Genomic DNA, 72,089 nt, shown 5'->3' with positions numbered 1-72,089 from the left:
GAGAGAGAGAGAAAGAAGGGGGAAGCACCATACACTTATCAAACAACAAGAGCTGGTGAGAACTCACTCTCTATCATGAGAACAGCATGGAGGAAACTGTCCCATGATCCAACCACCTCCTACTAGGTCCCACTCTTGACATGTAGGGATTACAATTCAGATTACAATTTGAGGTGAGGTTTGGGTGGGGACACAGCCAAGCCATATCATTTGTGAACACTTAAGACTATAATTCTCTAAGTCCCAATTTAGCTGTGTATCGTAAGTTTTGAGATGTAACATTTTCATTATAATTTGTTCTACTTCTCAGCATAATTTTATCTATAAAGAGATAAAATCTTCCCAAAGGGGAGAGTAGGGCTTAGGATAAGAAAAGAGAGAACCAAAGAGAAAATGTAGTTGTCTATAGTATCTACATTTGGCAGCATAGAAGAAAAAGACCAGGAAAGTTCCTGAAAAGACTGGCTAAAGATTGAGAAAACAACAGCAATAACAACAACAAAAACAAACAATGGAATATTATAGAGGTCCCTGTCCAGGAATTTGCCGTGTGTGGGGGGAGTTTGCTCAATGAGACTTCTGCTACTTATTCCAGGAGCCTCACTGGCTTCCCTCTATTGTTATTTCCATACTCTTTTCATCTCCACTACCATCTTAATGAATATTGCACCTACTTTATGCAAGTACATATTTTCAAGGCCTTCCTATCATTCATAAACATTTTGTAGCTCTAATATCCCTCAAAATACTATTTTCATGAATCTCTCCATTCACTTGGAAGTTGTTCATAAGTGACAACTACACTTTACTCAGGGAACATAGACTCAAATACTTTGGTGGCCAGGTATGTACATTTATATATATATATATACACACACACACACACACACAGAAAATAACTGTGAAATAAGAGAGATATGGTCACATAAACAAGTTACCATATAGAAGCATTTGAATGACATAAAATTACCCAAGCCAAGTACTTTTTTCAAATAAAGTCAGTTGTGTTCCAAACTTGAATTACTGACTGGAGGGGGAGAATAGGAAGAGACATCAGGGATGGGTAGTTAGTAGGGTAATTGGGGATCCTCAAAGGCTAAAGATAAGAAAAATGTTCCTACCTGTCTCTTTCTTTGCTTTCTTTGTAAGAGAAGCCAGTTGATGAAATATAAAGCATAATGAAAAAATAGAAATATCAAATTTTAGCATTATTAATAAACTAGCTATCTCAATGTAATTTAGATGGAGAAAGTGGATTCAAATAAATAAAATTTTGAAAAACAAAGCAAAGTGGTTGATGGATGTCAATACGTAGTCAGATTGCTTGAGTGTATAAGAGCCAGCATCTTCATCTGCATGAGAAAATTACAACCAGATCAGCTTCAGCTAAGGTATTTAAACCCACATTTAAAAATCATTAATGTTTACCAAAGTTAGAAAAATTTTCTCAAACCTCATGAACAGTTTTGTTCCTCAAGTACTAAATAAACACTTTCAGATAATGACATGGGAAAACTGAGAAAAACACAGTAGATACTCAATAGTAGGTACTCATTAAGTTCAGTCGAATGACTAGACTTCCATTTAGACATGGTTCCAAGGCCTGACTATTAGCTCCATAACTGACTATTGGCTCCAAAAGGCCACTGAACTGCCTTTATTCTCAATTTTTCAATCTGAAAATGTATGAGATTTTCAATATTTTCAAGACTAAGGAGACTCATGCAAGTAAAAGTGATTTGAAATCTATCTATTGCTACATATAGTAAAATATTAACGGTATGTCGAAAATGTCTTATAGCCAGCTGTGTTTTGCAATTCAAATACTTTTGAATTTTGCATAATATATTAATTTTTATTTAGTACCAACAACAAGGACTGATGGCATTGGAAAATAAACACATTAATAAAGTATTTTTGCAGATTTTGGTATCAGAATTATAAATGAGCTAGGCAACCTCAATTAATGTTAAAGAGGTGGACTCCAGTAGAGTTCCAATTAACCACTGGATCGCTCATAACATATTATCACTAAACTTTGTATAAAGATGGATTTGAACATTTTTAAGTCTCTTAAGTGTCAGTGTGTGCCTGGCTCTCTTGGTTATATCAGAGAATCATGTATGTGCCCTTTTTCCTTCTTTTGTAAAAGTCTATTTTCCTTTCTTAAGGCCTTTTAAAAATATGATACTGATAGTGAAACTATCAGATAATTGCCTCAAATATTTTTTAATAAGTGGAAAATGAAGGATGATTTTAGTTAGCTTGAGACTAAAATCTGGTTTGTATGATCATTTACCAGAATATAGTAATGTCTCCCCTTGAGTTCCTTGGAATGGGGTTGTTGAACAAGGGTTGTAGTTTATTATTGAACAAGGTATTGCCTTGCTGGAGTTATGCAGCTATAGCATAGAAACATAATCTCCAATTGCTTTCATAATTAATTTTGCATGCTTTTGTAAATATGAGTAGCAATGAAATCTTTTTGATAGATGTACCATACACAAATATTTCGTTTTCTGCGTAAATCCACATCCACATCTAATTCAGGTGCAGAGAAGAAATAAAAATATTGAAGAACTAAGTGAAGAGAATGCAAATTAATAATAAGCAAAGGTAAGGAATAGAATGAAAGTCACATCAAATTTAAGTCAGTAAATAATATATTTTGTAAGGAATTGCAGTATAAGACACAGAGAAAAAGCAAAATTCTTTAGGTAATGACATGGGAACATTATGGGCAGATGCAGCGAATTAAATGATGTAATTATTTCCCCTCAGAGTTAACAGATTAGGAGATAAAAGAACAAATCTAAAATATCAGTCTCCAAGGTTGATACAGAGAAAATATGGAAGAAATGAAATCATACACAGCTGAAAAACACAAAACCTCTGGGCATTTATAAATTTGGTTCTTGAATGCTGACAAAAGAATACCCTGAGAAAAGGGTCAATTACAAGGAATTTGTATGCACCATACAATCACAACAGTTCCTTGGTTAAGGCTTTTAAGATCTTGTATTACCTCTCTTCATCTGATGGATATAATAAAATACTATATTTAGTATTCCATGACTGTTTGTATATCTTCTCTCCAGTTAGATTTGATTTTTTTTTAACATAGCACTATTGATGACAGAATGATTTTGTAAGAAAATTGTGAATATTGTGGACTATTCACTCTGGCATAATAATTCTGAAAACATAAATGCATCTCCTCAGTCTGAATTTTCTTATTTGTTTAGTATAGAGCCGTCCGTTTGAAACCATCACTTTGTGTTACAATATCTTTTTGTCTTGTGCATCATTCTTAGTCAGGATGTGGACCTGCATAATTCTTGAGTGTTTGAAAAGCTTGAAACTGAGACATGTGGTCTGACAGGTAGTTAGTCTAAAGGTTATTTTGGGGAAACTGGTCTGGGTTGCCTTTTATTGCTATTAGAGCAGAAGAAAAGGAAAAGTATTACTTTTACTGATTGATACAATCCTTTCTCGTCACTATGATTTAAGTCACATAAAACATAATTTAGGCTAGAAAATTCATTTGCTCATTCATCCATCCAGCAAAACCTTTGTGTGTGTGTGTGTGTGTGTGTGTGTGTGTGTGTGTGTGTGTGAGAGGTATTCTATTAGGCAGACACTTAGGGAATTCTAAGTTGCACTTACTATGATCCTGATTTCAAATAGCTTAAGGAGCTTTGGTGTAGAAGAGAGACTTGTAGTTTTCTATACAAGTTGCCAGAAGAAAGGTTTCTGATGAACAGACATCATGTGTATGTGGCATTCCAGGTGGGTTTACAAAATGCTTCTGGCTTATTGGCTGACATGCAGAGAGAACAAAGTATACGGGTATGCTTAGCAGTTTTCCCATCTCCTGTTGCAGATTTAATTTGAGTGGTAAGGAGAGAAACTCTCAGCAGTTAATTTGGTCTCTAGTTGCAGCGATCACTTACATAGCATAATAAAATGAACAGGACTTTTCAAATTCAAAGCATTTCACCAACGAAATCTAATTACCACATGTATATGATATGGCTCTTTTCCCTCTGGACTAGTTTGCACCCTCCCATTAGGTTTATTCTTATTTTTTGTGCATTAAAACTTTGGCCTTGTAAAGTAACTATAGATTCTTTCCATTTCAAGTCTGTTACACTAAGATTTTCTACAGGTTGGAAATGCTTTTAAAATTGTTTTGATTTAGTGGGAATGGCAATGTATCTTGTGTTCTGTGGCCTTCAATACACAGAATAATAGGAAAGCTTTTTTTCTGAGAGCGTCTTCTTCACTGAAAGTGAATAAAATTTTCAAGGTTATGAGACTACTTTGTAAAGGTGTTACTTAGTAACACCAGTAGGGCATAGACATTCAACAACTGATAAAGCATACTCTCCGCTTATGAGAAACACACCACTAAAATGGCAGAGTGCAGGATGAGCAATCTGTAAGTCAAAATAATATACATCAACAGATAAGTCAGCCTCAGCATTTGGCCCATTATTTCCTGCTAAATGGGTGGTCCTCTTATGCTCAATGTCCTACCTTTCTTCACCTTTCTTCTTTAGAATTCCACTTTTTCCTTGAAACTTTCCTCAATCCTGTGGCAAGTAGGTAATGCCTCCACCCAATATATAGCATTATAGCTCTTAGCTTACCAAGCAGCATAACAACACCCAAAGAAAAGAAATGTTATCTTTCATATTTAACTTTGAATATTTCCATCTATCTGTCCTTTCTCACAATGTCTGGATATTTGGTTGTTCTCACTTGTGGATGAGATCCATCGGAGGACACCCAGGGTATTGTGGATGCAGAGCATAGGTCTTACTGAATAGTCTTCTGTGATTATTTCAAGCAGATGTGTTCACGTTTACAGTTTTTTTAAACAAGTGTTACTTCTTATAGGAATGTGAACTTTTGATTTATAACTAAAAAGAATGGTAGAAAATTATTTATCAGGTTTTAAAATTAATATTGCCTATTATGAAAGAAGAGAACAAATATTTGAATGCTTTATTTCATTAAATTTTAATGGTAAGGAGAGAAACTTTCAGCAAAGTTAATTTGTATTGTATTATAAACTATTTTGTTTGTTGATTTTAAGAATACATTAAGTCAATCCTTTCATTTTTGAAATCCATTCAAGGTGTCTAATGTACTAAGAAAAAAAGGCAGCTTTTAGTTAATTACTATTTTTCATCTATTACTGGATTTCAATTGGCTGATAGCCCTTTAATGAACTTAGTTACTTTTTGACATTTTTCATAGGTGGAGGTAAAATTAACAATTACAAACAGTGCCAAGTCCCAAGAATTCACTAAAGACTCATATATTTAAAGAATGTTACCTGAATCTTCTCTATCTGGGGACATCACTAAATATTGCCTAGTTGAGTAGCTTGTCAAGTATAATAAATAATACCGATTTATTTTTTTATTAAAAAAATCACAGCCCATTTTTCAAAGATGAAGACCAATCTTGATATTAATTCATTGCTAAGTAAATGACAGACTGATTCCAAAGTGGCATAAAAGCACGTTGCTGAATATGTAGTCAGTCCCACAAAAACTAGGAAAATCCACATGTGATGGGAGAACAGGCATAGTTGAAAGAGCAAGTTCCTTTTGTATAAACATTTAATATGTAATATTTGAAATCAACTTATCTTTTAATACATTGAAAAACTTCAGAAATACAAGTCAGAAAATATAACAAATTTTTTTTTCCAGCAAATCTAACACTGACATATTTCAAATTTAATGCTTTATACAATCCCCTGGCCCAGACTTTACATCTCTGAACCTAACAACTCATTTTACTTATAAAAATTAAGTTCAACAAAGTGAGGAATCTTCTGTAGGGAGAAAAATAATGTGCGTTGAGAACAGCTCTGCAAATATAATTTTAATGTGGGAAGTATGATTTTTGTCTTCCTACATTTTTTTTCTTTCATTAAAAGTATTTTCTCTACAGGTGTCAAAAAGTTAATGGAGGCCATATACTCTGACAAAGAGGACTCATTAACTTTGCTTGGTGGCTATCTTGACATGTTTGTTTATACTTTATAGTTTCATGAAACAATAAAGAAGGGAATTTATATGAAAGTAAAAACACCTCATTGCACCCAATGCTTATTTATTTGGTAGAGATGTGTAGAGGAAGAAGAAAATCTAATGTGTATCAAACATCCAAAGGCCTTCAGGCTAGGTTGAGATTCACAAATAACCCACCATATTGGTTTCCATTTTTCTCTTTCTTCACGGAAGTTACCAGTTGGAAAGGAAAACATCTATGCACATATAAACCTCAAAATAGCTAATTTTTTAAAATTGTGAAAACAAATTTTAATAAAATTAGTTCCATAAATTACAGAACTGTTCAAAGTGGGAAAAGGTGGAGAAAATATTTAATTTTTAATAATATTTAAATATTTACCTTTGCAATAAAAAACTGTGTCTACTCATTTCCAAACTCAAAAGTTTTATTTTTCTATTTTGTGGGGCAAATATTAGGTACAATGAGAAAAAAGCCACAAACTGTTGTATGCCTGAAGAACAAAGAGGAATGCTATAGAATTACTTTTTAGTAATTTACCTTTAAAGGATATATTTATAATAAATATTCATTGCTTTTTACTCCAAGTGAATCCATTCAGACATTTTTTTCTGTTAAAATAGTTACAATGGATTTAAACCAATAGGGAAATGGGAAAAAAGAGACAATACTTACATACAACAATAGGAACTCTATACAATTTGAATGTATAAAACTTATAGTGTTATTAATTGATTAATTAGCCATCAGTGTGGGTGACTGAGGACTGCATTTGCCATATTTGTCCTTCTCCATTTGGCTCAAGGTATTTGAAATGCCAGCTAAAAATGGCCATGACATCCAGAAAAAATGAGGAATCCATAAATTTTTAGCATTTACTGTTTAAAGATAGTAGGGAATATCTATCTGGAATTATCTTTGTATCTCAAAAACATTTATCATATTATGGGGTGTAACAATGGTGAAAAGTTGGCCAGGAAAATCATAGTGAAAATTTTGTTTTCCAAAATCTCCTTAGCAGCCCCTCAGCCAACATATATAGGAACATTTCCCTCTACTGGATCCCATCTTACCTATGCTCTATCATATGCCTTATGGTAAGAAGACGAACTCCTCACCTTGTACTGAAAAATGTTTAGGAATTCTTTCTATGAAGCTTTTAATAGTCCATTACACCAAACCAAAGTAATCATTATCCTAACCCATTCATTTTAGTCATCCCACTTATTATGTAATTGTAATTTACCTGTGTGTCACTTAGGCTGATCCTATCATGAAGAGAGTCTTTTGTAAGCCAACTCAACTCTTTCTTTTCCTCTGTGTCTTTCATATACAGCTCACCACCCTTTCTCTCATAGACTGCTCCTTCAGGATGGCAGCAGTGTCTCATGCCTTTGACCCAATTGCTCTTTGCATGTACATATTTTTATGGATTAACTTGGCTTTCTTCCCTCATTCATCTTTATCTTGTCTGCAGAAAATTTACTAATCAATTTGTTCTTGGGTCAATTATTAATCAAGAGACAGTGTCTTAGTTGAAATTTTAAAAATGACTTTCAGACAATGTATACTTTCATTTTTTCCCCATAACATTATTAGGAGGCTTTTATATAATATCATAATTAATTCTATGTTGTACTCAACATACTGATATTATTTTTTCCAATTAAATACTCACTTTTCTCTACAAATGTGGGAAGCCTTCTATGTTGCTTTTAAAAAATTAATACAATACATTCTCCAAGTGATTTCTTTCTGATGTAATCACATCTTTTTATTTTTACCTTATAAAGACCTTTACTTTCATTAGTTTATCCCAAGTACGTTTTGTATCCCTGTGTTTATAACCCTGTGTTCACAATCATTTATGTGTATGGGTTTTTAAAACAATTCCTTCTTATAAATGATTGTTTTTCTACTCTTAATGAGACAGGAATGTAATAATTCAACTGTCATTCATTTATTTAGCATACATATATTCAGCACCTATTTGGTGCTAGCAGACTTTATGTTTTCATGGATGTTGTGTATTTGTATTACAGAGGCAGATAGCCAGACTGTGAGCTAAATATTAGGTAAGTTGAAGCAGATCATGTTTTGAGACCATGTCTGTGGATCATTAATTCTAGTCTTGGGAGAAAATTCTAGTCAAGGAAGAATATCTTGAAGAAGTATGTTTTTAAAATGAGTCCCAAATAACACATATAGACTTATATTGTGTTAACTTAGCTGAACCTTAACTATCTTTTGAAGATCCCTTTCCCCAGCATTGTTCTGGATTATGGATGACTGCAAGATACATACGCATGTGATTTGGCAGGAAGAAGTGAAAGAGCATTGATAGCATTTTATTTTTTGAAGGTTATTGAAGGGTGTCCAGTACTGTGGCAGTGTTGGCTTATCTTGTTGGCATGGGTAAATCTGCAGCCTGCAGCTCCTTTCTCTCCTGCTGGGTTTTCTCCCAAAGGTTCTCAAAATTCTAGCCTGGCATATGAGCAGATCTATAGTCAAGGGAGACAGCTTCTACTGTGGGTCAGTCCTGGCATTAAAGCTGATAGTAGAACCTAGAGATTGATGAAGGTTCCAGCTCTTCCTCGTGGTTCTAGTTTCTTATTTCTCTCCTTTATATTCAGCTTTCCTTTCTGTCTCATGGCCAAGATCATCCATACCTCTTCAGGCTCAACCTCAACTCAGACAATAGCCTGTGTAGACTTCTTGACCACCTCCTATACTTACTAAGAGCTGAATTCCCTGTAGTAAGTACCTTATTCCATATTATTTGTAGTAGTTTTGCTGATCTCATTGAACCCTTAGTGATGCAGAGAGGGTTTTTTTTTTTTTTTTTTTTTTTTTTTTTTTTTAATTGGGTATCTTGAGATTAGAAATAGTTTGGAATGAGGATGACAGAAGTTCAGACTGAAGAGGTAGATATGATACAAGTCATCAAACACCTCATATTTTATGATAAATTTGTATAAATTTTATACAAGAATAAAGTGATCATTTTCATTATAACCCTCAGAAGAAGAAAGGAATTTGGAAGTGGGTAAATTTGCAGGTGAGGGTCAAGCATTTGGGAGAGTGCCTATCTATTTTTCCAATGAGGTAGAAGGTGATAATTAGCAGCACATTTTTTCAGAGAAGCCACATAGAAGTGGAACTGTATAATTTTGTTTTAGATAGAACTATGTTTAAATTCTTTTTAGTATAAAGTAGGAAATGATTAAATTAGATTTAAGGTAACATAATAAGGACTGTGCTGTGATTGACTTAGGTTTATAATAAGCATCAAATTAATTATCACAGTGCCTGGTACATAGTAAGTTCTCAAAAAATGTTAATAATATTAATATATTGCCAACTGATCTTTGTTAACACATTGTTACAGTGATAAAATAATAATCATATGTAGCAGTTTCCACTGAGAAGTAGAGAAATTCTAAATACTAGGCCAATCCACGTTTACAACTCCTGTCTATATTTTTTACATTCTTTAATTTTCTTTTTTCCTTAATGTCTACTGGACCAATCAAGATTCAGGTAATAGAAAGTACTTTAGGAATGTTAAGCAGAAAAGCATTTTAAAGGGGGCTTAATTGATTTCAAAATCATCAGAATTATTGACGTAAAAGTCAAGTGGTCACTGCTTTGCTTCTGATTTCAATTTTAGTATATGTGCTGCTGAAGCAAGCACTCTGTTTCTGATTTAAAGGGCAAATGCTACTGTAGCTGTAACTCAGAGATCAGGAACTGGTTGTTGTCTTGACCATCACCCCTATTGATGTTACAACTTCCGCATACCCATGAGTCTGGTAAGATGGAGAAGAATATGGAATCCAGCTGCTGCCTAAGCCCATTTGACCAACTGCACCATCTCAGAAAAGAATAGTCTCCACTTCCTTGACACTTTCCAAATTTTATGGGCATTTGTCTCATTGAAATAATCTAAACTGCATTGAGAAGTCTAGGTATAAGGAAGTTTGGCAAAAGCAGCTTTAGATTTTCAATTTTTATCACATTCAAGGGTTGGGGGAACAGAAGAATATAGAAGTGGATGCCAAGTGCAGGCTGACAATAACTAGCATTCCTATTGCACCTCTTAGGATGCCATCATTAAAAAGCTGACAATTCAGACTTTAGAGAGGACATCAAATAAGTGGAACTCACATACATGTTATCAAATGTTAAATGATACAATCAGTTTGGAAAATGGTTTCATATACTGTATAAAGTTAATAATACACTTACTATGCAACCTAGTCACTCTACTTTTGTGTATTTACCCAAGAGAAATAAAATTTGTTTATATATGAAGACTTGCAAATTAATGACCTTAGTAGCTTTATTATAGTGGCTCCAAACTGTAAAACCTCCTAGGTGCCTTTCAATAGCAGAATGCATGAACACATTGTAAAATATTAATATACTGGAATACTAAACAGCAATTAAGAAGAATGTATTAGTGTAACAAGAAATGGCATGGTTGAATCTCAGAAATATTATGATGAGTGAATTGCATGATTCCGTTTATATGAAACTTGAGAAAAGATAAATGTAATGCATAATTATAGATAATATATCAGCGGTTGCTTCTACCTGAGGGTCTAGAGGAGATTGATTGGGAATAAGCAAAGAGAGCTTTTTTTTGGTGATTGAAATATTCTATATCATAATTGCGGTGTTGGTTACACATGTATCAATGTTCATAGACACTACATTTAAAAGAATTTTATTCGATGTAATTTATATCTCAGTAAAGTTGTCAGAAACTGTGAATGGACTGAGATTTTATCTTGCTTGCAAGGTAAAACTTTTTACTTTAAGTAAAGTAAAAAATAACTACACACACACACACACACAGGCACACACACATACTTACTACCGTTCCATCCACCCCTGAGTATTATAGAAATTGTAAATCTAAAGCTGCTTTTCCCAAACTTCCCTCCCCTCCTCTCCCCTTTTCTTTCCCTTCCCTTCCCTCCCATTTTCTTTCCCTTCCCTTCCCTTCCCTTCCCTTCCCTTCCCTTCCCTTCCCTTCCCCCCCCCCCCCCCCCCCCCCTCCCCTCTCCTCCTCTGCCCTCCCTTCCCTTCCCTCACTCTGTTGCCCACACTGGAATGCAGTGGCACGATGATCTCGGCTCACCGCAACCTCCACCCCCAGGCTCTATTGACTCTCTTGCCTCAGCCTCCCGAATGGCTGGGATTACAGGCATGTGCCATTACCACTCAGCTAATTTTTGTACTTTTAGTAGAGACTGGGTTTCACAATGTTGCCCAGGCTGCTCTCGAACTCTTGACCTCAAATGATCCACCCGCCTCGGCCTCCCAAAGTGCTGGAATTACAGGCGTGAGTCACCGCGCCCAGCCTCCTAAACTTTCTTCTAGCTAGTGTACTTATAGTTACTTAGTTATATATGTAGCTGCTGAGTTACACACACACATTTATATATATATGTATATGTGTGTGTGTATGTGTGTGTGTATATATATGTATATGTATATATATATAATCAAAAGACATCTGGGTCAGAGACAAAGGCTGTTTATTACTCACAGTAAAAGCATCATTGGGAGTAATGTTATTGTACCATTTCCAGGTCCTTGAGTCCCAGTCTCCACAGGGTGGTGTGTGGAAGTTCAAATCATATCTGCACATATAGTAGGGTAAATGAAAGGAGAGAAGGCCCAGAATTAGGAACCTCCAATCATATATACAACTGTTGGGTAACTGAGCACCCACTCCAGAAAGAGAGACACCTTATCTTTACTCTGGAGTGTAAACAAATCTCCTCTGGAACATCTCAAGGGCGGGAGACAGCTCTAAACTTTACTATCTTGCAGTATTCCCTTATATTAAAAACATTCTTAAGTTGACTGTAAATATCTTCTCAGAATATCCAGATCATGCAAAAATGTGAGATATTCATGGATAATTATTTCTCAACATAATGTTTATAGAAAGGCTTGCTATAATAATTGACCTGAAACATCATGTTCTCTTAGTTTAATAAAAAAATTTTAAATAATATCTACACTTTAAATATATCAAGTTGATTTTGTGCCAATTGTTTGTGCTTTATATTCAGGAAGTTCACATTACCTAATTGCATTTCCAAATGTTACAAAATGAAGTCTAGATTATTAGAACTTTGGCAATTCCTTGGATCAGTCACTAATTTCCCAAGAAATCCTCTATTCAATTTACTGTATAATTGTTTTCAGAATTAAAAAACAAAACTCATCATGCATTTAAAATGAGAGAATTTCTCCTTCCTTTGTGCTTGTTCCTTTTTGTGGATAAAGGTTATGATTTGTAAAGCAACATCATTAAACACCTGAAAATATTGCAATATTGTTTCTCATATGAACATATTTGAATAGCTGATCTTGTGTGTTTTGTAGTCATTCAACACTGTTTATTTAACTGAATATATAGTATGCATCTGGGCTAAAGCTTGCTTCTAAGGGCATTTCCCCTTAGAGGAGTGTTGGGTGGTCAGGTCATTGGGGGCTCTTTAATTTGGAGGAGTGATTCCTATGGCAGCCTGAAGTAGTACAGCTTGGATAAAAGAAAATGTGCCTGAGAACTAGAATGTTTTTCAAGTGAACCAAAATTCAGAGCTGAGAAGGAAAATCACAAATGAGTAAAGCAAGGTTGAAAACTTGCAAGTAACTTAACAAGTTAGTGACTGGTACATATGGGAGTTGGAGGAAATAAGTTTTGACAACTGGTTAAGGCAAAATGTGAGTAAGGGATTTGGGATTAAATTGTGTGTCTTGCTAACCCCTAAGAAGGTTGCTATCTCAGGTTTAGGAGTCAGGTAGAACAGCCCTGAGGAGTCTTAAATACTAAACTAGAAACCTCAGGCACAGGGGCAGTGAGGAAAGGGAGGTTAGGGGTTGGGGGGCATGATGTAGCTCTGTCTGTCCTTTGGACTTCTGAGGCTGAACTCATCATGGAGATAATGACTAACATTTAGAATAGGTAGACTAGGGATGTGTAAGAAAGAATAAAGATCCTAAGGGTCGGTGAAATGAAGGGAATGCAATGGAATCATGGATGAAATGTAAATGTGAGCAATAGCATAGCTATTTAAATGGCCTTTTATTGACCAATGATGGCTAGGAGTTCTGGATATTCATAATGATATGAACACAATCATATTTTCCTGGTGTTTACCATATCTCAGGCAAAATTCTATAAATTTTACACATAAACTTATTTATCAGAAACCCCTGTGTGATAAGTACTGTTATTATCCTCATTTTGCAAACGATCAAACTATGACAAAAAAATAAAGTAACATGCTCATAATCACATAGCTAGTAACTGAAAGAATCATAGCATGTTCTGGTTTATAACCCCTTTGAAAGAGCTGCCTCTGCTTATAGAAACATTTAATTGCTAAAAAAAAAAAAAAAAAATCCAGCCCAGTTTATATCTAAGATGTACAAAATATATACCTTAGATGAGATCCTTATCTAGTAAAGTAGAGGACAATTGGTACTCCTCCCTTCCTTGTTCCTGGTAGTTCTAGCTTCCTAAATGGTTCCAAATTAATTTATATCAAGATCTGTCTGTCAAGACATTAAACCCAACCACTAATTGTTTGGCATATACCTTCAAGGCTCAGAAGGAACTAGGGAGCACAGAATCCCTTTCTCAGTTAATATTTACTAAAAATCAAATCCTATTGGATTTTTGTTTTGTTTTTGACATAGTACTGAGCTAGGCCATTAAGAGTATGAGCTCCAGAACAAAATTATTTAGTTCAAATTGTGGCTTTACTACTTACCGATGTTTAGCTTTTGTATGCCATATAGTACCAGTATCTTCTTTAGAAGAGATGTTATAAGAATTGAGTTAATATAAATGTAATACTGCATTTAGAATAGTACTAAGTACCTATTAAGCATGCAGTTCACTATTATTATTATTTTTCTCTCTAGATTATATGAATCGGCTTACTTCTAGTGGCAACAAAAATTATGTTTCAATCCTTTTCTTTGAATATTAAAAATATATTAGGTATCTGAAGAACTTTTGGAAATTGTAGCTACTTATTATTTGTATGGCAGGATTCAAGAAGTTTCCCATTTTGCTGGATATGTTTGATTCTGTGGCTGCCTCAGTCTTGGAATGCATCCAGGAAAACTATATAGTGTCTATTAGTTGGAAGCACACTGGCCAAGTGTGAGCTTAGCAAGTTCTGTTTGGGCCTCTATGTGGCCCAGTTTTATTTTATTTTATATTTATTTTAGTAGTTTTCGAGGTACAAGTGGTTTTTGGTAACATGTATGAATTATGTATTGGTGAAGTCTGAGATTTTAGTGCACACATCACCCTAGTAGTGTTCATTGTGCCTAACATGTAGTTTTGTTTTTATCATTCAGCCCCCTACCACTGTCCCTGCTTCTGAGCCTCCAATGTCCGCTATACCACTCTGTGTGGCTTTTCGTACCTATAGCTTAGCTTCCATGTGTAACTGAGAGCATACAGTATTTGGTTTTCCATTCCTGAAGTTAGTTCATTTAGAATAATGGCCTTCAGCTTCATCCAGGTTGCTGCAAAATACATTATTTCATTATTTTTTATGGTTGAGTAGTATTCTATGGTTTATATACACCACATTATCTTTATTCACTCACAGTTGATGGACACTGACGTTAACCCTGTATCTTTGCAATTGTTAGTTGTGCTACAATTAACATACCTGGGCAGATATCTTTTTTATATAATAATTTCTTTTCCTTTGGGTAGATACCCAGTAATGCAATTGCTGGATCAAGTGGTTGATCTACTTTTAGTTCTTTAAGAAATCTCCAAACTGTTTTCCATAGAAGTTGTACTAATTTACATCCTATCAGCAGCGTATAAGCATTTCCTTTTCCCTATGTCCACGCCAACATCTATTGTTTTTTGACTTTTAAAATAATGGTCATTCTGGGATAATGCGGTATCTTATTGTGGTTTTAATTTGCATTTCTCTGATAATTAGTGATGCTGAGCATTTGTATATCTTCTTGTGAGAATTGTGTATTCATGTCATTTGCCCACTTTTTGATGGAATTATTTGTTTTTATCTTACTGATTTGTTTTAGTTTCTTGTAGATTCTGGATATTTTGGATTCTTTGTTGGATTCATAGTTTTCAAATATTTCCTCCCATTCTATAGGTTGTCTGTTTATTCTGCTAACCATTTTGTTTTGCAGAAGCTTCTTAGTTTAATTAGGTCCAATTTATTTGTTTTTGTTGTGTTTGTTTTTGGGGTCTTAGTCATAAATTCTTTACCTAGGCCGATGTCCAGAAGAGTTTCTCCTAGGTTTTCTTCTAGGATTTTTATGGTTTCAGATTTAAGTCTTTAATCTATCTTGAGTTCATTTTTGCATATGGTGAGAGAGAGGGATCCAGGTTCATTCTTCTACCTGTGGCTATACAGTTTTCTTAGCAACATTTATTGAGTAGAGTGTCCTTTCCCCAATTTGTGTTTTTGTATTTTTTGTCAAGGTCAGTTGGTTGTTAAGTATTTGACTTTATTTCTGTTTTCTCTATTTTATTCTATCTGTGTATGTATCTACATTTATGCCAGTACCATGCTATTTTGGATACTGTAGCCTTGCAGTATAATTTGAATTCAGGTAATGTGATGCCCCCATATTTGTTCTTTTTGCTTAGGATTACTTTGGCTATTCCACCCATTTTGGTTCCATATGAATTTCAAGATTTTTTTTCCCTAATTCTATGAAAAATGGTGTTGGTATTTTGATAGTAATTGGATTGAATCTGTAGACTGCTTTGGGCAGTACAGTCATTTTCATGATACTGATTCTTCCAATTCATGGGCGTGGAATGTATTTGCATTACTGCCAGTTTTATAATTTCTGTAAACTGTGGCTCTTGTACCATTCATTCATTTAAAAGACCATTAGACCTTTGTCAGCATAGGTGTATTATTGATAATCTCTTTATTAGCCAGTGTTTAAGTGGAGACCCTCTTTATTGGATGGGACATCATTGGACAAAGCCATATCCAGGTAAGAGGTAGAGGATAGGCATGTATGTGGGCAACTATCTAGTAAATAGACAAGGGAAATGTTTGCATGACAGACAGCACTTCCTCCTCTGGCCTGAAACCAGGGGAAACATGCATGATCAAATCCAAGTGCAAGAGTACCTGTGCCTTCACAAGTGTTGAACCCCACAGATAAGACACTTCTTTGAATAATTCTATATCCAACTATTGATGGCAGTCCTGAAGAAGAACATTTAGGAGTTGCCTAAATGTTTTGTAGGCATACTAGAATTGTTCTGTAGGTGCTGCTAGGAAAATGAAAGTTAACTCTTAGAAAAGTCTAGTGCTAAAAATGTCAAAGTTAGAAGCACCCATTTTGCAGAAAGTACCTGTTACTCACAGAAGAGAGAGAAGACACCTAAGTGAATGAAATCACCATAATGACAGAAATATTAAACTAATGAGAAAGCCTCTGGCCTAATGCACATAATAAACTAACTTCAGGATTTCCAAATCTGTGCAGATAGGCTCTCTTCTGGGTAGATGGAAATGTTATTTGTTTATTTGGGTTTAATTCTGGGGAAAACAGGCCCTAAAACTGCCCATCTCAAAGAAAAGAAGAGAGCTTCAGCCTTTTGCTTAGCTGAATGAAGATTTTACCAAACACCAAAGAATATGCCACAGAAGAACAATAATATATCAGATATAAGGTGATATAACTGGATTAAAGCATTTATATCAGCATAGAAGACTGAAACAAAGGCAAAGTCAGGGTCAGAGACTCATACAGTAAATTAGCCTCCAAGAGTGAATGTGATGTTAATGAGGGCTATACTAAAATGAAGGATAATGGAGTGAGAAAAAATAAGCTATATTTTTCCAAATGAAACCAAGACTGTGTCCATTTAGGAAATTATCCATTGAATAAACACTGCCAAACTGAGAAATTTACTTTTTAAAAAAGGAATACCAAATATTAGCACCCAAATAAATTGTTTAAGTTCACTTGACTGACACATAAACTGAAAAACTGTTACTATGGCACTTTATTGCATGTTAATTAGACACAGCTAAGTAACAAAGACACAGTCAGTCATGGTATTCAGAATCATCTGGATATCTTTTGCATCCTATCCTGGGCTCTGGAGGGCAGACAGGGTTAAGTTCTGGGAACACTTGCTCTTTCATGCCCCATATAGCAAAATTCTTGGATCACTAATTTATAATGATTTTATAGTATAACTGAGCACAAGCAATTGACTGGAGACAGCATTAGCTAAGGGTTTCTTTACTGCTTCCTTTAAAAATATTTTCTCAACATAGAATTAAATTGCTTCTGCATGGAGAGAATCTTACATACAAAGTGAGCAAATCAGTTGTACAAGTGAAAGAAGATATTTCAGGGTTTCATGATATCCAAGTCCTTGAGTCATAATTAGGAGTGACAGTTAATTATATTTGTTGTAAGAGATGCAGTGCTTTGTGGGTTAGATTTGAGTTAATCTGGCTACTGTGTATGGCTGATTGATTTACCTTTCAAGTTGGTAATTAAATCAATTAATCCCTGAGTCTCAATTACTGAACATTCCATCCACCATAAACATGGATAAAGAATGCCAATGTTCCCAATCAAAGATCTACTTTTGTGCCATCAACCAACTGGCCAGGCTTTCAGGCATTTAAAATATTTAAGCAACTTAGAAGTAAGAAACTCTCAATATATTGTTCAGCCTGGAGACATACTGCCCTCTAGTTAAGTGGGATAGTTCCTGGAAAACATCTTTGTTGGAAGATGTAAATAAATATTCTGTTTCTGTAACAGACCATTACTCTTATACATCATAAATTACAAAATTCTGGCTTACCAGCTTGTCTCTTTCTTTGTCCAGATCTAGCAAAGGTTATGGATATACTCTTTCTTTTCATTTTTTTCTCCTCTACTTTGTTCTCTATTTTCCATTTGTTTCTGGTTCTTTTAGTTTGTCATTTATCTTTAGTATGGGAACTTCAATAAATGAGATGTTTTTTGCTTTTTAAATTTGTTTAAGGCAGTTTATATAGCAGAAGAACTTAATGAAAAAAATGAACCTGTGACATGCTACCATTTTCAGTAAAACTACATCTAATTTCAAGGAAAAGTAATTTTAATAAATGTTACATCTGACACACACAAATACACACATATACACACGCATACACATGATGGTATATATTTACAAAATAAATGCAATGATATTCTTTTGATGCATATTGTATAAATAGAACTAAAATGGAAGAAATAAAATATGTAATATAAGAAGTTGTTTAGTTGTTCAAGTTAGATACAAAGGTAGTATTTAGTTGTGGTGACTATTTTTCAAGGCTTGACTTTGAAATCTGAAAATCCAAAATTTGACTAAATAATATTCCAGGACAACATAATATTTCCGATTAGGAGCAAACTTTTATGCTGACCATAATAATCCTTTATCTTATGAAGACCTCCCTGGACCTAATACTTTAGAACTTAGGAAACTATGCTTGCAACCACATAAAGAACAAGTATGCTGATAATAGAAATAGTCAGGTTATGACAAAGCCTAGTTAAACAATGCTCCCTTCTCAATAGAGAATACCTCTCTGAATACTTGTGTTCCTACATTACAATGTGTCTCACTATTATTCATAGATGGGATCAATGAATGAACAAATGATGACTCTGAAAGAACAAAATAGAAACTCTAAAAGTAAAATTCCTATTATCCAACTTGTGTTCTCCATGAATACTGTAAAATGTTTATCCATTTTTATATTAGATATATTTCTATATAATCGATAAGATTACAGCTTTCTTTGGTTAAATAATTCTGTTCATCTTAATTTTACTGAAGGGATTCAAAAGTTCATACAGATGCTTACACATAAGTCTTCTGTGTGTTTTGAAATTTAGAAGATGACTTTAACTATGATTTCTAAAGTCATGCAATTCCTTTACTAAATACAATGGTTAGAAATTTGTAATTAAGATATCAAAGCATTAGTTTAACTTGGACTGGAATGTAATTATATTAAAGTTATGTAGAATTTGTTTTTTAATTGATAAACATTGTCATTACGAAAAGCTTTTAGAGCTCTTTTACTCAATAAGTCTTCTCAGGTAATGCAAATGTAACATTCAACTGGATACTTAATACAATTCTCACAAATTCTGAACTAATGAAGTGTTCAGAAGTAAGATTTAAATATATCATTTTCATTTTTCTCTAACAAACATAACTATATTTGAATTTTAACCATTTGGCTGTGTTCATCCTGGCTAAACAGCTTGAAAGAGGAATAAAGGCTGAAAAACTATAAGGTAATATATAGGTAAGAGTACAAAATACTAGTTCTTTGCAACAGATCGGTAGAATCTGGTAAAAAAGAAAAGCAGCAATCCATTTTGTATTTGCTGTGCAAGCTAAAATAAGGAAAGATAGGGGCTAAAATACAGGATGGGCTCAGAATCAGCTATAGAAAAGAAATTACATCATGATTTACTAAGCATGAAATGTAAAGAAAGGTGGAAATTTAGTAGGATCACCGCTTATCTATTTTAATTTTTTAATAAAAATTAATTGGCAAATCAAATAATATATCTATAATTTGAGGTTAAAAATGGCAGCATCTTTAAAAAATGGAGAAAATTTGTTAGAACAGTTAAATATGTTCAAGTCCTATTGCATTAAGAATAATTAAACATAACTCCAAAAATAAAATCATTGTTGATTATAGGAAAATATTTGGAGAAGTTGAATGCAAATTAGGTAGCTGCAAATTAAATGGGCCCTATTTGTTTCAACTGCTACTATTTTGGATCTACAACTATGTTCTGGCCAAGGTCAACTTCACTTTGACTGCTCCTTGCCAATGACTGAAAATGGGAAGGTACTAGTGCCTTCTCATTCCAGCATTTCAAAGAATTCCTCAAACAGCATTTTTTTCTTGAGTTTACCCATTCTGCCTGGATGAGAGTTTCTTAAAGCCACTGATTCAGTTTGGATTGCTTCTATTGGCCTACCATTAAACAAACATATCATCTTTTTTCATTAGTGTCCAAGCTGCTATTAACCTTATCCAACAAAGTATTCATATCTGGTACCGAATGTTTTATTTTTATTTCTATTTTTTCTATAGAAATTTTTCATTAAGTATACAAGAAACTTGAAGAATTTAGATAGTATAATTTCTTACTCCATTATTATGATAATAGTGAAACTACTGTGTGTGTGTTTGTGTGTGTGTGTGTGTGTATCAGCAGCTTGTTTCTTTTTATTATTGAGGAGCATTCCATTACATGAATGCTTATACTTTTTTTATAATTTCAACTTTTATTTTAGATTCATGGGACACATGTTCAGATTTGCTGCAAAGATAATAGTGCATGATGCTGAGGTTTGAGGCATGAATGAGGTAGTGAGCATAGTATCCAAAAGGTAGTTTTTCAGCCTTTGCCCTCCTCCCTCTCTCTCACCTCTAGAAGTCCCCAGTGTCTATTGTTTCCATGTCTGTGTCCATGAGTATCCAATGTTTAGCTCTCACTTAAAAATGACAACAGGTAGTAGTTTGTTTTCTGTTCCTGCATTAATTCACTTGGAATGATGGCCTCTGGCTGCATTCATGATGCTCCAAAGGACATTATTGGCTTCTTTTTTATGGCTGTATAGCATTCCATGGTGTATATGTACCACATTTTCTTTATCCAATTCACCATTGATGGGCACCTGGGTTGATTCTGTGACTTTGTTATTGTGAATGGTGCTGTGATGAACATACAACTGCTGTATCTTCTTGGTAGAACAATTGATTTTCCTTTGGGTATATACCTAGTAATTGAATTGCTGGGTTTAGAAATTTCACATTTAGAATTTTCCAATTACTTCTTTTTGGAATTTCCATTTTGTTTTATGAGATTCACTATCTATTCACTCACTGGTTTCATCTATTCCTTTAAGTAATTGAACATATTTATATTAAATTCTTTGTATCTTTATCCGCTAAATTGCAACATTAATGATTTCTGAATCAGTTTTATTGACTTTTTTTAGATCAAGTTTTCCTGTTCTTTTCATGACTGAGTAACTTTCAAATTTTATTCTTAACATTGGAAATGCAGAATTGTTGAAAGTCTCTAATTTGTTGTCCTTCTTATATTGGGGTAGCAAATTTGTTAGTTACTACCTTTTTGTTTTATGCATTCATTGTGTTTCAACTTCACAAAGATAATCTTCATATTTTCTTTAAAAGCTTCTAAAGCTTTCTTCCTCCACATTTCACCTGGATTTGTTAAGTGTATATTGTGAAGCAAGAATCTAAATTTATTTTATAAGTAAAATCATTTGCCATAGCAAAATTTATTCTATTAAAAACAATGTTAAAAATTAAGCAATTAAGCAAAAGTCTGTGAGAAGGTACTTGTAGTATATATAAGCACAAGCTTCACTATATTTAATTTAAAAACCCTCAATAATTGGGGACTTCAGCACCTAACTTTCAGCATTGGACAGATCATCTAGAACAGTGATTCCCAAGCCCCAGGCTGCAGACCCTGACCAGTTATGGTCCATGGCCTGTTTGTAATCCAGCTGCACAGCAGGAGGAGAGTGGCAGGGCAAACAAGCATTATGGCCTGAGTTCCACCTCCTGTCAGATCAGCAGAAGCATTAGATTCTCACAGGAGCATGAACCTTACTGTGAACTGTGCATGCGAGGGATCTAGGTTGTGTTCTCCTTATGAGAATCTAACTGATATGTTTAGGCTTTGTGTCCCCACCCAAATCTCATCTTGAGTTACAATCCCCATAATCACCACATATCAAGGGAGAGACCAGCTGGAGGTGACTGAATCATGGAGGCAGTTTCTGGCATGCTATTCTCATGATAGTGGGTGAGTTCTCATGAGATCTGATGGTTTTGTAAGTGTTCGATAGCTCCTCCTGTGTTCATTCTCCATCCTGCCGGCTTGTAAAGAAGGTGCCTTGCTTCTCCTTTGCCTGCCCCCATGATTGTAAGTTTTCTGAGGTCTCCCCAGCCATATTGAACTGTGAGTCAATTAAACCTCTTTCCTTTACAAATTTTCCAGTCTTGGGTAGCTCTTTGTAGCAGTGTGAAAATGGACTAATATACTAACTAATGCCTGATGATCTGAGATGGAACCGTTTCATCCCAGAACCATCCTTTTCTGACTCCCTGGTCCATGGAAAAATTGTCTTCCATGAAACCAGTCCCTGGCACCAAAAAGGCTGAGTACCACTGATCTGGACAGAAAATCAACCAAGAAACACTGCAGTTAAATTGCACTGTAGATCAAATGAACCTTACAGACATTTACAGAACATTTAATCCAACAGCTACAGAATACACATTCTTCTCTTGATCACATGAATCATTGTTTAGGATAGACCACATGTTAGACCACACAGCAGGTCTCTACAAATATACAAAAATCGTAATCATATCAAGTATGTTATCTGACCACAATTGAATAAAACTAACCATCAACAACAAAAGGAATATTCAAAAATATGCAAGTATATAAACATTAAACAACATGCAACTGAATGATCAGTGGGTAAAGGAAGAAATTAAAACTGAAATTTTAAAAAATCATTGATACAAATGAAAATAGAAACATAACACACAAATGTCTATGGGACACAGCAAAAGCAGTATTAAGAGGTGAGCTTAAAGCAATAAATGCCTATGCCCAAAAAGGAGAAAGATTTCAGTAAGTAACTTAAAGATGAATCTCAAAAAACTAGAGACACAAGAACAAACCACACCTAAAATTAGTTGAGGAAAATAATTAATAAAGATGGCCAACCAGATGCAGCCAGGAAGCACTGCTCCCACCGGAGTCCAAAAATTTGAGTGAACAACATAATTTTAACAGATCTGCAAAGAGAAAATGTTGGGAATGGAGACATGATGCAGACACTGAGGCTAAAGAGGGAGGAAGCTGGCAACCCTTCATGGGGTACCTGAATGCTAAAGCTAGTTCCTGGCTCCAAACAGCTCCTAGGGAAGTGGTGAGTTAAGGGACTGTCCACTCATGACACGGACCTCGGACAGACGGGCTACAGAGGACCTGATTTCCCCCATGTATGTTTGAACTGGCAGGAGGCTCCGCCTGGAGAGTAGACAGAGACATGGTTTCACCCGGCATGAAACTGAGGTACTCTCTGCCAATAGATGCCCATCCCCCAGAGCTCCATATCTCCCTCTGGGAAGCTCTAGCCCCAGCTAAGCACTGGCCAGGAGAAAACAGGGACAGCTTCCCTGTAGGACTGGGGTATCACTGTTCTGCAGGCCCTCCTGTCCGTCACTTCCTTCCAGGGCCCCTGCCTGGCCACTCCACAGGAACATGTGCACAGTGCAGCTTCTGCTGGCCAGTCTGGGTGCTTCTCTCCACCTGGTTACATTCCTCGTGGCCTGGCAGCACATCAGGGCACCTGGAACCTGATCTTGAGGGTCTGGAAGATGGAGCCACAAGCTGGTCCTGGTTCTGTAGGACTGTGACACGTGGCTCAGGAGTGCTGAGCTGAGATCTGTGACTGGTACACAAACTGTAGAGTACACCATGCTCTCAGACACTGACAGAGGTGAGACATGTGGGTCCATGATCTGGCATGGAAGTAGGACATGCCTTTCCCTACAGGGCCAGTCCAGGAAGGGTGTGTCCTATCTGCTTGCCATGGCTGCTGCCCAAGGTCACCCTGTGGCCCAGAACACTTAACAAAAGAAATACCAGCTCAGTGCCAGTTATAGAAGGTGACTCTGCCAAGTCCCAGGAGCAGACTTGGTGAAGGAGTCACCTCTCTTCCTCTTAAACCGAAGAGCATGGCTGAAAATCCAAGGAAATACAAAGGAGCTGCAAGGCTAAGAGCCTATCTACTGCCCATGATTCTTATGTGCCATCTACTGGATAGTAATACAAACTACAACACCAAAATATTTGCTAACCCTCCCCTGTGAAACCAAGGGCATAATTCAGCCACAAATAAAGACCATGGACATACAGAGCCTTGGCCCTCTTAAAACATTTCAGAAATGAAGCCAACTGACTATACTCAACTTATAGCTGAGTTAAAGGAACACAAACCTACTGAGATGAGAATCAACACAAGAACTCTGGCAATTCAGAAACCCATAGTGTCCCCTTACCTCCAAATGAGTCCACTAGCTCCCAGCAATGATTTCTTTACTAGTTTAAAAATCTCAGAAATGACAGACACAGAATTCAGAATCCGGATGGCAAGGAAGCTCATCAGTACTCACTAGAAAGTTGAAACTCAATCAAAGGATATCAAGGAATGTAGTAAAATGATTCAAGAGCTGAAAGACAAAACAGTCATTTCAAGAAAGAACCAAATTGAACTTCTAGAGCTGAAAAATTCGCTACAAGAATTTCATAATACAATCAGCAGTATTAACAGCAGAATAGACCAAGCTGAGAAAAGAATCGCAGTGCTTGAAGGTTACTTATTTGAATCAACTCAGTCAGACAAAAATAAGGTTAAAAAAAGAATTTTAAAAATGAACAAATCCTCTCAAATCTATGGGATTATGTAAAAAGACCAAATAAATAACTCATCGGAATTACTGGGAGAGGGAATAGAATAAACAACTTGGAAAATATATTTGTGGGTATATCCATGAAAATTTCTCTAATATCACTAGAGAGGTTAACATGCAAGTTTAAGAAATACAGAGAACCCCTGCTAGAAACTATAAAATAATGACCACCCCAAGGCACACAGTCATCAGCTTCACCAAGGTCAATGCAAAATAAAAAATCTTAGAGGCAGCTGGAGAGAAAGGTCAGGTCACCTACAGGGAAATCCCATCAGGTTAGCAGTGAACCTCTCGTAGAAACCTTATAAGCCAGAAGAAATTGGGGGCCTACTTTTAGCATCCTTAAGATAAAGAAATTTCAACCCATAATTTCTTTTTTTTTTTATTATTATACTTTAAGTTCTAGGGTACATGTGCATAATGTGCAGGTTTGTTACATATGTATATTTGTGCCATGTTGGTGTGCTGCACCCATCAACTCGTCATTTACATCAGGTATAACTCCCAATGCAATCCCTCCTCCCTCCCCGCTCCCCATGATAGGCCCCGGTGTGTGATGTTCCCCTTCCCGAGTCCAAGTGATCTCATTGTTCAGTTCCCACCTATGAGTGAGAACATGCGGTGTTTGGTTTTCTGTTCTTGCGACAGTTTGCTGAGAATGATGGTTTCCAGCTGCGTCCATGTCCCTACAAAGGACACAAACTTATCTTTTTTTATGGCTGCATAGTATTCCATGGTGTATATGTGCCACATTTTCTTAATCCAGTCTGTCACTGATGGACATTTGTCAACCCATAATTTCATGTGCCATCAAACAAAGCTGTATAAATGAAGGAGAAATAAAATCTTTTTCAGACACTCAAACACTGAAGGAATTTGTTTCAATTAGATCAGCCTTATAAGAGGGCCTTAATAGGATGCTAAATATGGAATTGGAAGAATGACACCTGCTACCATGAAAACATACCTAAGCACATAGCCCACAGGCAGTATAAAACAACTAGACAATCAAGTCTATATAACAACCAGCTAAGAGCACAATGACAGATTCAAAATCTCACATATCAATACTAAGCCTGAATGTAAATGGGCTAAACACCCCAATTAAAATACATAACAATGGCAAGCTAGATAAAGACAATACCCAACTGTTTGCTGTCTTCAAGAGACCCACTTCACATGTAACGACACCCACAGGCTGAAAGAAAGGAAAGGAGAAAGATCTATCATGCAAATGGGAAACAAAAGAGATCATGAGTCACTATTCTATATCATATAAAACCATTTAAAACAATAACAAAAAGGACAAAGAATACCATTTAAACCAATAACAAAGAAGAGCATTGGATAATGAAGAGTAAAATCCAACAAGAAGACTTAAATATCCTAAATATATACAAAGCCAACATTGGAGCACACAGATTCATATAACACATTTTTCTTGACCTACAAAAAAGAATTAAACAGACACATAACAATAGTGGCATAACTATGAAAACTCTCCCCACCCAAATTAGAAAATCTAGAGGAAATGAAAAAATTCCTAGAAATACTAAATCTCCCAAGATTGAACTGGGAAAAAAGTGAAAACCTAAACAGACCAATAATGAGTTCCAAAATTGAATCAATAAAAAAATACCAACCCCAAACAACCTTGGACCAGTGAATTCATCGTCAATTTCTACCAGTTGTACAAAGAAGAACTGGTACGAATCCTACTGAAATCATTCCAAAATATAAAAACAGAAGGGGCTCCTCCCTAATTCATTCTGTAAAGCCAGCATCAGCCTGACACCAAAATCTGCCAAAGATACAATGAAAAAAAAAATTTGGCCACCATACTTAATGAACCATAAACATAGACACAAAAATCCTGAATAAACTACTAACAAACCAAATTCAGCAGCACATCAAAAAGTTAATACACTATGATCAAATAGGCATTATTACTGGGCTGCAAGGCTGGTTCAACATAGGCAAATTAATAAGTTGATTCACCACATAAAGAGAATTAAAAGCAAAAGCCATCCGATTATCTCAATAGACACAAAAAAGAATTTCAACAAAATCCAACAAACGTTCAATAAAAGCTCTCAAAAGACGAGGCATCAAAGAAAAATATCTCAAAATAATGAGACATCCATGACAAACGCACAACCAATATCATATTGAATAGGCAAAAGCTGGAAATATTCCCCTTTGTAAACTGGAATAAGATAAGGATCCCCACTCTCACCACTCTTGTTTAACATCTTACTAGAAGTCCTAGCCAGAGTAATCAGGCAAGACAAAGAAATAAAAGGCAACCAAATAGGAACATAAGAAGTCAAACTATTTATCTTCACTGACAATATGATTAAATATCTAGAAAACCGTAAATACTCTGCCAAAATCCTACAACTGATAAATGATTTTAGTAACGTTTCAGGATATAAAATCAATGTATAATAATTAGTAGCATTTTTATACACCAATGATGTCTAGGGTGAGAGTCAAAATTAAGTACACAATTCCATTTGCAATACCCATAGAGATAATGAAATACTTGGGAATACAGCCACCCCAAAACATGAAAGACATCTGCAAGGAGAACTATAAAACACTGCTGAAAGATCAGAGAAAACACAAAGAAATGAAAAACAAAACAAAACAAAACCATTTCATGCTCCTGCATTGGAAGAATATTGTTAAAATGGCCATATAGCCCAAAACCATTTATACATTCAACATTACTCCTATTGAACTACCAATGTCATTCTTCACATAATTATAATAAACTATTCTAAAATTCTTATGCAAAAAAAGATCCTCAATAACCAAAACAATCTTAAGTGAAAAGAACAAAGCTGGAGGCATCACACAACCCAACTTTGACTATACTATAGGGCTACTGTAACCAAAACAGCATGGTACTGGTACAAAAATAGTCACAGAAACCAATGGAACAGAATAGAAAACTTGGAAATAAAGAACTTAAAACAGTGCTACCATTTGACCTAGCAATCCCATTATTGTATACATACCTAAAGGAAAATATATCATTCTACCAAAAAGACACACGCAGTCATGTGTTCATTGCCACCTCATTCACTATAGCAAAGACATGGAAGCAACTTAGGTGACCATAAATGATGGATTGGATAAAGAAAATATGGCACATATATACCATGAAATACAATGCAGCCATAAGAAAGAAGAAAACCTTGTCCTCTTACAGCAACATGAGTAGAACTGGAGGCCATTATCCTAAGAGAATTAATGCAGAAATGGAAAACCAAATACTGCATGTTCTCACTTATAAGTGAGAGCTAAACACTGAGCACACATGGATGTGAGCATGGGAACAATAGACACTGTGGACTAGTAGATGGGGAGGAAGACAGGGGGACATAGTTTGAAAAACTACCTATTGAGCACTATGCTGACTACCTCGGTGACAGGATCCATACTCCAAACCTCAACATCCTGCAATATACCCATTTAACAAACTTGCATATATACCTTTTGTTTTTAAAATAAAAGCTGAAATTTGAAAGGAAAGAAATAATAAAGATCAAATAACTAAATAAATATAAGTAAAAAAATGGAAAAGATTAACAAAAAGTTGTTTTATTTGAAGACATAAACAAAATTGAAAAACTATGAGCTAGATGAATTAAGAAGACCAAAATAAACAAAATTGGATATGAAGAAGGAGACATTACAACTGATACTACAGAAATACAAAGGATAATTAGAGACTATTATACACCAACAAATTGGAAACCCTGGAGGGAATGGGTAAATTCTTGGGCCCATAAAATATACCAAGATTGAACTAGGAAGAAATAGAAAACTTGAACAAGCAATGACAAGTAATGAGTTTGAATCAGTAACAGAAAGTCACTCAACAAAAGAAAGCCCAGGACTGATGGCTTTACTGCTGAATTTTACCAATCTTTTTAAAAAAGAAGTAACACAAATTATTCTCAAGCAATTTTCAAAAATTGAAGAAGAAGGAATTATTCCTAACTCATTCCATGAGACTAGCATTACCCTGATACCTAAACCAGATAAGAACAGGACAAAAAATAAATAAATAAATAAAAGGAAACTATAAGACAATATCCTTGATGAACATAGATGAAAATATCTATGCTACAAAATACAAACAAAACAACACATCAAAAAGATAATACACCATAATCAAATGGGATTTATCTCAGAGATGCAAGGATGGTTCAACATAAGAAAATCAATAAATGTGATAGATTGCATCAACAGAATGAAAAACAAAAACTATATGATCATCTCAATAGAGACAAAAAGCATTAAATAAAATTCAACATCCCTTCATGATAAAAACTCTCAACAAATTAGTTATTAAAGAAATATACCTCAACACAATAAAGGCCATATGTGAGAAACTGACAGCTAAGTCATATTGAATGGAGAAAAGCGAAAACCTTTCCTCTAGTAACTGAAACAAGAATTCTCACTTTCACCACTGTTATTCAACATCGTATGAGAAATCCTAGCCAGAACAATTAGACCAGAGAAAGAAATAAAGGGCTAAGAATTTGGAAAAGATGTAGTGAAATTGTCCCTCTTCATAAACTACATAATCTTATACATAGAAAAACCTCGAGCCTCAACTAAAATACTCATAGAATGGTAAACAAATTCAGTAAAGATACAGAATGCAAAATCAACATACAAAAATTAGTAGCATTTCTATACATCAATATTAACTAGCTAAAATATCAAGAAAGCAATCTCATTCACAACAGCTGCCAAAAAAAAAAAAAGAACCTAGAAATAGATATAACTAAGGAGATAAAAGATCTCTACAAGGTAAACTACAAAACACTGATAACAGAAGTTGAAGAGGACACAATATGGAAATATATCTCATGCTCATGAATTGGAAGAATTAAGATGGTTAAAGTCACTATATTTCCCAAAGTAATCTATAGATTCAAGGCAATTCCTGTTAAAATAGCATTGATATTCTTCACAGAAATAGGAAAACAAATGCTAAAATTCATATGGAACCATGAAAGATCCCAAATAGCCAAAGCAGTCCTGAGCAAAAGAACAAAACTGGAGGGATCACACTACCAGACTTCAAAATATGCTACAAAGCTCTAGTAATCAAACAGCATGGTGTTTGTATAAAAACAGACACATAGAGAAATGGAATACAATGGATAACCTGGAAATAAATTATTTTATTTACAGCCAACTGACATTTCACAATGGGGCCAAGAACATTAACTGGGAAAATTAACATTATCTCTTCAATAAATCGTTCTTGTAAAACTGGATATCCATATGCAGAAGAATAAAATGATACCCCTACCTCCCACCATATACAAAAATGAACTCAAAATTGGTTAAAGACTTAAATGTAAAATCCCAAAATATAAAACTATTAGAAGAAAGCATAGGAGAAATTCTTTAGGGTGTTGGTCTAGGCAAACGTTTTATAATGAAGACTTCAAAAGCACAGGCAACAAAATTAAATTATACCAATGGGACCATATGAAAGTAAAAAGCTTCCTAACAAGCAAAGGAAACAGTCAATAGAGTGAAGAGACAACCTGTAGAGTGGAAGAAAATACTTATAAACTAATTACCCAACAAGGAACTAACATCTAGAATATTCAAGGACCTAAAAAAAACCCTAACAGCAAGGAAACAAATGGATTTAAAAACAGTCAAACCTTGTAGGGACATGGATGCAGCTGGAAACTATCATTCTCAGCAAACTATCGCAAGAACAGAAAACCAAATACCGCATGTTCTCACTCATAGGTGGGAATTGAACAATGAGATCACTTGGACACAGGAAGAGGAACATCACACACCAGGTCCTATTGTGGGGAGGGGGGAGGGGGGAAGGATAGCATTAGGAGATATACCTTATGTAAATGACGAGTTAATGGATGCAGCACACCAACATGGCACACGTATACATATGTAACAAGCCTGCACGTTGTGCCCATGTACCCAAGAACTTGAAGTATAATAATAAAAAAAATAAACAAAACACAAAAACTGCATACAAACATCCAACAAGTATATACTTTTTAAAAAGCTCAACATCACTAATAATCAGTGAAAGACAAATGAAAAGTACAATGAAATATCATCTCACTTGAGTTATAATAGCTATCATTAAAAAGACAAAAATATTCTTGTCAAAAAGGGCAAAACTAACAAACGCTGGTTAGGATGTGAAGAAAAACGGTATTCTTACAAACTGTTGGTGGAAGCACAAACTAGTATGCCATTATGGGAAACAGTATAAACATTTCTCAAAAAACCAAAAATTGAACTACCACATGAACCAGCAATCCTACTACTGAATATTTATCCAAAGGAAGGGAAATTGGTATATTGGGGAGATAGCTGCATCTCCATGTTTATTGCAACTCTAGTCACAACTGCCAAGACATAGAATGAAACCAAACGTTCATCAACAGATGAATGGATAAAGAAATTGTTGTGTATATACAGAGGGGAATATTATTTAGCCAGAAAAAAATATAAAATACTGTTATTTGCAGCAACATGGTTAAGCCTGGAGGACAATATGTTAAGTGGAATAAGTCAAGTGCAGAAAGAGAAATGTTGCATGTTCTCTCATATATGTGGGAGGAGAGAGAGAGAGAGAAAGAGAGAGAGAGAAGGAAGGAAGGAAAGAGAAAGAGAGAATGAAGAAAGAAAGAAAGAGAAAGAAAGAAAAGAAGGAAAGAAAGAAAGAGAAGGAAAGAGAGAAAGAAAAAGAAAGAAAGAACAAAGGAAAGAAAGAAAGAAAGAGAAGAAAGAAAGAAAGAGTAGAAAGAAAACACGGAAGAAAATGAACGAAAAAAGGTGGTCACAGAAATTGAGAGTAGAATAGTGGTTATTAGAGACTGCAAAGTGTAGGGAAGAGAGGACGATGGAAACAGGTTGGTTAATAAATATAAAATTACAGCTAGACAGGAGAAATAAATTCGAGTGTTTTATAGCACTATAGGGTAATTATGGTTAGCCACAATTTAGCGTATATTTTCACAAAGCTGAACAAATGTTCGTAACAACAAAATGATAAATATTCAAGGTGATGGATATGCTAACTACCGTAATTTTATCATCACACGTTGTATATACAGGTATTAAAATATCAACCCTGGGCTGGTTGCAGTGGCTCACGTCTGTAATCCCAGCACTTTGGTAGGCCAAGGTGGGCAGATCACTTGAAGTTAGGAGTTTGAGACCAACCTGGCCAACATGACAAAACCCAGTCTCTACTAAAAGTACAAAAATTAGCCAGACGTGGTGGTGCATGCCTGTAATCCCAACTTCCAGGAAAGCTGAAGCAGGAGAAACTCTTGAACCCAGGAGGCAGAGGTTGCAGTGAGCCAAGATCGCACCACTGCACTCCAGTCTGGGCGACAGAGTAAGACTCTGTCTCAAAAATGAAATAAATAAAATAAAATATTACTCTGTATCTCATAAATCAGTACAATTATTATGTGTCAATTAAAAATAAAAGGAATAGAAAAGGAAGTCTCAAAACAATAAAAATAATTTGCAATAGAACAATGTACAAAAGTTATAAAAGGCAGGCTATGTAAGAACATAACTCAATGCCAAGTCATAAAAATATGCTCAATCTCACTAGTAATCAGGAAAGTACACATTCCGACAATAATAAGCTATTTTATACATATGGTTGATTGGCATTAATTACAAGTCTGACAATCCTAAATGTTGATGAGAATATAGAGCAATTGCTGCTGATAAGAGGACACATTATATAAACAATTTGAAAATTAATGTTTCACAGTGTAATGAATTTGGAAATGAGAAGCCTCTATAACTGACCAATGTCTTTTCTAGCATCTGCTGTAGAAAAAATTCTCCACATGTGTACAAGGAGGCACAGATAAGAATGTTCTTTGTTTAGAGTAACAAAATATTGGATGCAACCTAAAAACCAGAGAATGGTAAGAAACATAATTTGTATTCTAGTTAGCAATACACAGCAGTTAAATTAACTGGAGCTACATGTATTGTCATAATTTTGAGCAATAAAGGAAGTACTGGATTCTGTGTATTATTTGGTATTCTATATATGCATGTGAGAGTATTTAAATGTGTAGAGCATCTGGTTTTCTAAGTATATATGTAGTAAAATTACAAAAATATACTAAGGAATGATAAAACTCAAAATGAGAATAGTGGTAACTTCTAGAGAGGGGGAAGGAAAGGAAATATGGACCAGTCATGGTACACCTGGAAAAAAAAGACAAAAAATTCCATCATTGCGAGGAAATTATTTTTGGTGATGAGTTTTTACTTATGTCACTGGGGGGTATGGTGTATTATAACTCTGTGCAAAACTAATCTTGATTAAAACAGTTTTAAAATTGTTTTTCAAGTGATATTTGAGTGATACTTGGAAGATGTATGTATTCCAAAACATACCTCCATTGCCACAGTATCTAGGATGCTGTCCACTTTCTTTTTTCCTAAAGGCATCCTGTGGAAAATATGGAGTTTAAACTTGAAATATGAATATTTCAAGAGAAACTTCAGCTTATAGAAGGAAAATCCTATTTCCCAGTTTACCTCAGGTTAGTCTCTGAAATGAAGGTGAACTCATAACAAGCCCAGGCTGTGTTATTTAGCTCCTATCTGAAACACAAGGCAAATGACTTCCCCCATGGCTCATCTGCTCCCATGGGACAAAGAATTGGTTCCTATATGTAGTTAGAGAAAGTTAAGAGTTTTATATGTCACCCCCCACTTCTGTGATTACTCATTCAACCTGTATTTTGAAGACAAAAATGATTCCATGTTTAAAAGCTAAATATTTCTGTTGCCCCATGAATTTGTTCACTTGTCTATGCTGTCTCTGACTAAAATTGAGCTGTAATTTTTGAGTAAGAGAGTCATATAAAAGAAATATGACAACATACCACAACAACAAGGGAGCTCACTCAGTGGATTTGATGTGGTGGATGCTGGCTCAGGAAGTTCTGTGCATGCGTGGCACCATTTCCTGTGAACACTCGTGGGAGGTCATGCCTGATCCCTACTTCTACAGAGATCCTGAAAAAACTTAAAAAGAAGAGCAGGCTCTTGCCAAAAAGGCTGTGACCAAGGAGGACTTTTAGCATGAATGGACTGCTCGAGCTCCTGAGTTCACTGCTACTCAGCCTGAGGTTGCAGACTGGTCTGAAGGCATGCAGGTGCCCTCTGTGCCTATTCAGCAGTTCCCTACTGAAGACTGGAGGGCTCAGCTTGCCATGGAAGACTGGTCTGCAGCTCCCACTGCTCAGGCCACTGAATGGGTAGGAGCAACCACTGAATGGTCTTAAGCTGTTCTTGGATGGGCTCTTAAGCAACATGGAAATAAAGTTGATGGAAAATAAACATCAGTTTCTAAAACAAAAAAGAAAAAGAAATATGACATGGTCACCCACTTTTACTTTTCAGAAAATGGTTTAGATTTCTGGAAGCAACCTTTGTCCCACAAATAGTGGGAACTTTACAGTTAATAATTTATACCTTGGCTGGGCGCGTTGGCTCATGCCTGTAATCCCAGGACTTTGGGAGTTCGAGGCGGGTGCATCGTCTGAGGTCAGGAGTTTGAGACCAGGCTGGCCAACATGGTGAAACCCCGTCTCTACTAAAAGTACAAAAATTAGCTGGATGTGGTGGCCTGCACCTGTAGTCCCAGCTACTCGGGAGGTTGAGGCAGGAGAATCGCTTGAACCCAAGAGACAGAGGTTTCAGTGAGCTGAGACTGTGCCATTGCACTCCAGCCTGGGCAAAAAAGTGAGACTCTGCCTCAAAATAACAACAATAATAATAATTTATATCTCCACTTCGTATTTACATCTCTTCCCTTGAATGATTCAAGGCAAGAAATATTCTTTCTTTTTCCTTTTAGTTCCTGGAAAATCTTCAGATAGATAGACCTTGTGGATTATGCACCAATCAGCTGGTCTATAGATGTTCATCATTTATTTGCTGTCACATAGCAACAATTTGAGCAATTGTTATCTTCAGGGTAGAAGGTGAGCAATTATCTTTCAAGAAAATGGTGCCTTCTACAGTAAAATATTATAAGATATATGATACTTCTATCATGGCTTGGCTTATTAATCGTGTGGATATTCCATAGGTAAAAGCATCTCCCCCAAAGTATAGATATGTTAAAAGCTTCATAGAAAAGGTTTAATCAGTAGTGTGCCTGAGCCATCACATATCATGAGAGCCTATTTTTAGCATCTCTTCCTTATTCCATGGTCAGTGATATCACATTATAGCTTAAAATTAACCAAAACTACATGGAAACCATCAAACACTAAAATTTAAGGCTTCATATCCTCCCTAGGAATGCTGGTTGTTAAATGGGTACTTTATCTTGTAATCAGTAGTACCATGCATATCATATCCACCATTATTTTTCTCATTCACAATATTTTCAGTGATAAATGTGAGTGGTCTCTCATTGCAGCAAATAACTCCTTCAAAAACATAATCATTAATGAAAATTTAAGAAACCATATTACAGAAAGAGAGTGTGTAGTCATATTTTCTAGAGACCCTATTCTTAGCTCAGGGCCACACTCATTTAAGAAAAAAAATGGTATAGGATAATTTTAGTGGTTCCCATATAAAATATGTAGCTTAGTTCTCAAATGTATCCTAAATTTTGTTTGTTTACCTTACTAGTTAGGAATATGTGTAGGCAGGGTAAGAGAAACAACTATGGGTCTTCATACATAAAGAATTAAACTTTGTTCTGGAACAAATCATTCTAGAGAAAAAGAGAGTCACTTTTGTTTTCAAGAACAGTGGCCAAGGATGGAGGGATCAACTGGTTCTTAAGGTGGTATAGCATTCATTGTTATAGTTTGTATTCCCATACAGCTTTCTTAGAATCAATTTTGAGTACTAGGGTGTGCAGTCAAATAGAACTGCTATGCATTAAGAATTAAATGCATTTAAGAGCTTTAAAGAAAAGCATTAGTGATATTGGGACTTGCAGCTTTGGCTATAATTGAAGACAAGTCACATGCTGACTCTGTTCAGAGGAGATGTTATACAAACAGCTTCAGCAACAACAGGCAAGTGTTCTCTATGGGTAAACCTCAATATCCTCAGTAACAGATATCAGAAGCCTCAATGCAGACAACAGCAAGCACCAATATCACTAACATGTTTGTCAGGAAGTGACACCTTAACCATTATAGATCCTGGCATCAGTGGTAGGATATCAGACTCATCACAGAGAGCTGAAATGGGATCATGAGAGGAGGACATCTGAGGGAACTTGTATGTAAAGTAGATGCGAGACATCTGGAGATTCCCAAAACTATTTGGGAGGAATCTGAGTGGAGCTGAGATTCTTCTAGTTCATGAAAGCATGCAACTGGAGAAATATTAGTTTCAGTTTTGACCGTATTTTGACTTTCAGGTTACTGTGATCTTAAAAGTGTAAATTCTATTTATATAATGTAACAAGGCATTGTAGGGCCTTGGAAGTCATTCAATACAGAGGGGAACCTTGTTTATCTTACTCTTAGGCATGTCCTCATGAGGCTAATTGTCCTCTGTAATCCTAGCTATTTATATAAGTCCTTGATAAATATATATTACTCTCAATTTTTGATATAGTTGATTCAAATATCCCATGACAGTTAAGTCTAATATTCAAGAAGGGCACTATATGTGAAATGAAATTATAAGGTAGATGTAGTGCCCAAATTTCATTGGTTTTTGCTCTAAAATAGATCTGTTAGCTATATTCTATTAATGTATTCCTATGTAATGTCTTGATGCCTTTAAGGGGCACCAGGACCTTATAAGAAATATATGTATATATTTATACATAAAATATGTTGAGTGAGAAGCAACTACATCTGCTTAGGACTGCTGACTTAGCTAACAAAGTGAGATAGTGAAAGAGCTACTTCGAATAGCTAGGTGAATTGTACTATCACTTACCAAATCTTCAAACCAAAAACCCAGCAGTTTGTTTTAGCTGTCTTACACTCCCTGCCCCCACACCATCTCATCAAATACAAGCCTTGCCAATTCTAAATTCTTAAAATTTCCAGTTTCTTTGTTCCTTTCCATCAACACTGCCGCCCCTAGTTGAAGTATCCATACCTCTTTTGCCTGAACAGGTGCTTCTTTGCTATTCTTCCTGGCTCCAGGCTTTTCTCTCTAAGCCTGCCCTTCCATGTGCTATCAAACTAAGATGCAAACCTCATTTCCTTGCTCAAATTTCTTTAATGGTTCCTTCTTCATCTGAGTCTTCATCTTCCTTCACTTCCTTCTATAGTCCAGAAATAAACATGTATTTGCAGTGCCCGATTCATATAAAACTTTCTCTTTCTCCTGCTTCCATGTTTTTGATCAGGATCTTCATTAGACTTTGAATTCCTATTCTTTGCCCATTAATTACATATTTATATTTCTCTTAAGACTCTCTGCTGTTTCCAGTATACTATACACACACTCTTTGTTATAATTATATTTATATTTTTTGACATTGTTGGCTTACATATTTTTGTTTTCTATGAATCTATAAGCTCATGGAGAAATAAGATGTAGTCTTCATCTATGTATTGCTCATATATGGATCAAGTCCATATTTTTAACTGTAAAAGGGAAGAAAACAGTATTTGTTTTAAGGTTGTTTAAAGATTAAATGCATTAAAAGAAAGGAAACTTAGAAAAGTGCCTGATACATGTTATATACTCATACATAGGAAGGCTTAATATTGTGAAGATGTAGATTTAAAAGAATTAAAAAAAAAAAACTCAGAGTGATACTAATAAGATGACTAACTAGAGGTTCCCGGTGCTCATCCTTCCCACAAGAAAGGACTAAGACAACAACAGATAAACACCTAAGATTTGACTATCGTGTTGAAGGGAGAAAGCTGGGTTGCATTGAGGGATTGGAGAGGCACCTGTGGTGATTGAAAGCCCAAGAGGGAAGTGTGGAGGCACCTGGACTCTGCAACCTCAACTCCCCTGTCTGGATCAGATTGGATAAGAGATAGGAGGGGCTTCCACTTGTGGAATAAAGAAGGTAAGCAAAAGAATCCCACCAGCCCCCACCGCCACTGCAAATACATACAGTCCTTACTAAAAGAGAATTCTGCAGTCTTTGCAATCCCCAAGCCCAGTTTGGAGAGCTGTCAGGAATTTAAGCAGCTTCATTGCCCTGGATTGGTAGCACAAGGCGTTTGTTCACTCACCAAACCCTAACCAGCCCCTCTGGGCCAAGTCATTGCAGCATAACACCACAGCACTATCCTGAGACTAGATGTACGCACCGTGCTCTGGGGGCCAGTATCCCCTGCACCTCTCTAGCACTAGGGCTCCATCTTTATTTCATCAAGTCCACACAGGTGATTAAACATCACAACCCCGGCAATGTGAAGGCTGGACTCAGGATCAACTGTGATTCTGATCTTGCACAGCAAGAAAACCAAACCTCACTGCCTACACTTCCAGCTAGAGGAACAATCTGGCAGTGCCATCCAGGGCAAACCCACCCTTAAGCCAGACAAACTTCTGTACACTCTCCCCTGAGTGGGAGAGGTTCCTCAGCCACAAAACAGCTGAAACACCCCAAGGCTGGCAGAGCAGCTATGCACCTATGCCCATGGCCTGAGAAACAAGCCCCTCCAGAGGATACCCTCCTGGCCTACCCAATAGCCCTGCACTCATCATCAGAGCCTGATAAAGAGCCCCACAGGCTGCCCTTGGCAGATATGCCCCCAGTCCAGTTGAGCAGTTGGGTGCCTGCATTCTGAACATGAGAAACAGCCCTGCAGGACACACCTTGGCCCGCAAGCCCCCACATTTATGTGCCCATGTTCTGAACTTGAGAAATAACCCTATGGGCCACTAATATTAGACATATCCCCTGGCCAGTCAAGCAGCATGTGCCTGTGTCCCAAGTTGAGAAACAGTTATATGTGTTTCCGCCAGTAGACAGGCTACCAGGCCAACCAAACATCCTTGTACGTGTGTCCTGGTCCTGAGAAACAGCCACTGGCAAACATATCCCAAAGGTGGCAAAGCAGCTGGGTGAGCACATCACAGGCTGGAGAAACAGAACCAATGGCTAGGAGGCATGCCTCGAGGCCGGACAAGTAACCATGGGCTTATGTCCCAAGCCAGACTAATGACCACAAGAAGAATAATGACCACAAGACCCCAACCCCAGTGAATCAGACCCCAAGTTAGGTGATTCATCATGTACATTCATGCACCCCTGACCTGGAAAACAGCCAGATGAGCCCAACACCCATAAAGGTGTACCACCACCACCACCACCACCACAAACTCCCTCAGCGTAGGCCACTGAGACACTCACAGACATCACTAGGATGGATTACAGCTAAATAAACTACAAAGAGACTACACTCTGAGGCCACCAAGAACCAAAGCCAATGCACATTACTAAACTGATACCCTAAGACCCATCTAAATCCATAAGCCTTTAACTGTGAAACCTCCATAAAATCAGAAAAGGTGACTGTCCTACCACATGTGTAGAAATCAACATAGGGCTACCTCAAATATAAAAAAACAAGGAGATCTATCACCTTCAAAGAAACACAATAATTCTCCAGTAGCAGACCCCAATCATAAGGAAATATTCAAAATGCCAGAAAAACACTTAAAGTTTTAATCTTAAGGAAACTCAGTGAGATATATGAGAATGCAGATAGATAATTCAATGAAATCAGAAAAACAGTTCATGATTTGAATGAGAAATTCAACAAAGAGATAACTATTATAATAAAAGCACCAAACAGAAACTTTATAGCTGAATAACTCAATGAATACAATTAAAAAATGCAATCAAGAACTTCAACAATAGACTAGACCAAGCAAAATAAAGAATTGCTGAATTTGAAGACAGGTCTTTAGAAATAGCACAGGCAAACAAACAAGAAAAAAGAAAAAAGCCTATAAGATTATGGTACACCATTAAATGCAGCAAATACATTGTGGGCATTCCAAAAGGATAAGAGAAAGGAAAAGGCATAGAAAACATATTTAATGAGATAATTTTGAATGGAAATGGATTAAATTTGGTATTTAAAATATAAAGACTGGTAGAATGTATTTTTTAAGAAGTTACCAAACTACTTGTTGCCTAAAAGTAATGAGATAAAAAAAAAATTCCACACAAACAGAAACCACAAGCAAGCATGAGTAGCTATACTTATATCAGAAAAAACAGAATAAAGTCATAATCTATAAAAAGAGATAAAGAAAGATATTAAATAATAATAAAGGGATCAATCCAGTGAGAATAATAAAATTATTATATGCACCCAACACTACAATATCTAGATATATGAAGCAAATATTATTAGATTTAGAGGGAGAAATAGACCCCAATACAATAAAATTTGTAGACTTTAAAACCCCACTGTCAGCATTTCACATATTACCTACATAGAAAGTCTACAATGAGGCTGGATTTAAGCTGCACCATAGACCAAATGGGCCTAACAAACACTTACAGAACATTTCACCACACAGATGCAGAATAAACGTTCTTTACATCAGCACATGGAACGTTCTCCAGGATTAAATACGTGTTAGGACACAAAACAAGTCTTGAAAATTTTTAAAAATCAAAATAATATCAAGTGTCTTATCTGACCACTAGGGAATAAAACTAGACATAAATAATGAGAGAAATATTTGAAACTATGACAATAGGTGAAAATTAAACAATATGCTCCTGAATAAGCAATGTATGAAGAAGTAAATTAAGAAGAAAATCTAAGAATTCCTTGAAACAAATGAAAATAAAAACACAATGTACCAAAACCTATGGGAAATAGGAAAATAAGTATTATGAGGCAAGTTTATAGCAACACATATCTACATCAAAGAACTAAAAATATTTCAAACACACAACTTATTAATGCATCTTAGGGAACTAGAAATATAAGAACAAACCAAATGCAAACTTTGTAGAAGGAAAAAATGAAAAAGATAAGAGGAGAACTAAACAAAAAGACTAAAACATTTGAAGAATCAATAAAACAAAAAGTTGCTTTTTTGAAAAAATAAATAAAATTGACAAATCATTAGCTGACTAAGAAAAAAAGAGAAGACAGAAGTTCCAATAAGTAAAATCAGAAACAAAAAAAGGAGACATCAAAACACGGAAACACAAAGGATCATCAAAGACTGCTGTGGACAACTGCACACCAATAAATACAAAAACCTAGAGTCAATGGATAAATTCCTGAATAAATAGAACCTATCAAGAAGGAACCAAGAAAAACAAGTAACATGATTGAATCAGTAAGAAAAAGTCTACCAACAACGAAAAACCCAGGACCAGATGCCTTCACCACTGAATCTTACCATAACCTTTAAAGATAATTAATGCTAATTATTCTCAAACTTAAAAAAAAAAGAAATGAAAAGGCAAAAACTCTTCCTAACTCATTTTATGAGTCCAGCATATCCCTGATGCCAAAAACATACCAGGACATAACAACAGCAAAAAAGGAAATAACAGGCCAATATCCCCAATGAACACAAGCACAAAATCCTCAACAAAATACTAGCCAATTGAATCCAACAATACTTCAAAAGGGTAATGCACAATGATCACGTGGGATTCATCCCAGGAATACAAGAATGGTTCAACATACACAAATAAATAAACGTGACACATCAACAAAATGAAGGAAAAAATGACAAATGATCATCATAATAGATTCAGAAAATGCTCTTGGTAAAATTCTGCATATTTTATGATAAAAATTCTCAAAGAATGAAGTATAGAAGGCAATATCTGAACACAATAAACATCATGTATGACAACCCCACAGCTATCATCATACCACAAAGGGAATACAGAAAGCTTTTTCAGTAGGAACTGGAACAAGGCAAGGATGCCCACTTTCACCACTCTTATTCAACACAGTACAGGAAGTTCTGGCCAGAGCAATCAGCCAATACAAGGAAGGAAAGAGCATCTAAATTGGACAGGAGAAAGTAAAATTGTTCCACTTTGCAGACAACATGATCATATTTTTGTAGTAAAACCTAAAGACTCTACCAATAAACTCTTAGAACAAATAAACCAATTCAGTAAAGTTGCAGGATACCAAATTAACATACAAAAATCAGTAGCATTTATATGCATTAAAAAAAAAAACTATCTGAAGAAGAAATCATGAAGATAATTGCATTTTTAATGGCCAAAAATAAAATAATAGACCTAGGAATAAATTTAACCAAGGAGGCTAAAGACCTCCACAGGAAAATTGTAGAACACTGAAGAAAGGAATTGAAGAAGATACATACAAATAACAAGATATCCCATGTGCATTGAATGGATGATTTAATATTGTTCAAATGACCATCCTATCTAAAGTAATTTACAGATTCAACGCAATTTCTGCCAATCCAGTGACATTCTTCACAGAAATAGAACAAAAAATGCTAAAATCTACATGGACCCATAAAAGATCCCAAATAACCAAAGCAGTCTTGAGCAAAATACACAAAGGTGGAGACATCACACTACAAAAATATACTACATAGCTGTAGTAACCAAACAGCATGGTACTGGCATAAAAACAGACATACAAACCAATGAGACAGAATAGAGATTTCAGAAATTAATCTGTTTATCCATAACCAACTGATTTTTGACAAAGGTGGCAAGAACACTCACTGGGGAAACAATGATCTTTTCGATAAATGATGCTGGGAATACTAGAAGGAGGATATCAAATGTTCCCAACACACGCAAAAAAAGATAAATGTTTGAGATGGATATGCTAATTACTCTCATTTCATCACTATATGTTATATGTGTGGAAATGTCTCAATGTATCCCATAAACATGTATAATTATATGTTAAAAAAGAAAAAAAAAAGCTTCTTTCCCCCCAAAAAGCAACAAATGAAAAGGCAAGCAATCTACAGAATGTGAGAAAATATTTGTAAACACTATTTCTGCTAAGAGATTCATATCCAAAATATATAAGAAACTCATACAACTTAACAGCATAAAAACAAAATGAACTGGTGAAAAAATGGGCAAAAGACCTGAATTGACATTTTTCTAAAAAAGACATACTAATGGCCAACAGGTATATGAAAAAGTACTCAACATAATCAATTATTAGGAAAATGCAAATCATAAGCACAATAAACTATCACCTCATACCTGTTAGCATGGCTTTAATAAAAAAGACAGAAGACTCCATAACGATGTATAATTATTATAAACAAACAAACAAAAGAAGACAAAAAATAACAAACGTTGGTAAAGGTGTGAGAAAACGGAACCCTGGTATACTGTTGGTGGAAATGTAAGGGTGCAGCAATAATGGAAAACAGGATAAACATTCCTCAAAAAATTTAAAAATAGAACTACCACACGATCCAGTAAGTCCCTACTGGGTATGTATCCAAAGGATAGAAAATCTGTATGTCAAAGATGTAGCCACCTGTACCCCCACATTGATTGCAGCACTATTCACCTTAGCCAAAATATAAAAACAACCTTTATATCCTTGGAATAAAGAAGTATTTCTTTAATGGTAATACTATGAATAATACTGCTACTACTAATAACTATAAAAACCACTAATACTCTGAATGTATCTGTCTCAGGCCTTCTTTTAAGCACTTGATTTGTGCTAAGTAATTAAATCCTTACAACAACCTTAGAAGTAAATTATATTTCCACCCCTATTTTCAGATGAGGAAACAACATTTAATTTGCAATACACATACCTCTTGTATATGGTAAGGTGGATTTTTATTTTTGATAGGCTGCTCCTGAGTCTAATTCTTTCTAATCACTATTATATACAAATTATAAGACATAAAAAAAAACAATTTTACTTCATTAAAATTAAATCTTTGAATGACTACGACCATAACAAGCCACAGATTGGAAAAGATAAACAAAATGTCACACATATTAAATAAAAATCTTACTTTAAATAAGAAAAAATGACCAAAAACAAGAATATGAACATGAAAATAACACAAAAGTAACTCAAATATTCAATAAACATATGATGAACTTCCCTAATGTTGGAAATATGTAAATTAAAACTACAATGAGATACCACCCTCATGCTATGTAATACCATGTTTTGGCAAAGACAAGGTGAAGTGGTGAATTAATGTGCCATGCTACTGAGAATGTAAATTGATAGAACCACTTTAAAGAATAATTGTCAGTACATAGTGAAATCAAAGACATGCACAATACACAACCCAGAAATTGTTTTGTAATTTTTATTATAGAGTCAGAGATAAGTGTGCAGATTTGTTACCTGAGCCTATCGTGTGATGCTGAGGTTTGGCGAATGAATGATCCTGTCACCCAGGTACTGAGCATAGTACCTAAAAGTTAATTTTTCAAACCTTGACCCTTTCCCTCCCTCTCTGCTCTAGTAGTGTCCAGTGTCTCTTGTTGCCATCCTTATGTCGATGAGTGCCCAATGTTTAGCTCCCACTTCTAAGTGAGAACATGCAGTATTTGGTTTTCTGATCTTATATTAATTTGCTTAGGTTAATGGCCTCCAGCTCCATCCATGTTGCTGCAAAGGACAAAATTTCATTCTTTTGATGACTGCATAATATTCCACAGTGTATATGTCCCACATTTCTTTATCCAAACCTTCACTACTGGACACCTAGGTTGATTCCATGTCTTTGCTATTGTGAATAGTGATGTGATGAACATACATGTGCTGTGTCTTTTTGGTAGAACAATTTGCTTTCTTTTGGATTTATACCCAGTAATGAGATTGCTGTGTCAAATGGTAGTTCTGTTTTAAGTTCTTTGAGAAATCTCCAAGCTGATTTCTGTAGTGACTGAACTACTTTTACATTTTCACCAACAGTGTATAAGTGTTCCATTTGCTCTGCAGCATCACCAACACCTGTTATTTTTTGAATTTCTAGTAATAGCCATTCAGACTAGTATGAGATGGTACCCCATTGTGATTTTGATTAGCATTTCTCTGATGACTAGTCATGTGGACAATTTTTCATATGTTTGTTGGCTGCTTGTATGTATTTTTTCAAGAAGTGTCTGTTCATATCTTTTGCCCATTTTTTAATGGGGTTGTGTTTTGCTTGTTGAATTAAATTCCTTATAGATTCTGGATTTTAGACCTTTGTTAGATGCATAGTTTGTGAAAATTTTCTCCCTTTCTGTATGTTGTCTGTTTATTCTGTTGAGAGTTTCTTTTGGTGTGCAGAATCTCTTTAGTTTAATTAGTTTCCATTTGTTAATTTTTGTTTTTGTTGCAATTGCTTTTGAACACTTAGTCATAAATTATTTCCCAAGGATAATGTCCAGAATGTCATTTTCTCAATTTTCTTATAGTATTCTTATAGTTTGAGATCTTCCATTTAAATCTTTAATCCATCTTGGGTTAATTTTTGTATATGGTGAAAGGTATGAGTCCAGTTTCATTGTTCTGCATATGGCTAGACAGCTATCCTAGTGCCATTTATTAAAGTCAAATTGTCTCTCTTCATGGATTATATGATTCTATATGTAAAACATTCTAAAAACTCTGCCAAAAGGCTCCTGGAACTGATTTAAAAAAAAAAACTTTATTAAAGTTTCAGGACACAAAATCAATGTATAAAAATCAGTAGCATTTTTATATATCCATAACATTCAAGCTGAGATATAAATTAAGAACACAATCCCATTTACAGTAGTCACACACACAAAAATACCTAGACATATGTCTAACCAAGAAGGTAAAAGCTCTCTATAAGAAGAACTACAAAACGTTGCTGAAAGAAATCATAAATGATACAAACAAATGGAAAAATATTCCATGCTAATGGATTGGAAGAATGAATGTTGTTAAAATAACCACATTGCCCATAGTAATCTAAAGATTCAGTGCTACTTCTATCAATATACCAATGTCATTTTGCATAGAATTGGAAAAGAAATATTCTAAATTTTATATGAAACTGAAAAATAACCCAAATAGCCACATCAATCCTAAGCAAAAAGAACAAAGCTGGAGACATCACGTTACCCAACTTCAATCTATAGTATAAAGTTACATTAATCAAAATAGAATGGTACTGGTACAAAAAGACACATATACAAATGAAATGGAATAGAGAACCCAGAGATAAAACCACAAACTTACAGCCATCTAATCTTTGACAAAGTTGACAAAAAGAAGCAATAGGGAAAAGACTCCCTATTCATTAATTTTATTTATAAGCGTCCTCAATTCTCTCTGCAATGTGTATAAATGTTCCATAAATCAGTATTTGTAAGGACCTTAAAAGTATAAGCAACCCAACGATCCCTTAGTAGAATGAATCAACTAATTTACTCATATTAGGATGAATATGAATTAATAAATATTAGCAGCTGGGTGCGGAGGCTCACTCCTGTAATCCTAGCACTTTGGGAGGCCGAGGCGAGTGGATTGCCTGAGCTCAGGAGTTGGAGATAAGCCTGCAACACGGTAAAACCGCGTCTCTACTAAAATACAAAAAATTAGCTGGGCATGGCGGCATGTGCCTGTAATCCCAGCTAGCTGGGAGGCTGAGGCAAGAGAATTGCTGGAACCCAGGAGGCAGAGGTTGCAGTGAGCCGAGAGTGCGCCATTGCACTCCATCCTGGGTGACAGAGCGGACTCCATCTCTAAAAAAATTTAAAATAAATAAATAAATAAAAATTAACTACATATTCTAAAAATAAATGGCCACATACATGTACATGATAAAAGAGCTAACTGCAAAAAAGATGAATATAGTGTGATATTATACTTGTACATTTAAAAGATACATGTTTTAAAACATAAAACATTCAATGAGCATTACATACACAATTCAAAATACAATAGTCTCCCTTATCCACCATTTCTCTCTTTGTGGTTTCAGTTATACTAGGTCCACCATGGTCTGAAAATATTAAATGGAAAATTACAGAACAAACAATTCATTGGCTTTAAATTGCTTCCCTTTTGGAGTTGTGTGATAAAATCTCACACTTACAGGCTCTGTTTCACTGAGTTGTGAACCACCCCTTTGTCCAGAATAACCCCAACGTACACGCTACCCATCCGTAAGTCATTTAGTAGTGGTCTTGGTTATCAGATATGAAAAAAAACATGGTATTTACAAAGTGGTGTTATTATGCACACTTTCAAACATCCACTGGTGGTTTTGGAGTGTATCCCCTCCAGATAAGGGAGGACTACTGTAATGTTTTCTTTTGCTGAGTGAATGGGTAAAAGAAAGAAAAGAGTGTGGTTTTAGCTATATCTGTTATATTTATTGCTGTAAAAACGTTCTGAAGCAAATATTGCAAACTTCATCTGTTAACTCTGAGTGATAGATACAAGGGAGTTTATTATTTTATGAAGTTTTGTGATATTTACATTATTTAATGAATCTTGGTGTATAATATAATGTGCTTTCAATGTTAATTATTAAATACTTAGAAACAACATCAGCTTAAATGACATTAACAACAAAAGAAACTATTCCAGTTGGCAAAGGCAAATTTCTCCTACTCCTCTAGGACAGAAGTAGTCAGGCTGAGAAAGTGTTGCTTTGCCACTACTAGTTCTTTCTCCTAGCCCCTCTACACTTCATAGGAACCATCATTCATTCATTTTTTAAACAGTACATGTTAACAGTCTGCTATTGTCCAGGAATTAGGGTAGTCTGTGGTGTTTGACTTGCCAGAATTTCAATGTTTTATTCATGTGAATATCCTGCAATCTCAGGGGAAGAATCTGACTAGGTGTAGCTTAAAGGTAAGATATTTTTCTCTAAGTTTTTGCATTGTCTTTGGAGTCTTGAAGACAATCTGTGACTACATTACAAATTCCATAAGCTCCTTCCATAGACTGTCACAAAAACCCAGATTTGTTGTCCCCAAACTCAAGGAGATCTTCTCCTCTTAACACATTTTCCTGTGTCAGATTTTTATGAGTTTGCATTATATATACAATAAGAAATTATTTTTATTGAAATCTGATGCAATATTTGAAATGTTGAACATTTAGCAGTGAGAAAGGACTAAACCATAGCAAAAATAACTTCTTGTCATCCTTCTACCATCTCATCCTTGCCTTCATACAACATATAAGTCAAATAAGATATAAGTAAACTAAAATCAGAATTACTAGATAAATATAAATGAAGATAAAATCTAGTATGCTTTCAAATTAAAAAGAAAAACCTACAATGTACCATTATTACATAGAAAATCAATTTCTTAATGGAATGGTAAAGGAGACGTTAGAGAATTTGAGTTTCAGACCATTCAAAATTCAAGCAATATCTTAGAGCTGATTCCCTGGAAATAGCCTCTGAGATGCATGGTTGCATACAAAAGGGTATTGGGAAGTCATCTCAGGCAGTACATATTTAAGAAATTGAGGAAGATAGGACATGGCAGAGAAAGAAGCTGACCAGTCACTCGTTTGCTCTGAGGCCTCAGCCAATCTTATAAGTTTGCTCTGGGGCTGGTATGGTCTATCAAAGATGTCTCAAATCTATGTATTTCCTCATTATTCAGGAGATAATTGACAATAGCTACCTTCTCTGAGGAATCATAGTCTTGTGAAAGGTGCTTCCCTTTGGCCCATGGCAAATTCAATGAGGCTCTTGAGCCATCAGTAGGAATACTCCCACTAGCTGGTGTTGCGTATATTGGCTCCGAACTGGGGGTCTGAGTGGAGCACAGTTTTTTCTTGTTTTGTTTTGTTTTTAACTGTAATCATATCCATGCCCAAACACACATTCTACGTTTGAGCTCCCTTCAATAAGTAGGAATCCGGTTGAGTGAGAGATTTAGCAATGAAGCAACATAAGAAGAGATAAGGTAAGATGTAGGAGATCGGTTAGGGTGGTGGAAAAAATTATAGGAAAGTTGCAAACCTTCTTGGAAAGCTGGGAGGTTTTGCAAAAACTTCAGAAGAGAATTGTGGCTGAAGAAAGCCAAATTCTTTAATCTGAAGGCTGAGAGCAAAGGGCAGATAACAAGGGAATGTAAAGGAACTTATCTAGAGAAATTTGTTTACTCCTGTCTCCAGAAATCAACCTTTGATCATTTGCAGGTGGGACTGCTTTCTACCTGAGGGGTCGACAGTGTTTATTACCCATAAATTGTGTTTGCTTCAAGCCTTTATCATTAAATCTGTACTCAATAAATGCAAGCAGGGGCAGCTTATGGGGGTGGCACTCTCGCCGGTGGTGCTAAGCTGTATGGTCCAGCAGCCACACTGTCAGGCAAAATACCTGTATCAGCATACTTTTTTTTATCCGTCACTCAGCCAGAGTCTGTGGGACAGACTTGGCGGCAGATGGTGCCTCGTGTGAGGAACACTGCAATGGATCACGATGGAACCCTCAAAAACGAAGGTGAAGAGACTGTGCGATCAGTAAGTCATTGGTGCCCCCTCAGGATTTCCAAGTTTGCAGGTATTGTTCAGGCTAGGGTTTCATCATGGGACAACAGTTATCAGCTCAACAGCAACAGAATATAAAAGTATTGAAACAGCTTCTTAAAGCTAGCCTTGGTTTTGCAGGTCTCAAGTAAGAGACCTGATGCAAACTGTTGTTTCCCATAACCTATGGTTCCCAGAAGAAGGCACACTAGAAGCAGAACTCTGGGAACAAGTGGGGAGAAATCTTAAACAACATCATGCACAAGGGCAACGGGTCCCAGTAACATCTTTAATGTTATGGGCCTTAGTTAGGACTGCTTTGGTCCCGCTCTACACAGAAGAGCCTAAAAAGGGAAGGGAGGAGGAACTGTCACCTACCTTATAGCTTCCTCCTTCTCCTCAGCCCCACCATTATCAGACAAAAATACCTAAGAGGAAATGGAGGCTTTCCCTGAGTCCCTTCCTCCAATAAATTGGAAAAAAGACAAAGGATGTGCTACAGCTGTGGGATCCTGTCTTAGGAAGTGGCATTAGAAGGGGAGCTCTTGGCCTGCCCAGTAATGCAAGTTCGACAAGGCAATCAGGTGTATGAACCCATTTCTTTTGATGCCTATAAAAAGATAAGAAAAAGCATTAAAGAAAATGGAGCTGCTAGTCCATTTACGAAAGGAAGAATTAAAGCCATAGCCGACAACTTCCATATGACTCCATGGGACTGGTCAGTGCTAGCTAAAAGAACTTTAGAGCCTAGTCAATACTTCCTGTGGGAGGCAGAATATGATGAGTTGTGTGAACAACAAGAAAACCAGAATAAATTGGCGGGGCAAGGCATAACAGCTGCTGTGTTCCAGGGGAGGGGTCTCCATTCCAATGTACAACAACAACTACGTTTTGTTCCCCAAGCCTATGCACAAGTGTCTTTGTACACTCTGAGGGCTTGCGACCAAACTCCAGAAAGTGGAGTTCAACAGGGATCTTTTATAAATGTTCAACAAGGGCTTCAGGAGCCATTTGTTGAATTTATCAATCAGTTAACCCAGGCAATTAAGATATGAAGTAGTCATGCCCATACCGCTGATATTTTATTGTTGTAATTGACTTATGAAAATGCTAACATTGACTCCCAGCAAGCAATACAGCAATCAAAGGAAAGGCAGCCACAGTTGGGGAACTTATACGGGCATGTCAACTGGTGGGGAATTAAACACACAAAGCCAAAATATTGCCTATGGCATTAAGGCCTCCTAAAGGGAGAAGTGAGATAAACCCAAACAGTTTTCTATGTGGAGAGCCAGGTCATATGAAGAGGGAATGCCCCAATAGTAGAGACCAAGATAACTCAGGAAAAGAACCCCCTTCTATATGACCCCAATGTAAAAAGGGGAAACATTGGGCAAATCAATACAAGTCCAAATTTGATAAAAATGGCAACCCCCTAAGTAATCAGATGGGAAACTTCATGAGGGGCTGGTCCCAGGCCCGCTCCAAACTGGGGCAATGTCAGTGGCTTTTCTTGGTCAGATGGAAAGCCCACAGTCCTCTCTCTCAGAGTGACCACCTTTGGCAGCACAGGAATGGACTTACTCTGCCCCATCGAATTAGTGCTAAAAGAAGGAGGAGATCCTAAAAGGGTTGCAACAGGGATCTGGGGTCCCCTGCCTCTGGGAACAGTGGGATTAGTCCTAGGGTGATCAAGCCTATCCAGTAAAGGAATCAGTGTGCTCACAAGGGTAATTGATAGTGAATATCAAGGTGCAATATTAGTTATGATGGAATGTAAAGTCTTCCCCCTGGATTAAAGAGAGCTCCATTACTACTCTTACCATACTGGGTCCCCAATGCGCAGGGAAAGGAAAGGTGAAAGGGAACCTTTGGAAGCATGGGAGCCATAGGAGTATATTGGAACCAATTACTCATTGATCAGAGACCCATGATTAACTTCAAAATCGGAAATGAAAATTTTACTGACTTATTGGACACAGGGGCAGACATTTCAATCATTAGTGATCAAAACTGGACAGAAACTTGGCCTTGGGTCACTCAGAAACAAAAATTTGTTAGCATCAGGGAAGCACACACAGCTAAGCAGAGCATGCGTCCCCTAACATGTGATTCAGAGGGAAGAAAGAAGTTACAGAGTCTCTAATCATGCCCATCCCTGTTAATTTTGGCAGATGGGACCTATTAGCCCAATGTGGGGGGATCACTCTGCACACCCCTTTCTAATTTTGGTCACTGTTACTCTCCCTCCCCTACCCCTGACATGGATCTCTCAAGATCCAATTTGGGTGGAACAGTGGCCTTTAAAGGAGAGAAATTGCAAAGCACCCATAAATTAGTTGAGGAGCAGTTAAAAGCCAGCCATATAGAATCATCAAACAGCCCTTGGAATTTGCTCATTTTTGTCATTCCCAAAAAGTCTGGCAAATGGAAACTTTTGCATGACTTACGGGCTATTAATGCTAATCTGCAACCTATGGGGCCCCTTCAGCAGGGGCTGCAATCCCCCGCAGTGATTCCTCAATATTGGCCTATAGTTGTTATTGACTTAAAAGACTGCTTTTATACTATTCCCCTTGCAGAACAGAACAGAGAAAAATTTGTGTTTATGATACCAGCTATCTATAATGAAAGACCAGCTCACCGATTTCATTGGGAAGTACTTCCTCAAGGAATGCTGAACAGTCCTACCACGTGTCAGTATCATGTAAATCAGGCTTTGCTCTCCAGTAGAAAAGAATTTCCTAATTGCAAGATTATTCATTTTATGGATGATATATTACCAGCAGCCCCAATGGAGCCAGTACTTTTAAGTTTATATGCCTCTATCATAAAGAATACACAGTTAAGAGGTTTAATCATAGTGCCTAAAAAAGTGCAATTGTCCTCTCCTTCAAAATATGTTGGATACATACTAACTTCCCAATCAGTAAGACCTCAAAAGTTTAAATTAAATATTGGCAACTTACATGCTTTAAATGATTATCAAAAATTACTAGGTGATATTAATTGGCTTCACCCCACTTTGGGCATAACTACTGATAAGTAAAAAAACCTGTTTTCTATCCTAAAGGACAATGCAGCCCTAGACTCTCCCAGGTATTTAAACCCTGAGGCAAAAAGGAAAATTGAAGAAATAGAGCAAGCTATTTATCAGGGACAACTAGATCGCATAGAGCCACAATATTCAGTTCAAGTATCTGTTTTTCCTACTATACATTCCCTAACAGATTAATAGAAAAGATGGCCCTAGTGCTCTGCTTTCTAGAATGGGTTTTTTGCTCACATACTGGGACTAAAACACTGTCTCCCTATATCCAGCTAGTTAGTGAAGTCTTCTATACAGGCTGCAGACCATGTAGTCAGTTGCTAGGTTATGACTCTGAAGTCATAAGAATTCCTTTGAGTAAAAAGCAATTAGAAGCAGTATTGCCCCTATCTGTAGATCTTCAGATAGCACTCTGATTATGCAGGCCATATACAGAGTGTCATTCCTGATGACAAACTACTTCAGTTCTTATCTAGTACTCCTGTAGTTGTGCCTGCAAAAGTAGTTCACTCCCCAATACATAACACTTTAAGGTTTTTTTTTTTACTGATGGCTCAGGTAAAAATGGAAAAATAGCTATTTAGGGGAGACTGTGTAATTCCCTCATTCATTCTTGATTTACTAGCACTCAGAGAACTGAGGTTGGAACCTTAATATTGGCCCTGGAGGCCTTCTCAGCTCAGCCCATCAATATTGTTAGTGACTCTGCTTGCTCTGTTTATTTGTTGCAGAACCTTGAAACAGCCCTCATTAAGTCTACTCTCGAGCCCACCCTGTGTGCACTGTTTCTTCGACTTCAGCAATTCCTGGATCAATGTACATATCCTATTTTTATCACACATATTTGAGCCCACAGCTCACTGCCTGACCCATTGGCTTATGGCAATGATCAAGCAGACCTGCAAGTTATAATGTCACTGCTTGACCAAGTCACCCAATCACATCGATTTTTCCACCAAAATTGGAGAAACTTAACTGAACAATTTCAACTTACCCAAAAACTAGCTAAACAAGTTATCCTGCAATGCCCAGATTGCCAGCTCACAGGCACGTCCCCTCCTTCAACAGATGTTATGGCAAACAGATGTTACACACATCCCTAAATTTGGAAAACTAAGATATGTACATGGCAAGCACAGAGGTGGGCAGAACAAGGACACATTGTTGAATGTAGAGATTCAATTTAAGTAAGTTGTCTTCCTTGATATAAATGGCTCTATCTTGAACTACCTGAACTTTTTGATAGAATTCTTCCCACCTTAATTATCAGAGGGAAATTTTTAAAACAGGTTTTGGCATTTTTTTTTGTTATTTTGGTTTATTTTTGAAATGAATTAAACATTTATGGAATGGATAAATGAGTCTTTATGTATGACAAGTCCAAGTGTCTAGATTTATTTGAACTTGCAAATTTTCAAATACTAGTCATACACTAATATTTTGACTATGAAAGCTTTACTGGAATCAATATCTACTCAGATGAAATACACATAAGCACTTACATTTGATGAATTGGTATAAATTTCCAGAAAGTAATCTTACTTTAAGTTAGCTTGTTCAAGTTAATGATTCTGTGATTCTAAGGCTAGAATATGATCTAATAGAAAAAGTGTTCATACTTAAGACACACAGGTCTGTGTTAGATTTTGAGTATATTGTTTATTAGCTTTGTGACATTTCACAAGTTATTTGACCTCCTTAAGCCACATTTTCCTCATCTGTAAAATGTGGATATGATAGAGCCTACATTAGAGTTTTTAATTATACATAGTACCCAGTGAAGAAAAATCCTCAATCAATGCCAATTGTTTTCCTTTCTTTAGAAAATATTTGATTAGAAATCAGTTGGGATTTCACCATCAATATCTGATAGTACTAAGTGGCACTTTGCTATTTAATATTTCACATGTTTGTGATCTCTTTAATAATCCTCATGATAGTGTTAGATATGAGTTCTAAATTTCTTTTCAAAGAATCAATACGTCAGTATGTTCAAATCTTTGCCTTCTACTTTTAAACTTAACATCCTCCTAAAGCAACATTTTTCAGTTACCTGCTCCACCCTGACTTATTCCAATGACCTGCTCTGTCATAATCATTTTTCCTGCAAAACCACTCACCTCGTCACTCTCTTTAAATTAGCCAATCGGAATTAGTTTAGCCTGTGCGGTCTAACCCTAGCCAATAGGAGAAGGACACAGCAGCAGGGGCCAAGTGCATCAGGGATAAGAACCCTTTCCCCTCCCTTGTCCAAGTGTGCACTCATCATTGCTCCATCTGTAAGGGCACACCCTTCAATAAAAGTAACTTGCCTTTGCTAAGAATTAAAAAGAAAATTTTATATTCCAGTGCTATTTCTTTGGTGGCACCAAAAATTTATTTATAGCAATTTGAGAGCTTACCTGTGATTACATTCCCCTCCGGGGGCAGTCTCTGGTTCTCTCTCATGGGGAGGCATGCCCTGTCCCCTTGTGGCAGCCTCAGGGGTGAGAAATCAAGACCCACGCAGTACGAGGAATAACCTGAGCTCTGGGCAATGCAGGGGGAAAAAAAAAAAGCTGGCCAGTAAATGGCCAATTTCACATACTGCGGCAAAGACTCTGTGAACAGACAAAGGAAGGAGAAGCTGTGGGAGCCAGTAAAGTACTTCCTTGATGGTCAGATTCTGGAGGTCTAATGTGTGTGTGCATGAACGATCACAAACAACCCTGCTTGCCATGTTGTTCATGTGGATGGTGACAAGTCCTACTGCTGGACAGAGTGAGTGGGTCCTCTCTGCGGTTCCATAGCTACCTCATATGACTTAGGGCAGATGTTGCTGTGGGATTTACAGTGGCACACCAAAACTAAGAGCGGCCTAATTCTCCCTTGAGGGAGCAGCCAGAGAAGACAACACGAGTGGAAAGTGTGCAAGGGACCTTCAGAGGGGGAAAAGGAGGAAACAGTTCAACCTTCCAGAGCAGCAAGGCAAGACACCCCCTGCTGTGAGGATTTGAGCCTTCTGGGATGGACAAGGTGAGACATCCCTGCTGTGAGGGGTTGAGCCTTCCACTTATTTGAAGGGTTGAACCTCACACAAAGGCTCTCTTTCCTTTCTTCTCGGGAAGAAAGGACAGCTCCACTACCACAGGTCCCTTCCCTAGGGGAAGGGGAAAGAAAGGGGAGAACAGCAGCATAAGTGGCTGGCAGAGAGAGATAAGAGAGACAGACAGACAGAGAAAAAGAGACAGAGAGACAAAGAGGGAGTCAGAGAGAGAGAGAGAGAAAGAGAGAGACAGAAAGTCAAAGAGAGAAAGTGAGAGATAGAAGTAATAACGAAAACAAACAGTGTACCCTATTCCTTTAAAAGAGAGGGTAAATTTAAAACCTTTAATTGATAATTGAAGGTCTTCTCCATGACCCTGTAACATCCAATACCACCTTGTTGTCAGTGTGAACAAGGGCATAGCCTGAGAGCACCGAGGCCACTGACAACCCAGAGCCTCCCTAATCAAAAATCCTTAACCCAGTAACCCATGAATGGCCCAAATACATTCAATCTGTAGCAACAACTGCTTTGCTCACAGAAGAAAGTAGAAAAATAATTTTTAGAGGAAACCTCATTGTGAGCACACTGCGCCAGTTCAGAACTATCCTAAGTCAAAAAAAAAAAAAAAAAAAAGAAAGCATAAAGTATGGGGCTATTCTGTTAGAAAAAAGATGATTTAACATTAACCACTGATAATTCCCTTAACCCAGCAGGCTCCTAAAAGGGAATCTAAATCTTAATTAATTACCATACAAAGGTCCAACCAGACCTAGAAAGATCTTTCAGGGTAGGACAATAGATCCTTCCTCCCAGGTGACTGAGGGGAAAAATACACAATGGGTATTTGGTAAGTGATAAGGAAACTCTTGTAGAAACAGAGTCAGGGAGATTGTCTAACAATTGGTCTGCTCAAATTTGCGAACTGTTTGCACTCAGCCAAACTTTAACAGAAGTAAGAAGGAATCTATACCAATTCTAAGTTAATATGGACTGAACGACGTCTTAGTAGCAAAGAATAATTGAAATCCCAAACTCACAAGGTTTTCAACAAAAGTAAAGTTTGCTAAAAGTTAACAGTGTAACATGTATTATCCTAACTTCTTATCTTGTGGCCTTAGACAATCTAGTCTACAGACATGAAGGAAGTTTGCTTTTGAATAGAATGGTTATCATCTTTGGGGAAAAAAAGGGGGAGGGAGGGGAGAATTTATGTAAAAAGAATGTTATATGGTAAATTCTCATCCTAAAATAAATTAACTGGTTGTTTAAAGAAAGGGATGTTTGCAATAAGTCAGAAAGTTGAGGCATGTCAAAGAATTGTCTGTAAAAGTTGTGGGAAAAAAACTTACAGAAGGGAATTTATGCAAGAAATGCTGTGTACTTTAAAAGTAACTAGGCCTCCTGAATGTAAAACTATTAAAGAAACAGTTTATGTGCAAGGTGTGTAAGGAAAGTAAAATATACTTTTGGTAAAAGGATTATAAAGTAACACCAAAGGTTCTTGCCTTAGTCACACCAAAGATTTGGTGTGGCGGCAGCCCACGGTGAGAGAGAGACTGAGAGAAAAAAAGCTGTAGGCTTTATTGAGCAGAGGGACAGTACAAAGCTTCCACAGTGTGGAAGGGGTTCCCGGAGGGTAGCCAGTGTTAGATTTTTTGATCACCTTTAAGCTCTTTGAGGCGGGAAATAGGTGCGGCAGGAAGATGTTACCAGAGCAAGAAACAAAGACAGTTAACATGTCTCAGATCTTGAGGAAAACCGGAATTGTAACTTAAGTTTTATGTACTCTATAACCTTGCAGCAGCATGGCAAAGGAGACAGGATCTCACAGGATTTTACATATTGTGTGGAATTGGGAGCATAGATAAGGTCTGCTGGTCACAGAAAAATGACTTTTAACATTCCTTTTAGTTTCCGGGGAGGGGGAAGGGAGAGAGGGAGAGAGGACACAGAGAAGCTTACAACAAAATTTTTCGTGTTTATAGCTTTCTTGGGGAAGAAAACACATGAACAAATTCTGATGTTAGGAATATTTAAGCATATATCTTCACTATTATTTATCCAGGACCAAAGTAAGTCCTGTTGCAGGAAAGGAGTGAGTTTCACAGCTTTCTGAGCCCCTACCTGACCCAGGAAGCCCAGCTGGCACCTCCTCTCAATAAGAAGGCCTAAGAATGTGGATTTTTACCTACATTAAAAGGTTAAAAAATATTTTGTTTTAAAGGCTTAAGCAAGTTTTAAGGTGTTATTTGTAAAGGAAATTCTGTGTGTAAACATATTGGCTAAAGTTAAAGGGGTATCATTCAGTCTTTCTGTGAACTGGACATTAAAATAAAAGCATAACAGGTTTTTCTTAAAGCACTAACCTGCTTTTTAACAAAAATTATAAAAGGTTAAAAAGAGTCTATAATAATCTTACCTTATGGTCAGATGTCAAAATTGGATGAATATGTCTACAAGATTTTATTGAAATTGAGTTTAACATTAATAACACACTAATATAAAGGTAAAATTTAGCTTGTCTGGTATAAAAATCATACAGGAAGCATTGTCAAATATAAAATGGTGTTTGGCTTTCTTTGGTCTAAAAACTAATAAAAATAGATGCTAAAGGAAATTTCTCAGTGAGAAGGCACCAAGGACTATGAAATCCACTGCTGATGTCCCCACATTTAAAACAAAAGGTCAGTTTCTTAGAAATTACATACTTGGTTTATCTTCCACTTTCCTTTCCCTCAAAACCGGGAGTCTTTTAGCACAGGTACCACCCCTATAATTTCCGGTAAACCAGCACCAGCCTGAGGATCACATTCCCATCAATGGGTGGAAAGAAGGAAAACTCAAGCCAGCCTTGGAAGAACCCTACCTTGTGCTCCTAACCACCAAAACCACTGTTCATATAGCGAAAAGGGGATGGACTCATCACACCTGAATCAAGAAAGCACTGCCTCCTCCAGAGTCTTGGGCCATAGTCCCAGGGAAAACCCTACCAAACTAAAGCTAAGAAAAATTTAACTCTCTTTCTTGCATCTATTCTATTACTCTTTCTTCTTTCCTAGCTTTATTGCTGACCATCTAGTTATTAACATAACCAAGTCAACTTTGCCACAAACTATTGCATTTAATGCCTGCCTTGTTATACCCTGTGGGGACTTGCCAAGTCAAAGACAGCTCTCTACTTCAGAAAAGTACCTCTGTCCCTCCTGACTCTCCCCAGACTGTGCATTAGTGAATTGGGAACATTTAATCTGGGGAGATTTCGATAAACACCCCAGTGTCAACCAGGAGTCTTGCTCCCTCATGTAGAGCTTTTATGCCATAGTTGGTCCAACGTTCTGTGGACCACTAAAGAGGAAGGATGGACTGCCCCAACTGGTTTTTGTAATTTCCTAAAGCCATATATCCATTTTACTAGAGGAACAGCACCCACCCCCCAACAACTGTCAGCTAAACCAGTGCAGTTCTATACAGGTTATTATCTCAAACCGTCAAAGTTCTTCCCCTTTTCTAAGCTGGTTCCCTTCTTTAAGCTGGTTTTATGGTATAGGGGCTGGGGTTTCAGGGGCAGACCCTACTGGATTCTTGGAAATGCATTTATTTGATCGCTTGCCGCCTGCACCTTCCCCTAAGCCTTCTTACAAAACTTCTCACAATGGAACAATTGCTCTTCCTCCATCTAACGACAAGACTAAGATAGCTATCATAGAAGTTAGACTTAAAATAAAACTTTGGCAATTAAGATAGGATATCAAGATGCAAATTACTGGTTGGAATGGATTAAATATTCCATTTGCATGTTAAACAAAAGCAATTGTTATGCTCGTGTGTGCAGCAGGCCAGAGGCCCAGATTGCCCCCTTTCCACTAGGATCGTCCTCCAGTAGACCAGGTGTGGGCTGCATGGTAGCTCTTTTCCAGGCTTCTACAGCCTGGAGTAACAAGTTATGCCACATTCTCTCTCTGCTATATCCCGAAGTCTGGCACCCTGCGGGTCAACCCTTGAGGGCCATCCAGCTTCTGTCTCCCAACACTAATTTCACTTCTTATCTCTCATGACAGGGAAGAGATTTAGCATTCCTTGGAGACCTGAAGGGATGCAGTGAGCTTAAGAATTTTCAAGAGCTTATCAATCAGTCAGCCCTTGTTCATGCCCGAGTGGATGTGTGGTGGTATTGTGGTGGACCTTTACTGGACACTCTGCCAGATAACTGGAGTGGCACTTGTGCTTTAATCCAATTGGCTATCCCTTTCACCCTGGCATTTCATTAACCAGAGGAAGGAAAAATAAGACATAGTAAAGCGAGAGAAGCCCCTTATGGGTCTTTCGACTCTCATGTCTATTTAAACATAACTGGAGTCCCACAGGGACTCCTGTTACCTGTCACCTGACAGGTAACAGGTCCTAAAAGGAAATCAAACAGTTTTACCCTAAAATATATTTCTTTGATGTATTTAGAACTAGCCCTGTAAAGCTGTCTGTTGTGGGGGAAATTTGCATTCTGTAAAGCATCTCCTTCCTTAGGAGAATCTGACAGCTTTGATGAGGCATTCACACCTATTCTCTCTGAAGCCTGCTCTCTAGAGACTTCATCTACATGAGAAGAATCTTGACTTCCATGACCCACCCCTTTATCTTAACTCAAGCTGATTTAGACTATTCAGGAAGAGCTTAACCCTTTCAACCAATTGCCAATAAGGGAATTTTTAAATCCACCTATGACATAGAAGATCTCTCAAGATGTCCTCCCTTTCTGTACTGAACCAAAGTATACCTTACATGTATTGATTTATATCTTTGCTTGTAACTTCTGTCTCCCTAAAATGTGCAAAACCAAACTGTAACTCAACCATCTTGGGCACATGTTTGTAGGAACTCCTGATGCTGTGTCACAAGTCATGATCCTTAACCTTGACAAAATAAGCTTCTAAATTGATTGAAATCTGTCTTGGATACTTCTTTGTTTACAACATCAACAATATGATAAACTATGAATTGTAATAACAACAAATTAGAAAACTTAGAACTTTGAGACTGTTGATGCATCAAAAATAAATGAATTCTGTAGTGCTAAATAGGTTGTTATAAAAAGTTCTTATCCTTTTGCATTCTTAGAAAAGGCAAGAATCACTTCAAAATAGTTTAGTTATTGATTTTAAAATTACAGAACTTACCCTTTTCAGGCTGAAATGATGATGAATTGAAAATTCTTCACAAATAATTTAAGATCAAATAGTGATATAGTTAAGAGTGGAACCTGGGAACTATGGGATTTCAGCAGGCAGAAAGGAATCAGGACCATGAGAGGTACTGCCATAATGTCTGCTCTATACACTGGGTGATAAAATGCAAGCCGAGAACTTACTAGAGGGCCATGGATCCTTCACTATTAACATTTTTCTGAGATCTATTTGCCTTTTCTTTCTTTTGGTCCTGACTCTTCACCTATCTCATTACACCTTTATTGACTGCTTATTAACTTACTCTTCTCCCTAAAGCACATGCTGGATTCTTGCCATCAGTTGACTGCTCTTTTGACAGTCATAGGCATTTCTTTACAAAGAAAATAAATTTGGAGAAGAAAAAGAGATTTAAGTAAATCTGCCATTATAAATTTAGAAAAATACAGATGTATTTATAGAATATCACCAATTAAAGACATTGGAGATACTGACAAATTTATTTATGCTATGAAAAAATTGTATTGAATTATGGTAACATGCATCATTTATTTACAATGTGAACATACCCATATAGACAGTATTCAAATAAAGAAACAAACAAACAAAAAAAAACCCCACTCCCAAGAAACTTCCTATGTGAACCTTTTATTACCTCCTGAATTTCTAATAGAATACATTAGTTTTACTCCTTTTTGTATTTTATATAAATGGAATGCAGTTTATATTTATCAGTGTCTGACTGACTTCACTCAATGTACTACTGTGGAGTTCATCCACACCGTATAATGTAGTTGTGCATCATGTATTCCCTGTTCTGTATACTGTCCAATTGTGTGAATGCCAAAATGTATGTATTTATTTATTTACTGATGTACATTTAGATGTTGCTAGTACAGACCATTACACAAGCATTGCTATGAACATTTTTGTACATGTCTTTTGGTTTATGTATTCCTTTGGTCTGAATGTTCATGTCCCCCCAAATTTATATGTTGAAATCCTAATCCCCAAGGTGGTGATATTGGGAAATGTGCCTTTAGGAGCTGATTGAGTCACGGGAATGGAGCCCTCCTAGGTGAGATTGTTGCCCTTACAAGAGAGGCCCTAGAGAGTTCCCTCCCACCATGTGAGGGCACAGTGAGAAGGTGCGCCATCTGTGAACCAGAAAGCAGGCCCTCACTAGACACCAAAGCTGCTGGTGACTTGATCTTGGACTTTCCAGACCCTAGAACTGTGAGAAATAAATTTCTGTTCTTTATAAGCCAGTTAGTTTATGTTATTTTGTTATAGCAGCCCAAATGACCAAAATACATGTGTACTCATTTCTACTATACACTGCATTGGGTCATAGCATAAGCTTATCTTCAGCAATAGTAGACAAAAGGTTTTCCAAAGCAGTTTTTCTGGTTTATATTTATACGAGAATCCATGAGGATTTCAGTATTCCAAATTTTGTGAGACTTATGTTTTCTTCTTATAAAATTTTAGCCTGTATTGAAATGTGTAGTGATACGTCATTTTGATTTCCCAATTCATTTCCGTGATTACTAACTACCTTTTCCCATGTACACTAGCCATTTGAATATATTCTTTTGTAAAATATCTTTCAGTCTTTTGTCCAATTTTCTACTGGGTCGTTCATCTTATTAATTTATAGATATTTGTTAGGTATTACGGATATGAGTTATCAGTTGAATATACAAATTATAAGTATCTTTTATCTTCTCCTAGTCTTTGGGTTTACTTTTCCTTCTCTTAATGCTGTCATTTATGTAGTTTATCAATATTTTAAATCCCTTTTTAATATTTTTTTGCATCCTCTTGAAGAAATATTCACCTGCTCTGAAGTCACAAAGTAGTCTTCCTCTATTCTTCTCTAGAAGCTTTGCTGTTTAACTTTCACATTTGTACCTACAATCCACCTGGGCCAGATAGTGGTTCAGATGATTTTCCCCAATGTATATTGAAATGGTTTAGGGCCATTTTTAAAAAAGAGTAGAGTTTTCCCTGCACTCTACTCTTAAGTTTACCTTTATCATACAATCAGGTGTTAGGGATGGAATGTTCGCATCCCCCGAAATTTATATGTTAAGTCCAATTACTTTTAACTTAATTACTGTTGTATTTAGGTGTATATCACTATCTTACTAATATTCTGTATTTGGCCCATTTCTTTTATGTTCCTTCCCAATTTCCTCTTTCTTTCTTTTAGGTAACCAGATGTATATTTTTAAATATTCCCTTTTTTATTTAATTAACCTGTTATACATTCTGTCACTGTTCTTTTATGCCAACTCTAGAAATTATAACTTTATCCTTGTCTTATTATAATCTAATACTGAATATGCTTTTATAATTTCCCCAATAGTGCTAGAATTTTAGAACTTTTGAGCTTCATTTATTCCTCTCCAGTTCTTTGTGGCTGCTTAACACAATTTTGGTGTCCCTTTTCCCTATTGAGAACTTTCTGCTTGGGATATCCAGAAGGTTTAGACAAGCACAGTCATCCTACACACAAGATAGCCCAGTTCCCTGCAGAGAAATAAACAGCTGGTAATCATCAGCTTATCTTGAAAACTTATACCTTTCTAGAAGTTTAGTTAATTGAATAATCTTCCTTGCTTTTAGAAATCCCTGAAGTCTTTTAAAATACGAATTTTAATTTCTGCAGTTTTCTTCAGTTGTGGTAGTAAGAGTTGACCTCACTGTGATCTACTGCATCTGATTTGGAGGTGAAGGTCTTTTGTGTGTGTGTGCTGTTTTAACACCATAAAACAAGTAAGTCAACATCTCTTATCAATGTCTCCAATTTTAGTCTCTTATTATTTATATTCTATGCCAATGAGGATTTCTGTAGACATACACAAAGGTTATAAGCTGGGATTTGATTAATATCTTTAGGATGTATACAGTAAAGAGCAATAGTTGCCTTAAAATCGCCCCACTATCTCTATAACTGTTTTTAAAGCAAACTGCTTTTGCTGTTAGTTAACAAATCTTCAGTGTGTATAAGTGTGTAAAATGCATTTAATTTTGCACATTAGAAAATTGTATATGAGAAATCAATTCAAAATGGCTAAAACATAGCAGTGCTATTTGACCTCAAAATTGTTAAACGACCGGGTTTGGTGGCTCACGCTTGTAATCCCAGCATTTTGGGAGGCTGAGGGGGGGTGGATCACGAGGTCAGGAGATCAAGACCATCCTGGCTAACATGGTGAAACCCCGTCTCTACTAAAAATACAAAAAATTAGCCAGGCATGATGGCCTGTGCCTGTGGTCCCCGCTGCTCAGGAGCCTGAGGCAGGAGAATGGCGGGAACCCGGGAGGCGGAGCTTGCAATGAGCTGAGATTGTGCCACTGCACTCCAGCCTGGGCGACAGAGAGAGACTCTGTCTCAAAACAACAACAACAACAAAAATTGTGAAACGGACTCCAGTAATCAGTAATGCAAACCGTAGGCTTTCAAACAAAGTGAACAGGTAAACTAGTTTATTTTCTTGGTCATTCTACTTCAGAGTTTAAAACAAGGATTAATCATAATCAAATTTCCTCTTTAGAGACATTATTTTAGATTACTTTGGGTGCTTGTGTTCCAGACAGGTCGAGCATCCCTGCATATGGCTATATTGGGGGAAACTTGGAATTAGCAGAAAATGAAGTTTTGAGCAGTATAAACAATGTGATGTGTGTAGTATGTAGGGATGTGACATTCTTTCTTTTCTTGCCATAACAGGGACTGTAGTATTCCAGCGTGTTAGGAAAAGATTTATATTGCTTTTTTCCCTGTTGCAAAAGTAAAAGTTAATTTAAAAGTAATAACAGAAAATAATGGTGCTACAGGAACTAAATAACAGGAAGCAAGGAATTATTATTGCTCAATATGACTCCTTCTTCAGTTTCCAGAGTGTGCTGGAAAGATATATTGTGGTATAAAATTAAATTTGAGGTCCCAAGCTTTTCTCAAATATGTATGTATTTAAAAAATTTTAAGATATTAAGATACTAGGATTAAATGAGAAAATCTGTATGTGTCTGCATGAGGGTGTGACTGTGCGTTGAGGAGATTTTGCCAAGTTTGACTTCTCCCTTTATGGGAAAATTTGGGAATCTGCATTAGGCAAGGCATCTTTACTTTTAAGCAAATCTAGAAGTCCTTTGAGGTGCTGCATTCTGGCACAGAAAGACACACTTCATCCTGTACTTCTGAAATAGGCTCCCAAGATGTACCAACTGAGAAGCACTGACAGCTCTAGTAGGAGGGCTTCCTTATACTCTGCATTCTTGCCAAAACTCAAACTGCCAAACACTACTTTCAGAGCCTACTTTTCTCACAGTGAATTTTTCTACAATGATTTTTGACTTAAGGAATATCAAATGCATGGAATAGAAGTGGAAGTCACTACTCAAAGCTTAAACATTCATCTCTGAGTACTGCAATGCTCTAATGTAATGAAAATGGTGATGTTGTGGCTTTTACCCAGTGTTTATCATGTGCCAAGCTATGTATCAGGTACTTTATTTATTCCATCTCATTGCCTCTTTATTACTAGCCCTACCTGAAGGGTTTTAATTAAGATTAGGTTCAATTACAAAAAATCCAAAACACAGGGCAGCAATGGCTTAAACGAGTAGAATCTTTTCCCTCACTTACATTTCTTACGGTAGAAGATTGTGGTCATCATTAGCAGTCCTCCTTGATATTTCTGATTTCTCCCCTTTCAGATATAGTGTAGGATTATATTTCTTCATATTCTTGATGATAGACATGCTCATATGATTTCTCTTAACCAATTAAATATGAGTGGAAATAATGTGTCATTTCTGGGAAGAAGCCTTGATGAACTAATGCACAGTACACTCTGTTCACCTTCTGTCATCTTTGATGATGCTGTTCTAATGTGGTAAAGGCTTAATCAGCCTTGACTTCTGATGAGAGCTTTCTTATATCCCACATGGTTCCTGATTCAGATCAATGTGGAGCAGAGGCTTGTGCTTTCTCAAAATGGAAAGTAGCATGAGCAGCAAATGAATCTTTTTATTTAAAGCCACTGGGTTTGCCCTCTCTGATAGAGACACCACGGACTGGAATAATGTTCCATAGTGTCAGGGACCTAGGATCCACATATCTCATTGCTTTGGTGGATGTGACTTCTATTTCCAAGAACACCTCAAGGTCCAAACTGGTGCTTTAGCCGGAACCATAAGGTCTGCATTCCACCCAGTAGAAGTATAGAAGAGTATTCTTTTTGCTCTGTAGGGATGTTTCTGGAAAATTTCATGCATCACTTCCACTTACATCTCATTTACTATAACTTACTGACTTGACCACATCTAGAGAGAGGAGTCTGAGAGATTCTTTTCCCCCAGAACTGACCACACATTCAGCTAAATATTATGTTTGTTACTTCAAGAGAGTGGGATAATTTATATTGAGAGGCAACTAGCTGTCTCTACAAAGGCAGTTCCTACAATTATCCTCATTTTGTAAATAAGAAATGGAGGGGTTAATTTAGTCAAGATTATACAGCTAATCATTGGTGGTGCATAATTAAGAACACGAGCAATGTGACTATAAAATCTTTGTGTTAACTACAACTTTATATAACTTTTATTGTTCACCTGTAGAAAATGATTTTTTTATTTAATATTTCAAGAAAAACACTCTACGACATCAAATTGTTTGACATTTCTGTTTTCTTCCCTTATGCTCAGTCTGGTAGTTAGGATTTAGATGTGCCTGTAGCTGCCAGTACTGATACTAACCAGGCACATTTTTGAAATTCACATGTTAGGAGCAGAAGTTCTCTCAGGTCAATCTATCTTTCTCCTTGGTTACACCAATTTTGAAATGCTAGTTTCAGTGCCAACCTGTAAGCAATGGATAGGCTTAACGGTTAAGGAAGAATATAAGCATAAAACACAATTTTGAATCTTAGAGATCATATTTTAAAACCGTTTAAATAAAATCTCCATTTCAGAAATAGATATATTTTAAATAAAAATTTAACTTGACTAACAAGACTTTAAAATCTTTTAACCAGTTTTAATAGAGTGTGGCTCATACTCATAATTTTTTATATAACTATCTCCAAACATTTCTTACATTAATTCAATTCATTTTCTATTTATATGCTATATTTATCAGTGGTTTCCAAATGTAGCAAAGGAGTTTTTCTCACTATTCAGCAAATAATCAGGAAAACTTTAATGAAAGATCGTATTAGTCACATTAAAATGTACTAAATGATTTTTCTAATTGCCATTTAAATTAGTCTGGCTATAGTCCATTTCCTGGACTGAGAATTCTATTATTGGGTGTAAATTTTGAATATGTTTTATATATTTAAATATAAAATTACAAAAATCAGTGTCACCATGTAAACACAGCTCATTTCTTGCTGAAGAGCTTGGCCCTACTATATTGTAGTACATAAAAATACAGGTAGATTATGGAGACAAGACAGGAAATATATGCAGAGAGAAAAATTACTATTTTTTCTTAGCTTCTGAAAAGTGTCTGAAGCTATGTCAGTAATTATATTCACTAATGTATATTCACTAATATTGTCATATTTTGATTCTAAGAGTCATATGGAGGTTGGTAGAAATTTTGCACCTTTTTAGCTTGTCCTTGGTGACCCTCTCTCAACTAGCAGAACATGAAGCTGTTAGTGACTATACAGTGTAAGTTGATTTATGACATTAGAAGGTACATGAATTCCTCAGCTCAGCCAATTGCAAAGTAGCTTTCTTTAATCTTCATTTACAGGAAATTTGCTGCAGCTTGGGCTAATATTTATGGCATACTGCCTGATGCAGCAGCCATTGTAGGCCCTTTGGTGGCAGGAGTATTAAGCTGGCAGTGTAGAATTCCAAAGCAGATGTAAATGGGAAAGGCATTTAGGAAGTGGCAATGAACCAAAGAGTTGTCACACTGAGATTTCTTCTCTGAGTACAGTTCAGTGATTGCTCTGGTACTGGGAAGTATAAAGTGTTTCAAGAAACATAAGGAGTTTGTGATTCATTTTAAAGTTTGTTGAATAGTTCCAATGAATATCCCCTAGAGTCGTATTATTGAAGTATGGTGTTTAAACCAGAATTCTCTTTTTAAAATAATTTAAACATTTATTTTAGATTTGGAGTACATGTGTAAATTTGTTACATAGATATATTGCTGATGCTGAGGTGTGGGGTACAAATGATCCAGTCACCTTGGTAGTGAACATAGTACTCGATAAGCAGTTGGGTACTACTAAAGATTAGGTTCAACTACTTATTGGGTACTATGTTCACTACAAGGATCCCACTTGTAGTGAACACAGAGGAGAAAAAGTCAGTCCTTGTTTCCTTGTCTTTCTGCCTCCTCTTAGTAGTCCCAAGTGTTTATTGTTTCCATCTTTATGTCCACATGTACCTAATGATTAGCTCCTACTTATATGTGAGAACATGAGTAAACCAAAATTCTAACCTTTAAGTTAAAACTAACATGCTAATTTGCATCAAGCATCAAAATAATTTGATAAAGGACAATACATCTTTGAAATAATCACATAAATTTAATCACATAAATTAAAAAACAGACTGGGCGCTGTGGCTCACACCTATAATCCCAGCACTTTGGGAGGCCGAGGTGGGTGGATCACAAGGTTAGGAGATTGAGACTATCCTGTCTAACACCATGAAATCCTGTCTCTACTAAAAATACAAAAAATTAGCCAGGTGTAGTGGCATGTGCCTGTAATCCCAACTACTCAGGAGGCCAAGGCAGAGAATTGCTTGAATCAGAGAGGTGGAGGTTGCAGTGAGCCGAGATCACGCCACTGCAATCCAGCCTGGGTGACAGAACGAGACTCCATCTCAAAAACAAACAAACAAACAAACAAACAAACAACAACAACAAAAACCCAGAGTGAGCCAATTTTTCATTTGATAAGTTGGAGCCATCATGTTCCTCTATACAGTATGTTAGAAGTACCAAAACTAGAAGAAACAAAGCTCTGTTTGACCTTTCTTTTTTCTACTGTGTCACGTTATTTTATACAATCATCACAAAACACTATTTGGAAAGTAGGTTTGCAAGAGAAAATATTCTTTCTTTCCTCCAATATGGAAACTGCATCTCAGAGATTATGTGGCAACATGAGGGTTCAAATACAGAACCTCAAATTTCTAAATTGATAAGGGCATGACCTCCAAAATGTGTGATAGTGGTGCAAGGGTGTGCAAACAACACTGTCAAGCAAGAAAACCATAAACATGTTTTTACATTTTCCCCTTTCTGATCTATGTCCTTCTCCTTTCTTTTATTGCCTTCATTCACTCTTTTCTTCCTTGTAATTTAAGTTCATACCCTATAAAAAATTTAGATTCTGAGGAGTTAAATAATATGAAAAATTATTTTTTGTATTACATTTATATGAAATTATATGTTTGACTTCCATAATTATCTGCATTTTAACAGTGTCCTAGACTTCAGGTTGTATTAATCTCAATGTATGAAGGATAAAAATAAGAATTGCATAGTTTGTAGCTAATATACTTTCCATCATTTTGTTATTTTGTTTCAAGATATTTCCACTATCATACTTACTTGCTCTAGCATCACTTTTCTTAAGTAAATGATGCTACTTTGATATCCAGTCTCCCTCCAGCTATCATTCCTTCAGAATAAAACTTCTTAAAAGAGTTTTTGTAGTCACTGTGTCTACTTAGTCTCCTCCTGGTCTCTCCTCAGCCCACTGTACTCTGGTTTTTGCCCTGTTATACCACTGAGACTGTTATTGTCAAGGTCAATAGGGACATCCATGCTGCTAAATCCAGGGTCATTTACTTATCTGACCTCCACCCCTATCAGCATTTGACTTAATTAACCAGCTCCTCCTTGAAAGAATTTCTTCTCATCTTGTCTTTCATGATCTACCCTTTTTTCCCCGGCTCTGATTTCTCTTGCCTGTTTAACCTTTATTCTATGATCTCTTCTCCTTTTCATATACGTTGTATGAAAATCTTGAGAGAGTTAGTATGTATAATCTCTCAAGGTTTGACAGTCTCTCAGTAGGTAGACGAATTTATTTCTATATCTCTCAATATCTTTCTATGTACTCATGATTCCCAAATCCATATTTTCATTTATAATATTTTCCTGGTCATTATATTCATATCCAACTTCCTACTGGACATTTCCACATGGATGTCTTACAGGAATCTGAGAATAACCATAGCCAAAAAAAAAACTCTTGATCCCTACTTCGCTACACTAATCTGCTACCTTTATTCTTTCCTACACCAAAAAAAATGGCCCCTTAATTTATCTAGTAGCTCAAGCAAATAATTTAAAAGTTAACCTCAGTTCCTCTCTTCAGCCTGTTCATATCAAAACAAATAAGGTTTCCTCTATCTTCAAAACATATATTCCTGTTTTTTCCATTAATTTTTTTTAGTTTCATCCACACAATTATATTTTATGTCAACTAAAATAATAGTTCTCTTTGGTCTTCTTGCTTCTACCCTTTCACTCATATAATCCACTCTTTACACAGTAACCTGAGTGACTTTTTATTTTTTTATTTATTTTGAGATGGAGTCTCACTCTGTCGCCCAGGTTGGAGTGTAATGGCATGATCTCAGCTCACTACAACCTCTGTCTTCCAGGTTCAAGAGATTCTCCTGCCCCAACCTCCTGAGTAGCTGGGATGACAAGCACCTGCCATCATGCCCAGCTAATTTTTGTATTTTTAGTAGAAATGGGGTTTCACCATGTTTTCCAGAGTGGTCTCGAACTCTTGACCTCAGGTGATCCATCTGCTTCAACCTCCTAAACTACTGGGATTACAGGCATGAGTCACCACGTGACTTTTTAAATAATTAATCTACTTTTCAAAAATCTGACTAAAGAGAATACCAGAGAGAAAATTTAAATTTCTCTCATTTAACTTTCTGGAAAATCAAGTCATTTAGACATCTGTCCCCACCCTCTTCTGTTGTCAGATCCCATGGTTTGTCCCTAGACATCACTATTTTGCCAGAGCAATGGCATTTGACATCCTTAATCATTCCCTCTTAAATTCCCTGGCACTTCCTGCCTGCCACAATTGTAGGCAAGCTGATTACCAGAGAAAACCCTGAAGCTGAGTCACAGGTACTGACAGTTGGAAGTTGGACAAATGCAAGTGAAATGGTAGATATGAGAGGATGTGGTAAGATATCAACAATGTCCGCCACAACTGCTGTGTCTTCAGGTTGGTCCTTTTCAATGAACTCAACCTCCTGTCCAACATCTTGCACATCTAACAGGCACATTAAACTAGCACCCTAAAAACAAAACAGCTGATTCCTATTTCTTCAAACTTGTTCTCCCCTAAAATTCCCTCATTTCTGTCATTTGAAATTCCATTCTTCAAGTTGCTGAGTTATAAACCTTGAATTTCATCCTAACACTCACTTTTCCTTCTTTCTTTCATACTGCACTTCTAGATCGTCAGCTCATCAAGACTGTTTCTCAACATTTCCACCGCCACCATGCTTTCTCACATGGATTATTACATTTGCCTTCTAGCAGGTCTTCTCCTATTTCCATTCTTGCAGTTGCCCTTGCAATCTTTTATGTATATACCAACCAAAGTGATATTTTAAATTTAAAGCATACTATACCAAATTTTCTAATTATGACCTACAATGTTCTAAATAATTTTACCCCCAGTCTCCAGTCTGACCTCATACTTGACCACACTCCTTTTTGTTCACTTTACTCCAGCCACACTAACCTCCTAGCATTTCCTCAAATATATCAACTGTGTTCTTAGGGCTTAACATCGTTGTTCATTCTTTTTGTATTACTTTTACACCAGGTGGACTGTGCAACCAGCTTGTTCACTTATACTCTTCAGGTCTCTGTGTCAATTTCATATTATCAGAGAGGCTTACTAATGTTGCACCCCATGCATTATCATTTTTTCTCTTATTGACCTGATACCCTCTTCATTGCTTTTCTCACCACTTGACATGAGATATGTATATATGTGTGTATATGTATATGTGTGTATATATGTATATATATGTGTGTATATATGTGTATATATGTATATATATGTGTGTGTATATATGTGTATATATGTGTGTATATATAAAATTTGGTCTATATATGCCTATGTCTATGTCTATATTGCTAACCCTATATCTATGTGTACATCTATATTTATGCCTCTAGCTATGTCTATGTCTTTATATGTCTATGTCTATCTCTATGTCTATCTATGAGAATAGAGAGGCTTTTCCATTTTGTTCTTTGCTGCCTCCCTAGACCTAGAAAAATTCCTGGCACTGATGAATTCTGAAACAGGAAAAAAAACCATGTTAGAACAAAAGGAACTATTTTCTAACACTGTAAATAATGTATTTGCCATTTGTGGCTTTTCCAGATAATTTATTCATACTGACCTCAAGTTAGAATGGATGAGTGGAAGATATGTAAAGAAAATATATAAGTAATTCACATACAAAATTATGTCTTCTATGGTATAGCTTAGATATCCATAGAAGAAAATTAATTAGTGAAATAGGTTGATATGTTTTGGTTTTGTGTCCACACTCAAAGCTCATCTTGAATTGTACTCCCATAATTCCCACATGTTGTGGGAGGCACCTGGTGGGAGGTAATTTGAATCATGTGGGCAGTTTCCCCTTTACTGTTTTCATGGTAGTGAA

Source organism: Papio anubis, chromosome 8 (genome assembly GCF_008728515.1).
Source record: "Papio anubis isolate 15944 chromosome 8, Panubis1.0, whole genome shotgun sequence".
Lineage (NCBI taxonomy): Eukaryota > Metazoa > Chordata > Mammalia > Primates > Cercopithecidae > Papio > Papio anubis.
The sequence above is the reverse complement of the archived record's forward strand: the minus strand, read 5'-3'. Positions refer to the sequence as shown.